Source organism: Salvia splendens, chromosome 21 (assembly GCF_004379255.2).
Source record: "Salvia splendens isolate huo1 chromosome 21, SspV2, whole genome shotgun sequence".
In the NCBI taxonomy this organism is placed as follows: Eukaryota; Viridiplantae; Streptophyta; class Magnoliopsida; order Lamiales; family Lamiaceae; genus Salvia; species Salvia splendens.
This window is the reverse complement of record NC_056052.1, coordinates 1,444,146-1,505,093: the sequence shown is the minus strand read 5'-3', so window position 1 is coordinate 1,505,093 and position 60,948 is coordinate 1,444,146. Positions and strand designations below refer to the sequence as shown.

Below are 60,948 nucleotides of genomic sequence, written 5' to 3'. Positions count from 1 at the left end.
ACTCCAAATTAATGCCTACTTAATGCGAATATATACAAGGAAAAGAACATTAATGGCTGTTTGCCATCTTACACTTTCAAGATTTACATATTCTCACAATTTTACATAATTTGTACTAATGCTGGGCAGAATTGCACATTTTTTACACAAAATCTGAGCATTTATGTGGTAATCTCATGGTTTTACATAAAAAAAATTGTTACTAACAGTAAAACATCAAATAAATTGGCAGAGACCATGTAAATATAATGGCAAAAGAGATTAAAAGATTATAGGTGTTACAATGGCAGTTGTTTGTTGGAGATCCAGACAAGAAGCATTTACAATATGCAGAACAAAACTTGAGTCAGAACCAGCACAGCACTGATGGAGTCTGATAAATTTGATTCCCAATTCAAATCCTTAAACTAAATGCTACATATTCATCATAATTAAATGTGGTTGGCAAGCATTAGTGTTCTTAGTCAGCTTGCTCCATCAGCATTGTAGAATCTGCACAGCAGGCTGAGTTATGAGAAGAAGGTATCGAGATTCTCCGATTTGTGCTCAACTAGTCGACTAGAGATAGCAGGAACAATGTATACAAGCTAGCAACGGGATATGATATCTCGAGGTGAGCAAATTCCCTGATTGCCATCTCAAATAGTGACAGAGAATGAGAACATTGAATGGGACGTACCTCTTCATGTGGCAGTAAAACCGAACTTGACAAGGGATAGAACTACACCCGTGGGACGACTGTTCTGTGCAGTTTTGGTGCTGAATACAACAAGATTTGTTAAATATATGAGATGATTCATAGAATTCAAATTTTACATAAAATCAATCAAAGAAAATCCACGTCGCAGTTTCAATGGTGCAGATAGAAAATGTGGCCCAAGTAAAAAAATTAAATCTTCAAAAAGCTTTGTGCAAGAGAAACTTCACCATTACCAACAAGTAATGCACAACATGAGAAGTGAGAACTGATAAGTTGGATATGCATTTCTTGTATAACCCACAATGATATTCATAATCATCAAAGCATTTTCTGGACTGGCCAACCTTTCCAGAAAACTTCTGCAAGGAAAATAATACTCAAGAGTCCCATTCCTTCCAAAACTCTAAACAAATCAATAATTTAAATAACAATACTTAAACAACAAAATCCTACTGATACTATGATAAGTAAAGATATCAATCTTCCAAGATTTCTTCTCAAACAGAGCCCACCCCCCCTCCCCGAAATTGGAACTTCACAACGGAGACTTCCCATGCACCACGTGTATCACACAGTGGTAACAATTTATTATAGCGTTTACGACACTTCCACAGCTGTCATTCAGGACCAATGATCTTCCCAACAATGATATTGGGGAGGGAGTGAAGCGGAAGGGGAAAAAGCAATGTAAATGTGTCGTATTACTACTTCCAACATCATAAACAAATATTGGAAGAGACATGAAAAAATGTGAGACAAGATAAACGGTATAAAAGGGTATGTACATTTCTAGTTTCAGTTGTTCAATTTCTCCCCACGGAAATGACATTCTGATCCTCTACGATTACGCAACTCTCCAAACATAGAAAAATGCAACTTGAGAGAACAGTGCAAGGAAATTATTTCAATATATATGTTCAGAATCAAAATGTTAATTTATTAATTAATTCAAACCACACCGGGCCATGGCTGTTCAATGCTAGCTTTGCCTGGCAGAAGAAAGTCGGATAAGAATTTCGCGTCTTTAAAAGGCTCACACTATACAAGGCTCACGAACATAAAAGTCAGCATAAAAAACAGAATATCCATACAAACATCAGAACAAAAGCATATGTAATCAACAATAATGATCATTCACCAACAAAGTTTTAGCAAAACACTGGGTATTAAAATCACTAACATCCGATTTGATTCATGGTAGATTGTTTAATACATTACACATAAACAGGCAAAAGGAAAAACAGGAGCATTTTTAACATATCATACAGGTAAGCAGCTGAAAATAGAACATAATCTCGTAATTGAACACTGCAAAATCAAAACTTTACAGTAGCAGCTGTCACCTGTTCTACAGCAAGCTTCATAAATGAAGGCTACCGGGATGTACAAGCCAGTGGTGCCAAAAGGGATAACAGAGTGGGCGATGATGCTCGAGTACATGCTGAAAGACGACACCAGCTGTCCTCGTCGACAATACAATGACTGGCTGAAGCACACGATTGATGTTGAATATTCTCCGAGTACATTGCCTCTCCAGAAACCGACTTTCAAGTCAAAGTGGAGTTAAGATAATCAAGAGAATACTCTTGCTTATTAATCTCTACACTCTATTGATACCATTGTAAAGTATTATTTGGATTTCGTATTGATATTGTCATAAACTATTAGGCTAACATTTATTCTTCATGATAAAATGCATTTTTTTTATAAAAAATTAATGCATATATGTTCCTAGAGTTGAAATCATATAAGCCACTCTTACCAAAATGCCCCTAGTAATACTGAATTTCCATTCATCAGATCATCAACATGGCTTTCCATTCATCAGAAATATCAACACTAAAACCACCTGCTTTTTACCATAAGAGATTGGGATCAAAATAAAAAATTTCCAAATATGGACTATATATGCTCAAAACAGCAAAAAAAAGTTTGGCTAGACACTGACAATGCTAAAGATGAGCAAAAGTTCACAACCCAAAAGAGAACATAAAAACAACAATTAAGCTACCCTAAGAGAGCCTCCACAAGAACATGTAGTTCAAACCTTTCGATGCATATTTTGCATTTCGATTTGTGGTTCAAAACTAACAGCCTTCAACTCATCTACAACTTCCTAGCCGCCTCCCATCATCTTCGCCTTTCTTCATAACCTCGACAGTCTCATGAGCCGCTTCCCTTCAATTTCTCCAGTTTGCGCTTTTTTGCAGCTAGCCGCGGTCTCAACTGCACAATGTTTCAATAGTTTAGGAAAAGCAATCATATATGGACTCGATTCCCGCTAACTTTTCTGATAGATGATTCAGACTTTCTTCAATGAAATCTCACCAGATAATGCACATAATACATATGAAACTTCTTTCGATGAATCAACGAGCAAGCTTTAAAATAACTAGAAGATCTAAATAATGATTAAAACCAGATAGCCCTATAAGGTCATAAAAAAACATCCAAAAACCACAAATAACAACCAAATATTATACTATATGGATTAATAATTTTAAGAACTTTTTTATCGTGAGAATGTCACTTCAGTGCATATAACGTATAAGTGCAGATAAGTGCAATTTCAGAGCTATTAATTGCAATTCATTGCAGATAAGTGCAGATAAGTGCAAATACTATATATGTTCAGTGCGTCTGGTTCCATTTTTAGAAGGTTCTTGTCCGAACCTTTTCCTTATATATATGAGCATATATCTGAAATCAGAAGACATACCATCTCCACATACTTCAATTGCTTCATTACTTCTTCTGTTTCTAGTTCCTGAATTAGCAACAAGTGATTACCTTTTAGTATAAATAACCATCACTCCAATATGCATGTCGAAAACAGGCAAATAAAAAAGTCACATAAAATAACACCATGAAAATTGGGAATATGTAAGATCAATAATTCAGAAAGTTGCGGACAAGAGAGTGCTGAATAAGGCAGAGCAATATAGAAATTAACAAAGTACCTGGGGCGCGGCACAGTCTGCACGAGTTGGATCCCAAAGAATGCAACGAAAGCATTCCCAGTTATCCGTTTGGACTTCAAAGATGGGGGCTCTGTCAATATTTTTGTTCAAAAGTCAGTCGAGTAATTAATAAAAAAGCATCAAACATCTCAAAGTTTAGTTATTTACCTGCGCCATTTTCCGCACTCAGTTCCATCAATGCCTTCTCCAACTCCTTCGATGACCTCACGGCACTGAATCCAATTACCAATAGGACTGCGCTTTAAAAAATTGATAGCGTCCTTGTCCTAGAGAGTGATGCTATTCCTTTAGTACCCTCAGAAACAAGCTTTTAACTGATACATGTAAAAACTAAATCATCGGAAAAATGTTACCTGTGTGTCAATGTTACTAGAAGTATCCACTTCTAACACATCGCCAAAATAATTGCAATCCCTACAGCAATTGCAAAGATCAATCCTGATTCACGAAAACTGAGCAATGGTTGCAAACAATGAAAAACCAAATAAAACAGACTCAACTTCAGCATTTATGATACTTTCTGAGAATCTGATGAACATTACTGGAATTGGAAATATTGGAAATTTCAAGGCTTTAAAGATTCATATGGTAAAAGCCAATATAAGACAACATAGAACAACAAAAAAATAACAATAACCAATAAGCGAAAAGAATAAAATGAAAAACAACCGACAAAATAGGGTGGGGGGCAACAACCACCTAATAACAGAAAAAAGAAGAAAACAGAATACATATAAGCGAAGAACATACTCATCAATGGGGCCGCACCAATCAGGAACATCAGCTTGAAATTCATTGCCAACTCGCACGTAGGACATATATGGTTCAGTGTCTGTAAACATGAACTCCAAGGATCCCAGTTCCAATTCCGATGTTGAATGTCGATTTATGCCCGTTTCTGTGACTGTGTACCCCAGATTATTGCTTGTAGATTTATCGTTCAATACTTTATGCTTTTTTTTCAGACACGAGCTACAAAGCCACTCGCTAAGTGGCAATATTTTTATGCAAGGATTATAGCAAGAAGTATGAAATGCATCTTCACAATTATCGCATAGCAGCATGTTTTTTGAGCTGTCCCTCTGCTCACATACTTTGCACGACTTGGAACAATATTTGTTAGTTTTTTCATTAGATGCTCCATCTCTTCTAACCCAAACTCTATCGAGCACTCCCTGACTTATAAGAATCGAAATGCAAGCATCTCTTTCTGAAATCTCTTCTGGCTCTTTCCCAGCAATCACTGCGCCAGAAGAGGAGCACTCCCCTGCATCATCTGTATGAGCTTTCAAGACAGCTGAACTAAGTTCCAAAGTTGATTTTGATGATGAACAATGATCCTTAGCATTGCAATCATTCAAAATTCTGTCTACATCATTTGTTAAGGCCTCTTCAGAACCAGCTTCTTCCACAGCACGAAACTCATTAGAGGATGCTGTAGCCCCTTTGCAGTTTTCAACTGGATGCGCCACAGAAGATCTTACACCTTCTGCTGCACGCTCTGGAACAGAAACTGCACGCTTGTTGGCATCCAACAGAGGAGCTTCAGAACCAAAGGCAGAGTGGCCAGCATTACTAGCTTTAGCAGCAGCAGATGAAATAATTTCAAAGAATGAGGGAGACTTCTTATTGTCTTCTCTACGTTGGTATACGTACACGAAGTTCTGAGACATTCTACTGGATTTTGATAGCATGGAACAATTTCTTTTGTATGTTATGTGCTGCACTCTGTGCAGAACATCATCAATATTTGCATCCTGTTTAGAAAGCTCTCCACAGTCACCAAAATGAAGTTCACAGCAAACCGAACATCTTCCCTTCATCTTGGAACCTGGCATTAAGTCAAATGCAACGCCTTGTTTCATGAAGTCCAAAGAACAACTTCCATCAGCCTATACATAAAAGTTAATCCATTCAGCAATTTACCATCAAAGATTGTGTATAATTAGTAGATTGAATACTTATATCATATAAGCTGTTTCTGTTCCATAAGACACATAGTATCTGTACTATATAGGCCTTGCAACATTCACTATTCAAGACAGTCTTAGCATGAAACAATTCAGAGTGTCATGTAACACCTTGAAATGTTACTTTGATTTCAAGAAATCAACTTTTAAAAAGTGAACAGCAACAAATAATGACCTTTTTGTACTGTCACTTTGGACACCTTTCCTGTCAATATTTCTCCACTAAAAATTGCAGTTTTTAAAAAACGTCACACCATCTTTACTGCAGAATATATGAAACCCAGTTCTTGATCATTCAACTCCACAAGTTCAACCTATCTCTACTAAGTAAAGCTTTACACACAACTCAAGGCAGTGTAAGTATAAAGAAAAACTGGATGAAACGATGAAAACCATGAAAAACCACATCTATTTAGCCCTAACTCTTAGTGTCTTCTTGGATATCAAACAATCAGGGCATGAGGCATACACAAATTCACTAGCCATAAAGCCTACAAAGGTCCTACGGTTGTCTTAGATGGAAGCGAGAATTGTTGGGAATTTATCCAAGAATATTCTCATTTTAATGATCCCTGCTCCTTGGAACCACAAGAAAGCATGTACAGATAACAAATAGGGAGAGAAAAAAAACTCTACACCGTTTAGCCTAATATGTTGGTGCCAGCTGCCACGGTTATCTTGTTAAAGTAAATAAATTCAAACAGACGAAAGCAGGCAATTCCGGATTCTCAGGAAAGGTCTATTAAGGATTTCGATTCATTTCATTTCTTTATTTTGCTTAGCTGTTAGCTATCAGGACACATGATGCAGAGACAGCTGGCCCTGAGAGGTTCAGTTATGAACACCTGGAAGTTTAGCTGGATATAAACCTGCTGAGTCTGTATTGACACTTAGGAACTCTACAGAAATCTATTAATCAGAAACAACGTACAAGTGACGGCCTCACCTCTACAAGTCGAAGGAAAGGACAAACTAGTGAATGGTGAAATCTATAATCAAAATTCTTATCCAGACACAATCTAAGTAAGGAGATGGCTGCTAAAAATCTCCATCATACATATATCGGACCTAAACTTCCGAGATTCAACAATCATGCAGAAACCCCATCCTATATCACAGATCCCAATCAAACTCATTTATCTCCTTCTCAAGAATTTCCTCTAAATCTCAAACATACATGTTTCCAATTATTCCAATCACCGTCATATTACCCAGACCATCACAAGAACCTTTATACACAAAAAGATGCTTTCTACAACTCTTTCACACAAATATACATAAAATTCCTCTTTCTGACACGGATTAGCAATTTTCAATGCCATTAAGTGTTCCCTACATAGCATTCCACTTTCTGACATGGATTAGCAATTTTCCACTACTGAATCAAACGATTTCAAACATTTATGCACAAATAAACAAACATTCACACAAATATACATAAAATTGTACAGGCATGTTCCCCAAACTTGATTATCCTGTCTATCACATAAGTAAAGAGCACACAGAAGCAAAACGGTGATTCTATTCGTACTATTTATTGTCAGAGTTGAAGAAATAACGACGACAAATTCAAGAAATAAGGCAAGATTGAATTTTGTGTGTATACCATTAGTTTGCCATTGCAACAGTTGCATCAGTAGAGTCTTAGTCTCCACCGCTTTTCGCTGGGCTTTGGGGGTTTCTGTTCAAGAGAGAGATGGAGATGGAAAGAGGTAGAGAAAGAGAAACTGAGAGAGAGGGAAGAGAAGTGTGTAGTTACACACTAGGCAAATTCTATTTATGATTGTCAAACAGAAGGGGGAGAGTTGGGGGAAAGGCCAATGTAAAAATATTCTTTTGTGAAAATGCAAATATTCTTTTTGTAAAAAAATATACATAATTTATTTAAGTACAATTTTGAGGGCTTTTTAAAACTTTTAGACAGATTGGTTATTTAGGATATATTGGACAACAAGTTTGGATAGATCGATTGTTCGTTTAAGTTGGCGGGAAGTCGTGTACGCCGCGATCATACTAAAAGGTGATATTTGTAGTATTCGCGGATATATCATGGCAACTGTGCGTATATTTAATGACATGTTATTTAAAATGTATATTACATTATTGACGACAAGTCTGGAATGATATTCGTTTGAGTCGATAGCAAGTTGGTTTACCAACATGTGTTTGTCGCGATCATACTAAAAGATGATCTCTGCCATTCTGGTGCGTAATTATGCAACCGTGTGGATATTTAATGATTTGTTATTTAGAATGTAAATTACTAGACGACAAGTGTGAATAGGTGTTTGTTGGTATCGGTGGCACGTTATTATATCAACACGTGTTTGTCGCGATCATACTAAAAGGTGATCTCCACCATTCTTGGATGTAATTATTTATCTGTACAGATATTTATGAATTGTCATTTAGAATATTTAGTTATTGAATTACTAGACGACAAGTCTGAATGAATGTTCGTTGATTTCGGTGAAAAGTTAATGTATCGAACACGTTCATCGCGATCAACTAAACGGTGATCTCTGCATTCGTGGCACCGAATTATGACACCTATGCAAATATTTAATGACGTGTTATTTAGAATATATAGCTATTAAATTACCAGACGACAAGCTGAGATATCCGTTGATGTCCATGGCAAGTTAATATACCAACACATGGAACATTAATGGTTGCTTGTCATCTTACATTGTCAAGACTCATCACAATTTTACATAATTTGTAATAATGCTACACAGAATTTCACAAGTTTTACACAAAATCTGAGCATTTTTGTGGTAATCTCATGGCTTTTGACAATATATAAAATAGAAAATACATAAAAAAAAGAATTTTATTCTCAGTGAAAATATCAAATGAATTGGCAGAGACCATGTAAATATAATGGCAAAAAAGAATTAAAGATTATAGGTGTTACAATGGAAGTTGTTGATTGGAGATCCATACAAGAAGCATTTACAATTTGTAGAACAAAACTTGAGTCAGAACCAGCACAGCACTGATGGAGTCTGATAAAATTGATTCCCAATTCAAATCCTTAAACTAAATGCTGCAAAATCACCAAAATTAAATGTGGTTGGCAAGCATTAATGCTCTAAGTCAGCTTGCTCCATCAGCATTGTAGAATCTGCACAGCAGGCTGAGCAATTAGAAGAAGGCATCGAGATTCTCCGACTTGTGCTCAATTAGCCGACTAGAGATAGCAGGAACAATGTCTGAAACACCATTCAAATACCCAGATTCCCATCTCAAATTGCGACATATAATGAGAGGGACGTACCAGTTTACATGGCAATCAAACCGAACTTGATAAGGAATGGAACTACACCCGCGGGACGACTGTTCTGTGCGGTTTTGGTGCTGAATACAAGAAGATTTGTTAAATAAGTGAGATGATTCATAGAATTCAAATTTTACATATAATCCATCAAAGAAAATCTGCTTTGCAGTTTGAAATGGTGCAAAAAGAAATTGTGGCCTGAGTAATAAACTTAATCTTCAAAAATCTTTGTGCAGAATAGAAACTTCACCATAAATAAAGGAGCTATATCGGCCAAAATTGTTCGGGTGATACTTAGGGGAACTGAGTCCATGTTACCCGACGGAAGCATGAAAGAAGCGGCATGACCAACAAGTAATGCACAACAAATGGCTACTACTACATGAGAATGGAGAAGTTTGATATGCATTTTTTGTGAATGCTTTTCATAATCATTAAAGCATATTCTGGACAGCCCAACCTTTCCAAGAAAACTTTTGCAAGGAAAATAATACTCCATCTGTCCCACCAAAAGCAAGGCGCTTCTTTTAAGCACTCGTAAAATGGTAGTTGAAGTGGAGAGAAAGTAAAGTAAGAGATACCCTTTAACTGTTAAAATACCATTTTCCCAATAGGAGTGCTTAAAAGAAGCGCCTCGCTTATGGAGGGACGGAGGGAGTACACAAATTTTGGATTGATTGTCAAGTTTAGTTGGTTGCTATGGGAAATGAGGCACACATATTTGGTACTGTTATCCTTTTGCGACATTAGAAACCTAGGTAGAGGTTATGAATCTTATTAATACCTCATAGAAGATATTCAAAATGTTCGAATAGAAGTTAAATAGGGTATTTGTGTTCATCCTATTTGCCTATCTGTTTCTTAGTTTTGCAAATCTAGCAGAAATATTAAGGTTATCACTAATTCTTGGCATCCTGGTGGTCAGTGGAGGGAGGAAGCTGTTGTACTAGTTATATACTGTTTGTTGATGATAGATCTCTCAATCAGTTATTGACATGTGCCTGTGTAACATACTAAAACCATAACAAGCTGAAGAGTAGGGACTAGAGACAACTCTAGGATAATATCTAATATGTTCCAGTTACAGCTCTGACAATTTTAATTCGATTTAAATCACATGCCCGTGTGAGCTACCACAAAAGGTGGATTGCATAGCGAATTGACCCTTCAATGTTGCAACTTATATTTGTCAAGAATCCCAACATATATCAATTTCTAATAACCTGAAAGGAATATGCTAACCGTTTGGATTTCCTTGCTCATAGAAGCTTTTTAGAAGATCGACGGCTTCTGCTGCCATTATTCCTCCAGTGCACTTGAATCCCTTCCTTTGTGATATTCCACCACTGACAAAGATTTAAAAAATTACAACACAAAAAATGACAATCTTGATTTATTTCGATTTGTCAAAGAGAAAGATAATTCACTCAAAATAAATTATATAGTACTCCAAATGTATGACTTTTAGTTTGTACTAAGACAATATCTGAAGCACATCAGTTATTTTGAACTGGAGGGGCAGTTACAGGTAACTGCCACTTCTCCGTAACTGCCACTCCATTTCAAAAATAACGGATGTGCATCAATATCTAGTTAGTTGATATAATGAAAGTTTGACGTAGGTTAGTGCTTCCCTAGGCATGGTGCAAAGGAGTACAAAAGGAGTTATTTTTATTACTAATTTTAGGTAGAAATTATTTTTCAGAAAAAGAAAATTGAAGTATCTTAGATTCAAACCTAGGAAGTTTTCCAGAATTACTTGTATGCAAGGACAATATCGAACCACAACCTCCAAACTTATCATTTGCACAGCCATAATATACTTCCTTCAATCCTGATATGGAGCCATGAAAGGTATCCAAAGTTCAAATATCAATCATGACTTGCAAACAATCTCCAAATAAAACTTGGTTTTTCCGTACCAATTATCGACAAGGCTGCTGCGCACATTATGCATGGCTCACATGTCACATACAGTGTGCACTTCGAAAATCTTGACATGATTTCTTCCTTTGAAATTCCCTTTTTCTTCCACTGATCAAGAAGAACATCAATTGCTTCCATCTCAGCATGACGAGTAGCCTGCATACCAGTTACGAATATAGATAAATATAGGAATGTACAATAGGAGAAAGATAAGAAACTGAAAATAAAAGTGGCATTAAGAAAGAATGTAAGGCTTTGAAATACTACTAGGCACTAGCAATTATTTTCATAGAAATGAAATATAAGCAACACAAAAATATATGACAGACTAGTGGCTGTATTCAAGCCCCAAATGTAGATGTCAGTCAAGGAATTAATTCGCAGTTAAATTTGCTATTGAAGACAGTGAATTTCACCTGAGCAAATTTTAAGATAATCTCTGGAACATTTATTATTCTAATCCCTGACCATTGTATTTTCAGTAGTTACCAAGAACAATGGTGAATTTGGGAAAATGAATATCAAGCAAATCAGTCGAAACTACCATCTCAAGTTCTGTGTATCAACTCAAAAATGGTTTAGAATGATTCTGTTAGTTTTTTGAAATTATCTGCTAATTATTTATTTTCCATATCTTTTAAACCATATTACCATGGTACAGTGATATACACGTGGTGCATGGGAAGTCTCCGTTGTGAAGTTCTGATTTGGGGGAGATCTGCTTGAGAAGAGATATATGTGGCAAAGATGAAATATTGGAAGGTTTCACCTTCCAATTTGAGCCCACGGCATTACCACCGTTCCATTATTTTTATCACTCATTGATACCTTCCACTATCAAAAGGTAGCGTATGTATAAGTAAATACATCAAGAGTCCTATTCCTACCCAAACTCTAAATAAACCAATAATTTAAATAACAAATACTAAACTTAAATGGTCAAATCCTACTGATACTATTATAAGTAAAGATCTCCAAGATTTCATCTAGGTCACATATATCTCTTCTTGAACAGATACCCCAAATCGGAACTTCACAACGGAGACTTCCCAAGTGCCACATGTATCACACAGTGACAGCAATTTTTGATAACTAATATGACTCTTCCACAGCTGTCATTCTGGACATATGATCTTCTCAGCTATGTAAATGTGAAGTATTACTAATTCCAACATCAAAACAAATATTGGAAGAAAGATGACAATTGAAAACAAATTCGAGACAAGATAAACGATATAAGAAGGGTACGCACATTTCTAGTCTCAGTTGTCCAATTTCTCCCCACGGAAATGACATTCTGATCCTCTACGATTATGCAACTGTCCAAACATTAAAAAGACAGGAAAAGAGAAACCCAACTCGAGAGAACAGCGCAAGGAAATTATTTCAATAAGTATGTTCAGAATCAAAACATAAATTTATTAATTAATACAATCCACACCGGGCCATGAACAGCTAGATAACAAAAATTTGGTGGAGAAATTAAAAGAAAAAAATACCCCACAGGCACTTCAAGGCTGTCCAATGCTAGCTTTGCCTGCAAAAAAGAAAGTCGGATAAGAATTTCACGTCTTAAAAAGGATCACACTATAGACAAGGCTCATGAACATAAAAGTCAGCGAAAAAATGGAATATCCGTAAAAACCTCAGAACAAAAACATAAGCAATCAACAATAATGATCAGTTAACAACATAGCTTTAGCAAAAAACTTAGTATAAAAATCACTAACATCCGATTTGATTCATTCTAGATTGTTTAATACATTTGCTTAAACAGGCAGAAGGAAAAACAGGAGCATTTTAACATCTCATATAGGTAAGCAGCTGAAAATAGAACATAATCTCGTCATTGAACACTGCAAAACCAAACATTACAATAGCAGCTGTTACCTGTTCCACAGCGAGCTTCATAAATGAAACACATTCAGCTTCCGGCGCAGCTCCCTCAGCAAAAGACCCCATCTATACCCAAAACGGAATCAAACGGATCAAAAATCTCCAATTTCAAAAAGTTTTACTCTTTCTGAGGCCTTTTCACAAACACGTGGAATGCTCAACCAGATTATGCATAGTATACATTTTTTCAATCGGAATCAGAAGTTGGGATTGCAATTCGGTGATATGAGCTTCTGAATTGGCGCTTTCAAATAGAATTGTGACTTCATGGATTGCAACTAGGGTTTTTGCCTTATGGTTTCCGCTTGAGTAAGTGTGACTTCCGCTTCAATAGAGGTTTTCAATTTGTATCCAACTTCCTCATTAAAAAAAAAAAACTAAAGTTGAAATAAAAAGGATGAATTGGAAAAATGATTTTTGGTATAGATTTTGTTTTGTATATTTATTTAAGTTTTAATATCTTAAATATTATTATTAACAATATTAATTTTATAAATAAGTTAAAAATCAGAGCTTGATCATTTCACTTTATCAATAACACTAAAACATCAACTAAACCATAACTAGAGCATTTCATATTTCAATGATTCATTTCATTCATATTTTATCATTTCAAAACAAAATCAGAAAATGCACATCATATGTAATTAATGTGCCATCGAGTAAATACAAATAAATCTCAAATAAAATAGTACTGTATTCTGAAACTAGCATTTGTAAGTATAATAGTAACAATGTATAAACGAATAAGCATTTTTTGTATTTAGAAATTGATAACAAACATCCACAACCTTTTATCCTCTCTACTTTGTTACATAGTTATATATCCTTGACTACCGTAAAATTAGGCCACAATCTTTTTACGGCTCAAATTGGAAGAAGTAAAAGGCAAGGAAGAAAATGTGGGTACACCCTGAGCCATCAATTCAAAGCCTAAAGCTGCTATATCCCCCTGCCCCCGACGATCCATATCCACCGTACGGCTGTCCTTGGCCTTGTCCTTGTCCTGCATATGATGACGGTAAATACGAGCTTCCCCCGCCTCCCAGCCGAGAGTACGCCGACTCCACATTAGCATAGTTTCCGGGAGCTGGCTCTCTGTGCCCACTGATGAATTCCTGCACATTATTAACATACCCAATGTTACCTAACATGATTCTTTTACATGACCATAATGGAGGTGGTCAAGGCAACAAAATAACTATAAGATCATAACTAGGGTTGGGGAAAAATATCGAAAAAATGATATATCGCTCGTATCGTATTGAAAAATATCAAAAAATTATCGGATTTTCGATACGAAACGATACCATATCATAAGTTTTCGATACGATAACGATATGAATTTCCTTATATCGCGATATATCGTTTTATATCGAATATACGATATATATCGATATTTTCGATATATCGTTTTATATCGAATATTCGAATATATCGTATATATCGAAACATATTTGAAATTATAATTTTCGATATACAGGTATTCGATACGATATCGATATTTCGATATATCGTACCGAAATTCGATATATCGATATATCGAATTTCGGTACGATATATCGAATTTCGGTACGATATATCGAAATATTGATACGATAACGATATTGATATTATCCATATCGAAAGTTCGATATATCGAAACTTTCGATACGATAAAGATATGAAATTCTTTCATATCGATATTTTTGATACGATATACGATACAACGTTTTCGATACGATATCTCGTATCGACCCACCCATAATCATAACTACTAGCAATCCACATAAAAACACGCAAGCCATATATCCAAACAGCAGTTGACAAGCGGGAGATCTGACAAGGAGAAAGGGTTATGAAAACTTAGAGGACAAGGAGTCTAGGATTTGAAGTTTCATACTTCCATTTGACAAGGTAAGAATAAGAAATCTTGCTGTATCACATCATTTGAAGTATGCTTAATTTAATCAGAAACATTATGATGTAGATCACATGAATTTCCAACAGCGCCTTAGTGACTTGAGTAAACAACTTTGACAAACGTGCCAAGTAGTTGCTAATGGAATCCATTGTGCTATTATACAGTAGGTGCAATCACGAGCATAAAACATAGATAATTGTACCCCTTATTTTAGACTGGTTGATGTATTATAGCTTTAGGGGCCCTTATTTCAGGATGACTGATTTGGGAGGAGGGATCAGAAAACTGTTCTGGTAATAAAATTGCGGCAAAAAGAGACTGGTTTGATAAATTTGGAGAGGTAAACTAGCATGAATTTCTTTTGATTTGTTATACTAAAAGCAAATTTTGATTGCGAACGGGCAAAGCATTTGACACTGAGTCTGCCTTCTGCTTAACAAGGCACAAGGCTAAATGCATGGAGCCTATTGTGCCTAGGCAGTTGTCACACCACCGTGTGATGTACAAATTTGGCGGACCTAGATTTCACATTCAGAATTGCTCGAGCAAATCCCAAGATGTAAATTTTAGTATTTTAAAATTTTTTAAGTGAAAAGACTCCAACAGAAGGGGAGACAACTACTACTCGAGAAGGTTCATTCAAAAGTAGGAAGAGAATTACTACCATGGAAGAGAGAGTGGAGGAAACTAAAATGAAAAGGAAAATAGAAATAGAACATGACGAGGGAAGGGGGCATGGCGAGTGAAAGCTTCAATGTAGAGAGATGTTTTTACTAGAGATGGAATTTTGAAGGTTGTTTTGGTTATCATGACACATTACAAACATAATAAAGAGTACCTTCTATGCGTTCTCTTTATAATCTCAATTATAATCTCAATTATGATCTAAATCAAAAGGCATTATATTTCATAGATAAAAAGTACCCATGGTCCTAACTCCCAAGCCCTAGAACAAAATAATACTCCCTATGTCCCATAAAAACAAGGACTTTGGGGACAGCACGGGTTTTAATGAGAAATTGGTAAAGTAGGAGAGATGTTGAAAGAAAGAGTGATTGAAGTATTGTTAGTGGAGAATGGAGCCCACCTTATAAGAGAGAAAAGACTTTCCAAAAATAGAAAGTGACTATTTTTATGGGACAGAACAAGACAGAAAAAGAAGACTATTTTTATGGAACGAAGGGAGTACGCTTCAGTGAGGAACTGATAATCAACTACAAAATCATTACCATTCTATGACAGAGTTTGCCCAGATTCACTGAAAAATTATAAAGCAGCAAAAATTAATAGAAACAGAGTATCTACCTGTATAAGTTGTTGAGCTGCTTGAACTTGTGGAGAGGTGCCTTTTATTTCCACAGTAATCTCTTCAGGCAGACCTCTACTCTCTTGTACAGTCAAAATAGCACCACTACTGCGTCGAATGTAATCAATATTCGCCCCCTGAACACCGATAATGTCCTCTGCATACGCAAGAGGTATTTGCATGGTCTGCGCAACCTGCATAAACAATCAACATATAAGAAATATGTTAGTGGGTATAACCATTGTTCTTCAAATAATAAAGCACATAGATTTGCAAGTGAAAATGTAGGTGCTTACAAACCTGAGTCACAACAGGTCCCCCGGCACGCCCTATTAGTGAAGAACGATTCACAAGTCCATGTTCCTGTCCATACAATGGCAGTCTAGAGGATGCAATATGAGATTCAATCTGGCTTTCACGGTCCAGAAACAGTGATTCCCTTTTCAACGTGACAGGATAATCAACCCCTAGTGAGGTTTGTGGTGTTTGATGCAAGGATGTCTTGTCAGACCAAGCGTCCACTTGCCTTTCCTGAGTGGCTGGTGCATTATACTGCATGTAGAGAGAGATGTCACTAAAGTAAACTCATGATCTCACCCATAATCAAACCAAGTAGGAACAAACTTACACTCTTCTCAAATAAGGGTAGAACACTTTGATCCACTAAAAATTTTCTCAGGTGCCCTACGACAGCTTCCAACGCCTTAAGAACCTTCAAAGCTTCCCCTTGCAACTCAACAACCCTTTCCTGGGAACCAGCATAAGTTGGTACCTCATCTGCAACCACAAAGACAGAGGACAACATTACTCACCTTAAGAGGAGAAATTGTCTCAGCATGAGTTAAAGAAAAACAAAAAAAACAGCAAAATACAACAGAACTTTGCTTATTAAGGAATTGTGCAAAAGTATTCTCTAAATAAGGAAAAGTTTGATATCTGAAATGTCTAACAAGAGATTTAAAACTGTGATATCTTCCTGAGACAGTTCAGATTTCCCTTCAGCAATATTTTCTAATTTTCAATGCATACAAACAAGAAGATGGCTTAGAGAAATAAAAATAAACAGAAACACATTTTGTTTCAGAAAAAATGAAGATATGTTCAGATTTAGTATATATGGCCCAAAAGCAACAGAGAAATACAAAGCCACTTCCCAAAACAATAGTTAGAAAGATATAACATAAAAAATGACACAATCAATAAGATCAAAAGATATTATTGTACCATTTGAAAGCACACGGACAGATGCACCACTTGTTTCCTGAATAGATTTGATCAGGGATCCTTGTTTTCCTATTAAACTAATGGCCTGTGTTGACGCTACTAATAGTCGAATCGAACAAAATGCAGCGGCGGTGGTTTTATCACCATCATTCTCAGGAAGACCATTAACACTCTTGAAAATTCTTAAAATGGCATCAATTGCAGGAGATACTTCTGCTTCAGGTTCTTCCTTGCCAGTTATTAATACCTGATATTGGCAGGTTCAAAGACACAAGTTAATTGGGAAGATTAGCTTAAATCCAACTGTGGTAAAACATAAGCACATTTTCAAGTAGTTGCACTAAGCTATTAACACACAACTTGATTGTTATCATCGCTCATCAGGCCTCAAAACATCTTCAAAAGGAGAATATATCAATTGCAAGCTTGCTTCTACATACATAAAGAAGTCATTCAGAGGGCATCAATATGCCACCATAGCTGAAGTGGGGAAGGCAATGATGCCGTGGTGAGTTCAGGTAACATTGGATTGTTCAGGACAACGGATAAACTCGGGGCTATTTTTGCAACTAAAATTAGCAATCATTGTTCTTGCCTCGAGGTTACCAAGACCCTATGCTAAAGCCGGATGGGGGCTGAGCGTTCGAGCAATAATAACTATAAGTTCGATATTCATTTCTAGCTCCTACTGCACCAGCGTTAATGTCATAAAAAATCCATATCAAAACCTTCAGCGCCAAGAAGGAACCGGCATGGATAATTCAAATAATCCCCAATTATCTTGTACAAACCTATAAAACCCTAGAAAAACAATGGCTTCACTATCCTTAGCAAGGAGAGCCTATTCCAAACCCCAATTAAACATGCAAACCCCCCAAATTCAGAAAAACACCACAGAAATGAAAACCTAATTAACTGAAATCGACAGGCAGCATTGGAAAATGAGTACGAAGGTAGCACGAGCAAACAAATTAAAAATCAGGAGAAATTACAATGCGATCCGGCGAAGTAATGGGGCCGTCGAGCACGCGAACCCTAGCTCGGGTTTCTTCAACGAGCTTTTTGATAAGATCTCCCTTCCGCCCGATAATGCCGCCGACCTTGAGCACCGGCACCAATAGCCGGAATACCGAGTATCCCGGCCAGCCGGGCCACTTGGCCTTAATTTCCTCCAATTCTCTATCCTTTTCATCCACCGCCGGCGCCTCCGTCACCGGAGCTTCCTCCGCGGGTGTTTCGGCCGCTTCTTCGCATTTCGACTCAGCGAGATCAGCTGGCGCTTGTTGTTCGTCGGTGAGATTGGCGGCGGTTTCTGCAGGAGGCTGAGGGGAGGCCATAGAAGTGGGTTTTGCGACTGTTTGTGAAGAGAGTGGGAAGAGAGAGAAGATTAGGGCGCGGGTTTTATTAACAGAGAAAGAACAAAAACAAAAAAGAAGAAAGCAAAACAGAAAATGGGAACTCGAGTATTATTTCTTCATTATTTTGTATTTGTATTTGTATTTGTATTTGTATTTGTATTTGTATTTGTATTTGTATTTGTATTTGTATTTAAATGCTTCATAAAATTTCGAATTTGTATATCAAGGAATAAGTCGAATGTGAATTGATCAAAATTATATAATTCATCTACTATTGAAATATATGCAAATATCAAACTGATTATTCTGTTTCCAAAGTACTAATGGTGCGGTGTATGTTAGTACTATATTCATCATATTTTATGGGTACTTTTTTCAGTGTGGATGTCTTAATTTCATAATGGAGTTTATTATAATATCCTATCGAATTTTGGTACTTGATGGTATGATAGTTTTACCATATACCAAGTTAAAACTTTGTGGAAAATTACTTATTGATCAAGTAATTATTTTTTTATTTCAGAAACTTGCATCTCATTTGGATAAAATTTAATTTTTCGATTCAGTTTATTTTTTTATTGTAAATATTTTGGTTCGAAATTCAGTTCGGATTTTTGTAAGTTCGATTACATGTAGGCTATGTTTGGTTGTCGGGATTCTGTCTGTGAAAGTAATCTGATTCCTTAAATTTTAAATTCTTGTGTTTGTTTTGGTTTTTTAATCAAATTGGGAAAATAATCAGAATCCGAGAACAAGGAAAGTAAGTACAACTTTCCAGGATTCTAAATCCTAACTTTTCTTAGATATTCTTTTTTCTAGTTTTAGGATTCTTACATATTTAATGCAATATAGTATAGTTATTATTATTATTATTATTATTTATTATTAATTACAATGTTTTCAAAATAATTTAAAATTATAAATCATACTTGTATAATAAATAACTATAATTAAAATTATCATAATTATAACTATATTATTATAATTTTTATATATAATTGTTATTACTATTATAATTAATAATTTATTAAAAAATTAAAATATGATTATATAATATAAATCATATAATAATAATAATAAATAATTATTATTTTATAAATTAATAATTAATCAATAAAGTTGTAGGGAACTTTTGAATTATAACATTTATTCAATTATAATATTTTTAAATATAATAATAATAATAATCATATTTATTATGATTATTATATATTATGATAAATAATCCATATTTAAACTATACATCGTAATACTAAATATAATAATATAATTATTATTATTTGTAATTAATAATTTATTAAAAATTTTAAATTATTATTCTTTTTAAATAAAAGAATAATTAGTATATTTTTAGTTTGATATTTAAATTAAATATAAAATTTAAAATTTTGATATTTCCAAACACATGAAAGTAAAGTTATTAGGAATCATATTATTGGGATTCATTTTCCTAGGAATCATTTTTCTTGTCAACTTTACTTTCCCGTCAACCAAACATGGCCGTATTCTTTATAATATGCAATCATTTATGTTTATAAGTAGCAAAGTCAAAATAGGAGTACTTATCTAGTTTTAACTTTTCCAGTACTCCAGCAAATTATTAGTTTGTGGATTAAATGGAACTAGAAGTGTGTGTGACAATACACAAAAAACACAACAATAAAAAAATGAATGTCAAAATGTAGTTTTCCAAAATAGCGAAATAAAAGCTCACAGCATTTACAATATAATATATCTTGAATAATAATACATTCCAACCAAAAGCAAAAAAAGAGTGACCTAAAAAGGCCATAAAGAATATCTCAAGCCAATAAACATTCGTACACTTAAACTATCTTCAACAAGCCCAAGAGTTACCATTACCAATAAACCAAAACAATTCTAACCAAAAATTAAAAGAAAAAAAATTGATGAATCAAAATGAAAAATGAATCTTCAACTTGTTAATTGCCCAGTTTTCCCTTCACTGTACTAAAATAATTCACACGAATGCCACACCGAGAAACGTAACTCCTGGACCGAAAGAGGCTGGAAAAAAAAACGCGAAAAACTATACATCTGGTCAAGACTGCACTCAGAACGAAACGTGCCAACTCTTTTGATGAGAAATGTGGTTTTTGTTGGTGGCTTCAATCGGAACGAAATGTACCAACTCAGCGAATGTCAAACTGGTATGACATCTACCTTTGATGTGTCCTCGCATCGCAACACAACTCCTTCAGGGCTGGCTGGAAGGATGCACTTACTCCACTGGCATCCTGTCGAGAAGGGTTCTGGTGGGGGGACGATCATTAGTACGTTTTCATTCCGTTGCACGACTCCCATAACACTCACAGTGCTACCTTCTTTTATGTATCTGATCACAAATCAAGAAAACAGCAGAAACTATGAGTGAGATTCTGATAAGTTGAATCGAGAATATTATTTTTGCATGGCTTGCTCGTGCACTCTGTGTGCGTGTGTGTGTGTGAGTACAAATATTGTTAGTAAATTGAAAACAAAGCAAGTATGTAGAGAGTTACCCTTCTTTGAGACGCATTACACGGTCGTCACTAGAAAGATTTCTTTCTCCTAACCATCTGACGAACTCAGGAGACATATCCCGGTTGGATGGATTGATGTCGACCACAACAGACTCGTCAACGTAAGGAGTTACCCTGGCACCATAGCCAGTCTTGACCAGTGCCCGCAAACCAGATTGGAAGTCGGAAATATAGAAATCAACAACGTGCCTCTGCAGTGATGATTACAACAAGTTAGATTTCGCTAACTTAGCCTGCCCAAAACAGTAGGGCTCAACAATGCATGTAGTCGACTTTAATCAAATTTAGCATGCATCGAAAAAGGCAAAAAGTGACTCGGCAAACACAAACTAATTGCAATAAGGTATTTATCAACATACAAGAACAGAACTTATGGTTTCATACCCATAAAACTCATGAGATTTTACACTTGGTTTAGCCTCTTTTGTAATGTTCTCTCATGTAGTGATCTCAAAATGCAATCTAGAGTCGAAAATGGAATCACATCTTGCAAGTTAGTTAAACCATCTCGTGCGATTGGTAGAATATGTAGACTGAATGTCAAGCAAAACTTTGTAATTGTACAAGAGAATATCCATTTGCAAAAGCATAAAGAGAGAATACATGGATATCATCACTAAAGAAAGAAACATCGAGAAAGGGAGTATCTTTTAAGCATGACATAAACAGATAAATCTTGTTCAATGAAGTAGGAAACAAAGGTTTCAATGATAAGAATTTAAGCATTGAATAAACAACGAAGCTCTCCTCCTCACCTCTAATGTCCGGAGGCCCCAGGTAAAGCGTCGGTGTGTCGGGTTTGCAGCTTTGGAATCCCATCCCCGGTATTCATACAAGCTTGTAGATGTATAAACACATCGAGGAACTCTCTGGAATGATGACTCAAGAGGAACATTTCCGCAGGTAACAACCTTCAAAAAGGAGAAACGCTATATTCGTTAGGAAAAGCTCAACTTTTAAATCAAACAAAGCTGCATCAATGTGCTATCAACAAACGCTACATTAAAATCCTTACATGCCATTTACAACCATGAGGCACATAAGTCAGACAAATATTACTAGCTTTATAATTAGACAAACACAATGCTCTGTTTCTATAACTAATTAGAACCTTGTCACTATTAAAATGGAACTCTACAGTGCAAATATGTGACTAGTTATATCCTTCTGATATAGTGATATTCATATTCTTCTGTTGCTAGTGTGATGCCATTATGAAGAATATCATCGGAATAGTTAAGTTGAGAGCACTAGGTAGTCATGTAATCTAGTTCCCTTGTTAAAAACATTGTAATGCAGCATAAAACTGGATAATTGGACAAGACAGAGATCTTAGCCTCGAATTCTTGATTAACCTCCAATTCAATAAAAAACACTATATAACTAAATACTTATAAATGAACACCGACATACCCCAGAGACTTTGACAAATTGGCCATCTTTTGCAGTTCGTAACTCTGCATCTGGATAGCTGGCTATAAAACCAGTAACAGCCCTTCTTCCCCAACATGTATTCCAGGTGAATACAGAAGCAACTGCAGCAAAAAGAATAACCACAACAACGAGAAGGATGGGATTGCGAACAGCTCCAAGGATAAAGCCACCAGCGATAAATCCCATAACGAAGAGAAGAATGATGGCCCAAAGAATTGGCTTCGGGAAGCTCTTACGGAATGAATATTCATCATCCTGGCTAAGATGGGTAACAGCCTGGTTATTCACTAAAGAAGCATTGTGCATCTTCATTGAACCTATAGACTCCAAAGGACCAGAAGCTTTGCGAGGAGCCCCCGATGAATTTAGGGGACCTGATGTAATAGGCCCGGACGTAATGAGGCCGGTGGTAGGCAGAACCGGAGGAATAGGACCCGAATTTTGGCGAGATACAGCAGTCCCACCTCCCTGAGGACCAGACGACTTCTTCAATGGTTCACCATGTTTATTAAGTGGGCCAGAATTTGTCTTCTTCATCGAAACTGACCCAGGAACCCCACCAACTGAAATCGAGCCACTTCTCACAGAATTCAACTGCCCCGAGTGAGAAGCTGCACCACCAAAAGAACCTGTCCTTGTTGGAGCACTGTTTATGGGACCTGATTTTCGGGACCTGGAGCCATCCCCATGGATGTCGAACATTTTTCCTAGCTCTCCAGATTTTTTTATATCTCCTCCAGTATACGGCATGGCAACTGAGCTCATTGTTGGAGTTTTCTCTTTCGGCTGCTCAGGCCTGCCTGATACATATAGGCCATTGCTCAACTGATGAGAGGGGAATCGAGAACCCATATCGCAGGTTCAATTCTCCAAAGAAGCCACGAGATCCAATACCCCGGCAATGAATCAATATACAAGGACAGCCACCAATAAGGACAATCAGAAGAACTCCACTCAGCAGATCAATCTAGAGCAGGACCAAGGCGAAATCTAATTCCTAGAAGACACAAAATCAAGATTTTAAAGATATGAGCAGCAATTCACTTCAAAAATTCAACGTTAAAGCAATTCACTCAGCCTTCTAACACCATCAAAAATATCTTACTTAGCAGCCATCAATTTCTCACTTATACACCACATAATAGAAGATGATTGATTCTAAAACAATTCCAATAATCAAATCTAAAAAATCACCAGTAAACCTAGAATTTCAAATTGTATTTACCAACACTAAGCAAAAGCAACAAAAATTCATCAATACCGATCAAGTTTCATTCTGAGATGCTAGACAATCAATCAACCAACTACTTTACTCCTAGCAATTTTTCAATTTCGTTTCTCAACCACCAAAATCTAGAACCTCAGAGGTGAAAATACTACTGTCTAAACCCAGATCTGAGAACCACCAATCACAAAAATGGTGGGAAAAAAAACCAAAAAAAAATACTTCCACAGCTCCACACTGACAGCTACTGACAGAAATATTACGCTAACGAAACTTCTTCATTACCAACACGAAAATCGAGCCTCACACCATCAAGCACAAACGGTTCTCCACAGATCCAACAAGAAATAAACTTAAGCTCAAATATTAAGCGATTCAAACGCGTGAGATCAAAACCCTAATCACACATTAATGTTTTGAAAAGCAAAAAACATTTTTTTTAAGGAAAAGAGGAAAGATCCCTTCTTGGGACCAACTAAATCCCCTAAAAATAAAAAATCCCCCAAATAATTGATAAAAATAGAAGAAACTCTAGAGTCCATTTTGAGAAATCAAGCAATTGGGAGAACCCACATTTCCTTTTTGAGCAATAGTCAAGAGATCACAAAACCCAGAGAGCTGGAATAGCATCGAGAGAGAGGGGGGAATCGAACCTGAAGATTAGACATTTTGGAGATCATAACTTGAGAGTTTGCTGAAGAAATGGAGGAGAAAAGGTGGGAGAAATGGGCAGGTACATTTGCGAGGAATTGGTGAGAAAACAGAGAGCAAAAAAAAAATGTGAAACTGAAACACACACTTCACCTTCTTGCTTTCTGCTCTTCTATCAGTTTTCTTTTCTACTGCAGCTCTTGCGAATTGTCCTTTTTGCCCTTTCGTCTTTCTTGTATTCTCCACTCTTACCATCTTTTTTACTGATATTTTTACTGAAAAATAAGAATATTTGATCTTATTTAGAAAAATATTAAAAAATAAGAATCTTTGATCTTAGTTAGGCAAAATAAGTAAATAACACCGGATAGGATGTAAGATTGAATCAAGTGAGTTTTTGTTTTTTTACTATACATTAAACATTAAATTAGTCTGAGTGATGGTTGATTATTTTTTACAGAATTATTGGATTTTGGTCAAGTTTTTTTATTAGTTTTGTGTTCTTATAAGATTAACACATTAGAAACTCAGGTTGGGTTGGGTTGGGTTGGGTTGGGTTGGGTTGGGTTAGGTTGGGTTCGGTAACTTGCTAAAAAAATAATTACTTAATTATTTTTATTATTTTAAAAAAATTACTTTAATTTTATTCTTTACATTCGTGTATATGTTGAAATCATGTAAATCGGGTTTTGATCGCGTAAATTACTTGGGCATCACGCATCGCCCCGGAGCGCGCAACGTCGCGCAAGCGCGTGGCGAGACAGCTCGCGCGCTGTCTCGGCGGGATGGTGACGGGACGGGGCGCTGCAACGCGTCCCGCGCCCGTCTCGTCATGGAGGGACGGGACTCGAGCCACCCGCGTAACGCGTTGCGGGTGGCCTGATAATATAGCATCACGTTCTAAACTATGTTCAATAGAAAACATATTTAAGTAGGATATCATTAAGAACAAATCGTGAGACTAGTTAATAAATACTGGATAAAATAAGAATATAATATGTGGTATGAGTTGGATATGAGTTGCATTGGGTTTTAGAAATGTAGAATTGAGTTAGAGTGTTAAGATTAAGAATTGGCTATTTATGACAAAACACTACTCGTCTTATATAATTATCATTTCAAAACTGGTGTGGCATATCCAATTCATAGTATTGATGAATTTGAATTTAAAATCTTTTATCACAAAACTCTATTAGTAAATCATCCTCAAATTGACATATATAGATTTTCTTATCCTTTTTTAATCTTGTTTTGAGTTTATTTTCTCATATATATAGTAGAGAAGTTGTGATTGGATTTAAAAGAGATAAACCCTTATTACTTAAACTATGATGCTAATTAGATCCAAATTTGGAAATGTTTTTATAATTTTTATTTGATGGTTCAATTTGTTCAAAAACTTTTGACACTTAATTAAATATTGGGTATCAAACCCTCAATCAATCTTGGGTCTCATTGTGGACAAATACTCATGCAAAATTATTACTCCTAATTACTAATATAAAAGACAAATTTTCAATCAAAAAATAGAGAGATCATTTTAACGTTTAAAAGATTTGACCTTAATTTGCAATCAAGTTCCAAATTTAAACTGCAAATCCGTACAGCCAAGATTAAGTTTTCTGTACTTAAGATAATTTAGTTGTAAGTTGTATTTTGGTGATACAATATTCCAATATTCCATCTTGAAAAAATTATTCTCTACTTTAATATACGTATTATACTACTATATATTTTTGTTCATCTATGGAACGCGTTCTATAATTATTCTGGTGTTTTCAATTACTACTCATTACGTATCAGTATAAAATTAAAAGTTTAAACTAAATAGATAAAATTTACTAATCACTCCCTCTACACCAAGTTTTATAGTGATTAAAAAAGTTACTCAAAATAAGGGACACGGCAAATGAAATTCCAGTCAATTCCCATAAATGCATAAATATTTGACCAAACTACACTCGTAATTAAATTAATATTGTTAGTCTCCACAAATGACAATCAAGAAAACAAGAATCAATCAAGGCCATCCCATTTATATGATAATTGCATAATGTCAAATATTTTATAATTAAACACAACCTGTAACAGAATCATATGCTGCTGTCTATGACTAATTGCACCTCATATATAGTACATATAAAATATACTAGTACATGACTTCCTATTCACCGTTTACTTTTTCACATTCATGAAAGAGAGGAGCAACATTTATGTATTTTATAAAATTTGAGTAAATATTACTTCAAATTACATGTATTATATTTTCTTTAGTAAAAAATATCTACAAATATTGATGTTACTCGCCTGGTTTCATTTTAATTCATGTTTAACATGACAAAAACGATATCTTGGTTCTAACACTTTATAAGTTATTAAGTTATAGCCACGTGAAGGGGTGACCTCACAATCATAAAAAACAATGAAAGTCTAGAGCAACCGAAAACACCACCAACCACATAAACAGAGATAAAGGGCAGAGAGAGAACTAATACAATAAGAATACAACATATAAACTCGAATGGTACAAATGAGATCAATATTATGTTAGGGTAGACCGTGCCCAATTCTTTTACTCTACGATATTATGTTTGCGTAGACGGTGCCCAATGTGGACTTTGGTTCAGTTTTTGTTTTACTTCGTAGTTTTTCTTTTTTGCTGTTTGTGACTTTCAGATTTCGGTTTGAGGAGTTTGTAACGCTTGCCATGCTCACTCGAACTTGTTGTGTGCTGCTAGATCAATACATTTGAGTACGTGATATTGTTGTGTAAAGTTGTTGCTTATTTTTATTAATATTTTAATATACTTTTGTTGTTGTATTTGTTTTGTTATCTTTCTCGATGTACTCTGCTCGCCAATTTGTATCTGAGCATTTTCATTCACAAAAGAAGGTGATCGACTAATAGAAGACGAGGCTTATGCCTTATAACGAAGTATTTTATGTATTATTAGTATCTAATTATTAGTGCAAAATATTATATTAAATTTATTATTTTTATTATTATTATTATTATTATTATTATTATTATTATTATTATTATTATTATTATTACTACTAAAACCTTCAATAGAAAAGACATAAATATATGTTATAAAAAGCAAAGTGAAGTGTGTGCATATTTTTGTTTTCTTTCTAAAATAATTAGTTGTGCATTCAATTATGTCTTGATCATCCATTATAGCATTATAAATATAATACTTTAATTTGTATTTAATAGTAGGAGTTAACTTAAAAACAGCAAATGTCCATTATGTCTTTCGTGACTCTTAGGGCATCAGCAGTAGGGCGCCATAAGGCGCGCCACGTCATCAATTTTATCCTCCTTTCCCCCCACCTGCAGTGGGGCGCCCTAAGGCGCGCCATATGGCGCGCCACATCATCATTTTATTGTTTTGTTTAATTAATTTAAATGTTTTCAAATAACAAGTAACGAGTAAATAAAAAACGTCTAAATAACAAATGGCGACGCATTAATAAGAAAAAGTTACACCATTCAACTTACAAAAAAAAACAACTAAGTCGGTGCAATTCCAACTTCCGACGCAGCTCATCGATTAACGCCCGGAGATATTCGGCTTCGTCGGGGTCGGTACACTTCTTGAGGGCCTTGTGCATCTGCAATAACGTCCTCGCCATCGACGTTGTTGCCAACGACTCAAACGCGGTGGTCGTCTGAGTCGGGAGCGTTTCCGGGAACAGAGATGGGTTTGCAGCGGTCGAGGATGAGGTCACGGCCGCCTTCCCTTTGGCCTTCGCAGCCTTGACGCCGGGAGGACGCCGGGAGGACACCGGTGTGCCGGAACTCCCTTCATCCACGTACGTCCGGTTGAGGTCAACCGGGTGATTGCCGCTGCCGCTGCTCGTGTAATCACCAGCTTCGGTGGTCTTCGTCCTCTTCGGCGCACCAGTGTGCATAATTCCACCTTGGAACTTCTGCTTGTCCCTCAAGAGCGCCCAGATGGCCTCGTGCTTGAAGTCGCCTAACATCGACCGGTACGACAACAACGCTTTAGCGCGCACGTCGCTCAAGCTCTCGCCGTTCCCCTATGCCCGCGTGGACTTCTCGAACTCCGCCGCGTACAAGTTCACTTGCTTCTTCACTTGATCCCAGTGCTTGCGGAGTTGCTCACGTTTGCGCTTGTACGCGGTCGGCGGCTTGGCCTCATTGTAGAGGCCGACGATGCGCTCCCAGTACGCGCCCTGCCTCTGGTTGTTCGCGAAAATCAGGTCTTCCGATATATCTACCCAACACCGGGCCAAAATGAGGGTTTCGTCGTCGGTGTAGTTCGTACGGCCGGGGGCGTACTCATCGCAATTTCCGGGAGGCGGCAACTTCTGCGCCCGCTGCAGGTTCCGCTTCTTTTTGGCAGGGGCGGAAGCGGTCGCGGCGGGTTCGGGATCGGGATCGGGTTCGGAAGACGGCTCCATGTCAGACAACCCGTATGATTCCGTACTGAAATGGGGATCGTACTGGGTGTCAATGTCGAACGAACGATATTGGTCGGGTTCTGTACCCGGCCAACACGCCTATCCGCTAAACATAGGACTATTGAGACTTGAATCCATTTCGTAGTAATTATGTAAATGTAATAAGTTTCGAAAGTGAAATCGTGAAATGAAATTAAAAATGAACTCTATTTATAAAAAATCGAAACTGCGTGCCATCGTCCGCGTCGATCGTCCGCGTAGCCCACAGTGGGCCGGACGATGGCCTATCGTCCGCGGCCATCGTCCGCGTAGGCCGTAATGGAACTGACGATGGCGCGGACGATGGGCATCGTCCGCGCTATACTCTGCGCCCTTAGTATAAGGCGCGACGATCGTCCGCGGCCTATGTCACGCACCCGCAATGGGGCGGATGATAGCGGGTGCCCCATTGCGGATGGCCTTATACAATGTATGGGTAGAAATCCTTAAAATAGATGTATCAATAAAGAAATTTAGTTGTCTCTAAATACAAAAACTTCCCTCTAATTTTTATTTTACTTATGAACTCAATTTTTGTTTCAGAAGTTTAAATACATAAAATTTTAAATGTTCAAATATTTAACATGGTTGTAAATTTCTTGCAAATTACTACTACCTCCGTTCCAGCTTAAGTGAGACGTTTCATTTTTTTATGTGTGATAAAATTAAGTAAGAGATAGAATAATGTAGAAGATAGTCTCTTCTAAACCCTTAATTTTATCTCCACTCTAATTATTTATAATCATTTTTCCAAAACATGTGTAAAAAAAATGTTTCGCTTAGGCTGGAACGGAGTTATTGTGACTAACAAATTATTGCCATGAGATAAAAAAAAAAGTCATTTTAATCCATATAGATGCTCTAGAAGTGTTTAGTTAATCTTTAATATAACGAGAGAAGTTTTCGGGCTTTTTAAATCCTACTCATATTTGAAGACTTAGGGCACGATATATATATATCACTCCACACATTATACGTAAATAGACTTTAAATTATTAAACTAAAAAATAAACACGTCAACCAACTAAAAAACTACTACAGCATAGAGTTTAGGGCACCCGCAACGCGTCACGCGGATGTCCTGTGTTCCGTCACGGAGGAACGGGACGGCGGCGAGACGCGTTGCAGCGCTCCGTCCCGTCCCCAGCCCGTCGCCATCCCGTCCCGCGTTCCGTCCCTCCGAGACGCGTAACGCGACGTCTCGCCACACGCCGATGCGACGTGGCGAGCTCCCAGGCCATGCGTGACGCCCACTCGCTGGCCCGCGAGTGGGATTCGTCACGCTGACGCAATTATTCATTTTTATAAAATTTCAAATTTAAATATAAAAAATATTTTAAAATCCAAACGGTAATGTTACCGTTTTATAGCAGTTTTTCAATTTTTTTTAATTTTTTTTTTACTCTATAAATACTCCTATTTCATACTCATTTCACACACAAACACACATCTATTCCTCTCAAATCATCTCTATTTCTACTCCAATTTCATCTCAAACCAACTCTATTTTTCTTCTCCCAAATTTAATCAAACTAATGGATCATTTTGAGCAAATGCGTCAAATAATGGAGCAATCACTTGAAGAAGATCGACCTTTGGAGGCGGAGGAAGCCGCGCCGCCCCAACGACGCTCCCGGACGTACATCCATCGTAACCGGGAGGAAGCCGTCGCAAGGTTAGTACGCGACTACTTCTGCGATAACTCGGTTTGGGGAGATACCTACTTTCGTCGCCGTTTCCGCATAGGAAAACCGCTATTTCTCCACATCGCGAATACTTTGGCAGCTCGGGAAGAGTTCTTCCGGGAAGGGTTCGACGCGGTCGGTCGTCCCAGCCACACGACGCTGCAGAAATATAGTGCAGCAATCCGTCAGCTTGCAACTGGACAGACGACCGACATGTTCGACGAATACCTCCACATTGGAGACAGCACTGGGCGAATGTGCTTGCTCCAATTATGCAAAGGCGTCCGGGCGGCCTTCACCGGAGAATTTCTCCGGAAGGCAAGCACGACAGATTGCCAGTTCCTACTCGACCTGCACGAACAAGTGAACGGGTTCCCCGGGATGCTTGGCAGCGTCGATTGCATGCACTGGCAATGGAAGAATTACCCGGTGGCGTGGAGGGGGTCCTACACGAGCGGCCACAAAGGCACCCACCCAACCGTTATACTCGAGGCCGTTGCCGACTACCAGCTATGGATCTGGCACGCATACTTCGGGGTCCCCGGGTCGAACAACGACGTAAACGTGCTCCACCAATCCGACCTCTTCATTGAAGTTTTGGATGGTAAAGCGCCGGCCATCAACTTTGTCGCCAACAACCGCCTTTACAAAATGGGGCACTATCTCGCCGACGGCATCTACCCGAAGTGGCCAACCTTCGTGAAGACGTGCAGCAGACATGTGAACCCAAAGCAGACTCTTTTTGCGCAGAAGCAGGAGGCTGCTCGCAAAGATGTGGAGATGGCGTTCGGGGTTCTCCAAGCGCGCTTCAACATCATCAAAGCCCCGGCTCGTACGTGGTTCATGGAGAGCATGGTCGACATCATGTATACATGCATAATCTTGCACAACATTATTGTCCAAGACGAAGGACCCGATGCGGGAAATTGGTTCGACCCCGAATCCCCCGGAAGCTCAACCGCAAGTAGTCCGCTGCGAAGTGGAGTGCATCCGTCTATACAAGAGGATCTATTTGAGCAAGGACATGCGACTCTAGCGCCCACGCCCAACTCCAAGAGGATCTAATTGAGCACATTTGGGAAAACTTTGGCAGAGGAAATAAATTATGTAGTTTTTATTTTTTTAGGATTTTTATTTATGTTTTTTAAATTTTTTACGAATTTTATGTTGTAATGTTATTTTATTGTTATTGAAGTGTGCTTTTTATTAATTGAATTTGTTGGAAAAAAAAATGAAATTGAATGAATAGTAATTTAAGGGACGGTTAAGGGACGGAGGGTTGCAGGTTTCGTCCCTTAGTTAAGGGATGAAATAAAAAAGTACAGTGAGACCTGCAAATAGTGTTTTAAGGGACGGTTAAGAGAAGGTATAGTGACAGCGTTGTGGATGGCCTTATCACCTACTTAGATAAAAAAAAATTAAAATTCGATTTAAATCAGTCCATTTGTTATTAATATAAATAAATTAACATGTATCTTGAACAAATAACCATTCCAGCTGGAATAACTGATTCAAAATCATTCTTTAAAATATATGGAAATGAGTTTTACAAGCTTGAAAAATTAAATGATTTAAGAGAGAAGTATAACATTTGATTTGAGCAAAATTACAGAGCGTGGACCATAAACTTTATTTGAAATAACATGATGTTTTTTAGGGAACATTACATGTGAGTTTTATATCTCTCCAATTAATTTATTAGAATAATTATATGGACCATCACATCACTAAAATTCTAAAATTGAGCAAATCTTATACTATTAGATTTATAACAATGCTTACTGTCATCCACCTCTCCAACTATTTTCCCTCTCAATTTTGTCAATGCCTTTGAAATTTATCACCATCTTTTGAAACTTTGATTATATAAATTATATAAAAACAAAGGGGTAGATATATATATACATGCACGTCAAATCTCTTTTTAAAGAAAAAATGTTAAATGATTATCTCATAAGACAAGGCTTAAACAAAAAATCATCTTCATTCAAATTGAAGTTTATATCAAATACTCCGTGTAACATAGTTAGACAAAGAGGGGACTGAATTCCATTAATCAAAGGGACATTCACTTTGGCTTTCCAAATCTGAAATTAGAGCCAGTATTATATTATTGTTGTTTAATTATGGATTTGTATACACTCACACTAATATTAATGCCATTTAAATTCAATTACCCATCTAAAAAAATGTAATAGACATTTTACTAATTAAACTTTTAAACCCCTTTTACCTTTCTAAAGATTAAATTCCTTTCTTCTTAATTATATGTTAAGGACCTAAATCCTTAACGTCGATTTCCACACAAAATCAAGAAACGAGATGTCGTCGTTGTCGAGCGCCCAACGTTGGGTCGTGACTTGGACGGCAAAAAGGGGCGGTTGAGCGCGAGAGCAGCCTCGTCGGCAACCTTAGGAGAGGCAACCTTAGGAGATGTTTCTTATTTGCTACTCAATTGAGCCAAAAGAATGATAATTTCATATATTGATTCAATGAATAAAAAGGATAACAGTCTATCCTATTTATAATGCTACTGACTTAATGAACAAGAAAACAAAGATATAGAAAAAGATATGTTAAATCCCTATAATATTTAAACTAAATAATAATAATAGAGGTTCGTATCATTATACTCCATAATTATCTTTATTGAATGCGATTCTTTGAAGGCATACTGCATAGCACTAATTTGGTCAACTCAACAAACATTCCACACCAAATTGAAGCTAATTAATGACAAATTATTAAGCATTCATTATTCGTAGATCTCACACTAAATAGTGAAATGACCAAATAGCCCTTCAAAGTGTGTGAAAAAACTTTCTCATTGGTGCATAATGCAAAGGCATAATTAATCAAACAAGATATTATGTTCTTTTTATGATTTGCCAATACAACTAATCTGTCCTTTCAAGTTGAGAAGCTACAATTATGACAATTTTTTTTCTTCACTTTTTTTTTCAAATATAGAAATTTATCACACGTCCATATCATGTCACAATTCAAAAAAAAAATAGAGCACTTTTCTCTTAACAAAAGCGACATTTGTTTAAAAAATAATAATAGCCAACATTTGTTGATAGTAAATATATTTAATTGAATATTGCAACATTGTTATTCACTTGGATACCTTTTCATTTGTAGGATTGAATTTGCGACTCCCAACCATCTTTTCACATCAACCAAATTCAGATCTTCTTCAATGGAAGTAATATACATACTTGTCCTTAACATTGATTTGTTGTTTTTAGTGCATGAACAATAGTACTTGCATATTAAAATAAATTTTATAATCTTTAAACACAAAAAAAAATGGAGTCACCAACATCTTGATATAGTCATATTGAAGTTTGGTGGGACAACTATTTTCAAGAAAAATGGTAGTACAAAAAAGTTAGGTGGAATGAATGGGTGGGTAGTACATATACATTCAATTCAGTTAGAAGCTTAGTGTATTTCTTGATTTGCCATCATTTTGTCAATGATTTCCCCCTATCTCTCTTCCTTCATTTTTACAGTTAGTTACTCTCATGTCTCACTCAAATCGATTGAGATGCCTCACCTCTCATACACCTAACTAACTCTCTTTCTCTCTCTCTAAATTTAAATAAAACATGTACTAGTACAAATCATGTTTAGAGTGTGCTTCTTTGGACACACTAGGTTGTGTGAACTTCTCGTGTTATTTTTGGATTCTTAAGAACGTTGACCAAAACTTTGGTCAACGTTTTTTAATGAAGTCTTTTTTTTCTTATCGAAGCTAGACTTAAACTTACTAAACTAAACTAACCAGATTGGAATAAACCCAAACTTCTTTACCAGAAACGAAGTCATCACTTGATTTTGATCCCTCGCATATCAGCTAAACACATGCATGCATGCTTTCGTGTATTTCAGGCTTTCACCTCTTCAAGATCGCACTGCTCTCGCCCATGCTCTAATATTACACCAATCTTTAAGTATCCGGGTGAAATGGAAATTCCGAGTATCATCCTCGAGTTATTCTTTTAAGTGCCATAATAATATTTTCTTTTATGCCTTCCAAATTGTACTCAAAATCATGGAAGAGTACTTTGTTGCAGATATTCCATGTCGCCCATGCGATGAGATTGAATATTACATAGGAAATATATCTCAAACTAATGCCATTGGGAAAAATTGGCTAAATAAGAATTCTAATTTTTACAAATCACAAATAGCCATAACCGAGCTAGTATAAATTAACTAGACCATATCCAAATAAAAGTCAATATAATTGTATCAACATACAATCGTGTTATAGTGTTTAACATCAAACATGACAGCAAAATATCATTTATATTTAAATGTTGAATATTTAATCATATTGATCGTGAAGCAAGCGTGAAATAGGATATAAATATAAAAAAATTTGGATTTATTAAAAAAATTTTGAACAAACGGGCCTAAACTTAAGCCCATTAACATTATGGGCTAAGGCTGAATCCAGTTATACTCCATCCACAAAATCACCCTTTTTAAAATGAATCATTCACCCTATTTTATATACTAATAATAGAGTATGGTATTTTTACACATAAAACGTATTCTTGTGCGATACTAAAAATTGGTAAAATAGGATTGAATTTTTTTAATTATATTGCTAGTTCAAGTTGAATAGATAGAAAAGAGAAAAAAAGCAGGAAAGAAAAATATAAAAAATTATGAGACATGTTACCAAAAACAAAAAAGAAGTAATTTTATGAATAAACTAAAATAAAAAATTATGACTATTAATTAATTATGGACATAGGAAGTAGTACATCTTTGTTTATTATTGTTAACTTTAGACAATGGTGTTGTCGATTCTTATCTGTTATTTTTGTTGATCTTTCGTTTTGTCTTTGAGATTTTGTTTTGATAGAGTTATTTCAAGTAAAACTCTTATAATTAATGATCTTGTTCACCGTCTTATCGATCGATTAAAGTATTTTTTTATACTCATACAAAAATCAAAATATAAAAACCTTCAAATCTAATAAGGGGCACTTGAGAAATTCAGTGGTGTTTATGTAGATATAAAACCTAACATATTAAGCACATACAACATAAAAATAAAAAAGAAGTTATGATAAGAAATGAACATTTTAAAATTTAATAGTACTAATAATATAGATGGATAAGACCATTGCAGCAAAAGGCGATTCCATCGCCTTGGCGGCCCCCACACTACGGCCCGACATCATGTGAGGGGGTTCAATCAGGGTACGCAGTAGCCCGTTAAGGGGGAGGCCCTAACCCACTGGCTGCCAGAAGCCCATCTCCCAAGGCCTCACACTTGTGCCTGAGAGATGGAAGCAACTACACGACAGCAGCAGGATTCGAACCCAGACTCATTGCAGCAAGATCTGCCCCTCCGTTGCTAACTGCGCTACGCCCCTGCGGGCAAGATGGATAAGACCATCCTTCCAAATATAGGGTGTCCAACTATTTTACCAGTGCCCTCTAGCAACTCTGAGGGATAGCCCCCTATCAAATATCCAACCATTTCAAGAAAATTTGCCCATTTACTTTTGGACTCTTTCATTACATTGCTTGTCTTGAAACCGACAACTCCTACCACTACTACCTTTCTGTTCAATTGCATATCAAAATTACTATATAAACTAAAATCATAGTACAATAAATTATAGTTGGTATAGTACTCTTCTAGCTCTCATTTTACTATGGGTGATAAGGGTATTCTACTTCCGTCCCCCAAATATTGTCCCACTTTGACCCGACACGGGTTTTAAGAAATGTAATGAAAAGTGAGAAGAAAAAATTAGTGGAATGTGAGTCATACTTTTATATATTAGTTTTATAATAAAATGTGAGTAGGAATGAGTTAGTGGAATATGAGGTCCACTATAAAAAATGATAAAAAGTGAAATGAGACAAATTTTGTGGAACGGACGGAAATAGAAAAATGAGACAAACTTTCAGGGACGGAGATAGTATAATATAACTATCGACATTCAAATATCTTATAAATATGTGTCATGTCGAATACATAGTCTATATGTTCGTCATTGAATATCTCACTTAGGAATAAAGAATTTTTCCACTACTATACAAAAAGAACTTCGGGGCACCCGACATCATAGAAACGCAGAGTATAATTTTTCCAAAGAATTTAGGTTGGTTAAAAACATTTCAAGTTCTCTATATCATAGATAATATTTCATTCAATCAAATTTTTTTCTGTCTAGAATAATAAAATATCGGATGAATAAAAAATATTTATATTTTTTTAAAAAAAAAGAGTAGTACGCTCGTAATGATATTTACTACTCCCTCCGTCTCATAATAATTGTCACTCTTATTGTGGACACGAGTTTTAAGAAAGGTAGAAAAAAGTAGGTTGGAAAAGTTAGTGAATTGTGAGACCCACTTTTTTATATTGGTTTTATAATAAAATCTGAGTGAAATGAGTTAGTGGAATGTGAGACATACTTATCATTTATGGTAAAAATGAAGTGTGACAATTATTATGAGACAGAATGAAATGGAAAAGAGTGACAATTATTGTGGGACTGAGGGAGTATTAATTATCAAAGCATTGTCTTCCTCAAATCTATACTTCAATTTAAGGGAACATCTTTTAAGGTAGAACCTTATAAATGCGTTCATGGTTTAATTAATACAAGCAACTAAAAAAATATAATAATGTATTCCCTCCGTCCCACCGAAGATGACTCACTTTCCTTTTTCGTCCGTCCCATCCTTCCTTACTTTATTCATCTCTCCTACTTTTAAATTCTTAACAACCTTTTCTCTCACTTACTTTTTTACATCTCTCTTACTTTTAAACATCAACAACCTTTTATCACTCTTACTTTATTCATCTCTCCTATTTTTAAACACTCAACAACTTTCTCTCTCCCTTTTTAAATACTATAAAATTAGTATGCATAAAATCTCGTGCCGTCCCAAGAAGGGTCATCTTCCTTGGGACGGAGGGAGTATTACAAATATAATCTTATGATTGGTAATAAAGCCATTGCAATATTTGAAACTTTAAACTTCAAATGTTTAAATTTACACTGCCATCCAGTAAAATAACTCAATAACTCATCATTTCGTCGCCAAATTCTCTATTCAAATTAATTTCTAAAATAGCACAAAAATACATATCAAAGTAATGAAATAATTAGATATTCACTCAAAGCACATCTACAGGTTAAACTTTTTAAGGAAAATGGGAGACAATTTACATTTGTAATTTGTAAAAACAAATGGGAAGATATTTTCTTAAGAAAACACTGGATAAATTTCGGGTAATTTGTGCAATATTTGAAAATGGATTTTAACTTATTATAATCATAATCCATTGAACATAAATTGGTTAACGTATGATTCCCAAATGCCACACACAATGAAACACAACACACCAAAAACAAATTAATCATTGCTTTCTCACCTTGTTGTTTCCAAAAACCACCTCCCATCCTTCTCTAGATACATCTGATAATCCAACCACCGATAAAATGAAGTCCACGTCACCCTAGAAAATCTATCCGACCAAAGAGTTTCACCCACATAGGCATGTAAACCATCAACAAGTTCTTGCACTTGTAATGGCTTAGATAACTAATAACGGCTAATGACCCACTAAATTAGATAGGATTGGAGCCCACTAAGAGCATCCGCAGTGGCGCCCGTCCCGGCGGACGTCCGACCGGCGTGCCGAATGTCCGCGCGGGACGTCCGCCATTGTGCAAAGGTGACGCGGATACGGACGTCCGCTGCAGACACCGGAGTTCCGCGGCGTTCCCGGGACGTCCGCCATTGCGTTGACCCCACGGATGTCCGTGCGGACGTCCCGATTATTTTATTATTATTTTTTTCCAAAATTCTATAAATACGGCTCGTTGAATTTCATTTCATTCACCCCACATGTATTAACGAGTATCTCTCTCTCTAAATACTTTTCTTTCGAAGATAAATGGAGCACCACGATAGTGATTCCCCCAATGTCTGCCATGATGTCAGGAATGGCGGGGATGATGCCCCAACCCCAAATGACGGCGGGAATGATGCCCGGGTACTACAACATGTACCCGCCTTGGTATGGGATGATGCCCCAAATGCCCGGGGTGAGTGCCGGAATGACCCCAATGCCGGGGATGATACCTGTAATGCCGGGATGATGATGTAGGGCTCGTCTGCCGCTGCGCGCGGGGGGGAGGGTGGGTATGCATGGGGTCCCCTAGTCACCGGTGGACAATGTCTATCGCCCCTATATGGATTTACTGTCGACGGAAAACCCACCGAGTACTCCTCTCCAGACTCAGTTCACTGGCATCGAGACATTCTCGATGGAGGAGTTTGGGCTATTTCGTATCCGGGATTCTCCCATAGACGCACCAACGGCGACAAGGAGGAGGGGGAGGACAGGGAGAGGGAGGGACAGGGGACGGGGCACTACCTCGCCTGCGGCGGGGTACGATGGTGAGGCGATGGCCGCTGAGGTGGGGGAGGGATTCAGAGGGAAAAAAGGACCGTCTAGAGCACAGATGAGTGCATCGCGCTTGCGAAGGCGTGGATCAGTATAGTGGAGGATCCATATATCGGGGCTAACCAGTATATCGACATGATGAGGTGGCGCATTAGCCAAAGCTACCCCCAATTCAAACCGCCAGGGGGAAGCCTCACAACGGAGAGCGATGCCGGAAACAGTGGGAGCGGCTGAAGAGGCAGCTCAGCCGATTCGCTGACATTTACACAAACAACCTCCGCTCGGCAACCAGCGGCATGTCTGCCGAGGATGTGAAGCTTCTGTCTCACCATCAGTTCATAGACGCTGCGGCGGGCGTCGAGGAATTTAAATATTGGGAGGTATATCTTGTGGTGCAATCTTCGGCCAAGTTTACTGCGGGTGTTGAATCTGGCTGGCCGAAGCGGACGAAGATTAGCGCCTCCGGGGAGTACAGTAGTAGTGTTGGTTCCCACGAACTCCCCCCCGGCGAGGCAGAGTTCCCGACACCTTCATCGTCGGCCGCCGCCGTCGCCCGGTGGGGCAAAAGTCTGCGGCGTGGATGGCGAGTGGAAGCGCCAGCGGGTCCACCGAGGCCCAATCGGCAGCTCTTACCCAAAACGATCCCGAGCTCCCCTCACTTGCTCGCGTCGCGCAACATGAAACCCTGGTACGTGCAATGGTTGAATGGCGGACATCGACCGATAGCCATTATAGGTCATCGCTGAAGGATATCATCAACATTATGCGGCGCGATTTGGGGTTGGGAGACATGGCGGAGATTGGCGACGAGGGGACTACCGGCGGGGACGACGAGGGTACTGGCGGCGGGGAATCCAAGGATTGAGATAGCGGTTTTTTTAACTATGTAAATTTTTTTAATAATTATGTATGTTTTTTTGTACTATGTATGTTTTTTTAAATAAAGTGGTTGCAATTTCTCCGTTTTTGTGTCGAAATTTTAATTCCGTAAATTGTTTAATTCCGTAAATTATTTAATTTGGTGAATATGTGAATTTTATTATTGTGGGAAGCCCGTGGGATGTCCGTCACTGTGCAGTGGGATGTCCTTATGACGTTGCAGTGCAATGGGAAGTCCTTATGACGTGGCATGAGGTGTTTTTGGGATGTCCGCCGGGACATCCGCACCACTGAGGATGCTCTAAATTAGATAGGATTGGATTTTATGTGTATGTTTCAATTGAATGAATATGGTTTGGCACTTAAATCTCATGGTTCCAAAAGTCTCATTTTAATTTTGAAGTAGCATCTACTACTCATTATATTTATATTTTACTATTATAAAAATGAATGTTATATTCTATAATTCTTTTCACCCACTTTATTTTATACTCTCCGCGTCTGTAAAAAATTGAAAACTTTTGAAGGGACACGTGTTCTTTTATGCGTAAATGAATTTAAATTTTAAAGGTAGTGTCATGAAGGACTCGAACCTGAGACATTTGGCCTCAGGCATTGGATTGGTAAGTGGCGACGAGGGGACTACCGGCGGGGACGACGAGGGTACTGGCGGCGGGGAATCCGAGGAGTGAGACAACGGTTTTTTAACTATGTAAATTTTTTTAATAATTATGTATGTTTTTTTGTACTATGTATGTTTTTTTAAATAAAGTGGTTGCAATTTCTCCGTTTTTGTGTCGAAATTTTAATTCCGTAAATTGTTTAATTCCGTAAATTATTTAATTTGGTGAATATGTGAGTTTTTATTATTGTGGGAAGCCCGTGGGATGTCCTTGGGGATGTCTGTCACTGTGCAGTGGGATGTCCTTATGACGTTGCAGTGCAGTGGGAAGTTCTTATGACGTGGCAGGAGGTGTTTTTGGGATGTCCGCCGGGACATCCGCACCACTGAGGATGTTCTAAATTAGATAGGATTGGATTTTATGTGTATGTTTCAATTGAATGAATATGGTTTGGCACTTAAATCTCAGGGTTCCAAAAGTCTCATTTTAATTTTGCTATAAATGATAAGTAGCATCTACTACTCATTATATTTATATTTTACTATTATAAAAATGAATGTTATATTCTATAATTCTTTTCACCCACTTTATTTTATACTCTCCGCGTCTCTAAAAAATTGAAAACTTTTGAAGGGACACATGTTCTTTTATGCGTAAATGAATTTAAATTTTAAAGGTAGTATCATGAAGGACTCGAACCTGAGACATTTGGCCTCAGGCATTGGATCGGTAAGTGGCGACGAGGGGACTACCGGCGGGGACGATGAGGGTACTGACGGCGGGGAATCCGAGGAGTGAGACATCGGTTTTTTAACTATGTAATTTTTTTTAATAATTATGTATGTTTTTTTGTACTATGTATGTTTTTTTAAATAAAGTGGTTGCAATTTCTTCGTTTTTGTGTCGAAATTTTAATTCCGTAAATTGTTTAATTCCGTAAATTATTTAATTTGGTGAATATGTGAATTTTTATTATTGTGGGAAGCCCGTGGGATGTCCTTGGGGATGTCTGTCACTGTGCAGTGGGATGTCCTTATGACGTTGCAGTGCAGTGGGAAGTTCTTATGACGTGGCAGGAGGTGTTTTTGGGATGTCCGCCGGGACATCCGCACCACTGAGGATGCTCTAAATTAGATAGGATTGGATTTTATGTGTATGTTTCAATTGAATGAATATGGTTTGGTACTTAAATCTCAGGGTTCCAAAAGTCTCATTTTAATTTTGCTATAAATGATAAGTAGCATCTACTACTCATTATATTTATATTTTACTATTATAAAAATGAATGTTATATTCTATAATTCTTTTCACCCACTTTATTTTATACTCTCCGCGTCTCTAAAAAATTGAAAACTTTTGAAGGGACACGTGTTCTTTTATGCGCAAATGAATTTAAATTTTAAAGGTAGTGTCATGAAGGACTCGAACCTGAGACATTTGGCCTCAGGCATTGGATCTTTACCGCTCGACCAACTCACACACATGAAAGGACATGTGTGTCAATGCAAAATTGGTTAGGTAAAAAAGATGTAGAAAGAAAAGTGATTTGAAGTATTTTTAGTGGAGAATGAGTCCACCTCATCAGAGAGAAATTTTTTTTAATAAAAAGTTCATAATTTTAAAAGCCATACTAAAATAAAAATAGTTCATATTTTTATGAGAATGAGAGAGTATTTCTTAAAACCCATATAAAACTCGACGGATACTGCTAATGTCAGACGGAAGAAGTGTATAAAACTCAATGTTGGTGTGTTCTTAGAATAAGGAATTTAAATTCTAAGTACTCTCTTAGTCAGCCTTATAGGAGGGATAGGCCTGATTCCGAAACCTCTCTACTTAGAGAAGGCTTTTATCGATGAAAATTGTACGATTCTATACTATTTTATTCAATAAAAGTTTGTTGATAATCGTAGTTGTAATTGGCCTGATAAAGGCTACAAAGGTTCTGGTTATGAACTGAAATCGCAGTTCAGATTTAAGTTCATAACCACAATTTTTTTGGCACTTTTTTGAATGCATTCTTATCAATATTTCCGGGTTTTCAATGGTTTTTCACGGTTATTCTCAATTTTGATCAAAATCAACGATTATGGTTAAAAAATTTTGATATTAAAACCAAATCAATATATCAATTTCGATTCATCCCCGTGCAATTCAACTATGATTTGAAAACTGAAATCACCGATTTGATTTCATATCAAATCCACGATTTTGATATAACCAAACATATTAGTAGTTGTAATCCAACTACAAAAGAATAGGAGATTCCATATTTAAGAGATACTCCCTCTGTCCCATTAGAAATGAAACGTTTTCCTTTTTGGTATGTCCCATTAAAAATGAAACGTTTCTAAAAATAGAAACAATACTCTCTCTACTTTTTCTTCTCTCTTACTTTACTCTCTCTTCATTAACTCACAAAAAAACACTACATAAAATCTCGTGCCGAAAAACAAATGTTGCATATTTAATGGGACGGGGGAGTACAAATCAAAAGTCAAAGGGCACCTAGGAAAATCAAGAAAGAGAAGTAGGGGTGTCTTAGTAAAATAAATAATTTCAAAAAATATAAATATATAGATAAAAAGCGCACAGGACAGGTAGAAAGAGAAGAGAAAGTGGTCCACCTATATACAGTTGCAGCAAATGCCAAACACTCCCTCGTCTCTTCCTCTGTTATCATCTCCTCCCCACCATTCTCTAGAGAGAGAAAATGCAGTGTGTCTCTTGTCTGAATATCTTCACCTCATCCTATTAAAACCTCTGTCTGCCCCCTCCCGTGACTCTCCGTACCCATCACTCTTAGATATTTCCTTCTTGTAATAAAATTAAAATCTCTCTTCTTTTTTTAGCAAACCATTTCCATCTCGAAATAATCATCTCTTTCCCCCCTTTCCTCAAAATAGCAACTGCAGAAATTACCTTTCCCTTTCCCTGGGATTTCTCAGCCATGGAAGAAGAGAAACATAAATCTTCTCCAATTCAACAAAATCACAATCTTCGATGAATTCAAGAAAAACCCTAGGGTTCTCAACTAATTCCCTATTTATATAGATTTCGGTCCTTTTCTGACCTCAGTTTTAGTACTACTCTCACTCTGCCTTTTCAGGGTTTAGGGTTTTTACACTTCACACAGCCAAAATGTCTTCCTGTCTAAGTGGGAGAGCTTATAGATTGAACCTTGATTTGATCAAATCCCCAACCACAACCTTCTCAACGTCAAACTCATCCTCATCTCCTTCCTCAACCCTCTCCGAATCCAGCAATTCCCCTCTCTCAATCTTCTCCCGAAAGCCCCGGACGCCGCGGAAGCGCCCGAACCAGACCTACAACGAGGCCGCCGCGATCCTCTCCACCGCGTACCCGAAGCTCTTTCCCGCCAAAAATATCCCGAAGCCGCCGTTCAAGCTCGCGAATAATGCCCGGGCGAATTTCCTCTCGGAGCCCCCGGACTTGCTCATCCCCCTTCCGCCGCCGGAGCCGGCGAAATTCGACAAGACGTGCCGGAGCCCGGGCGAGGTCACGTCTTCTCGGGGGGATTTCCAGGGAAATTGCGACGAATTCGGGGAGGATTTCGACGCGGAGTCGATTCTCGACGAGGAGATCGAGGAAGGAATCGATAGCATCATGGGGAATCTCGCGGCGGAGGAAGGCGGCGCCGCCGTGGAATTCGCCGTCTCCGGCGGTGGTTATTGCTACGGTTTTCCGGTGGGGATGGGGTTTGATTTTGGGTACGGGATGATCATGAGGGCGATGAGGAATGGCGACGGGAGGGAGCGGTGGAGCTCGCCGACGGTGAACGTCGTCGACATCACGGCGGCGGCGGGGGAGAAGAAGGCGGCGGCGGGGAAGAAGAAGCAGAAGAAGAAGAGGGAGGAATCGGCGGCGGAGAATTCCGGCGGGGCGGTGGGGCGGCTAGGTCTGAACCTGAACTACGACGACGTTTTGAGCGCGTGGTCGGAGAATGGGTCGCCGTTTTCCGGGGATGCGGCGGCGGCGGAGGGCGGCGGAAAGGATGTCCAAGTATGTAATTTCGTCACTCTGTAGTGAAAGTTTTATCATGGTTCGGATAATACGGTTGTTTGTGTCGGTGATGAGAGCGTGCCACGTGGCAACATGAGACGTGTGTTATGACTTTTGGGTAATAATAAATAAATAAATTTCGTATTTATTTAAGGCCGGAATATTCTAATTTAGGAATATTTTGAAGATGGTTTTTGTTTTGGATGTTAATATATTAATACTATGTTCATTCCATTTGAATAGGTCTCAAGCTTTTACATATAAATATTAGTAATAAAGTATTATAGTGGGAATGTTTTTTTATTAAGAGTATATTCATCCGAAGTACTATAAGAGAAAAAATTAGTAAATTTCAACTAATAAAGTTGGTCACAATAAAATAAGGTATAGATAATGAGTTACAGTGTTTATTTTGTGTTAAATTTTATTTAGTTAGATGGCTTATTAAAATGGGACGAACGAAGTATACCTTTTAACTCTAATACTAATATTTATTGCTGCTATAAAGATAAAAAAACCATAGAAAGGTGAAAAATTTAAAAAGAATATATACCGTCGTACTTAATTCACGTGAATTATTTTAATTATTTGACGACTAAAAGTTACAATAATAAGTGTAAAGTTGGAAAAGTATCTCTTTTATAATACTAGTACTAGTAAGTATTTTAGTAATTCCCTCCTTGTTTTATGGCTCTCTTTGTTTTGTTTATTATTTTACTAATATATTTACATTGATAATTTCGATAATTGTATAGTTTCCATAAAGGAAATGTGACATAAAATAGATAATTTTATTGGTGAATTAGATAAAGTTGGACGGTGGCGGCAGAATATTAACGGCGGTTGAAAGCTTAAACCCATATATACATTTTTTTTAATATTGTCATTATAATAGTTGTACTGAATTTTGTATTATTGCATGTGTAGGATATGTAGATATAAAATAATGTAGGCGGTTGAATCTAGAATCGTCTACATTGAAAGATTCAGCACTTCTTGTCTCCACAATACAATAAATTGATCAAAATAGTTTTGAACAACAATAATAGTATTATATTTGTTTTTTATTTGTACCATGATATTTATCAGGAACGATTGGGAGAGATAGATTTGTTCCCGGAGAATGGGGCACCGGCGAGGGGCGCCATCGTGCTCCGATACAAGGAAAAGCGCCGGACACGCCTCTTCTCCAAAAAAATTAGATACCAAGTCCGAAAAGCCAATGCTGATCAACGCCCTAGAATTAAGGTATAAATCTAAATAATCTTATCTGATTTTGATCATGGACATAGATTTTTCTATACGATTTATATAAATTTAATTATTGTAGTACGCGCTGACATGTAATATCGCTCGAACATGTATTAGCTAAAATTGACCTAATGCACTCTTACACGCTAGCTCGTGCATCGTGGGAGTGTGTAAATGTGCATTTTCTAAAGAAGTTTGTCACATTTCAAATACGTTAGTGCTATGTTAATCAAATAAAGTAGAAATATTCACATCGCCATGATGTTTTAGGAGATGTGAAGAAGTTAGTGATATGTTATGTTGTGTGTTATGTGTATAAATTATGAAGGATTTATAGAAATTAATTTTATTATAGTAATTAAAAAAGTACCAAGATTTGTAAGTAAATATGTTTAACTGAGTTAATACGATGTTGCAGGGAAGATTTGTGAGAACGCCAAATTCAGCCGAAGATGATTAGGAAATCAGAGCACTCTGTTTTTTTTGTAGACTTAAGTAATATTTTCTCATTCCTTCTTTCATAATTTTTTCTACTCTTATAAGATATCAAACTCCAAAAGAGATATGCATAAGTAGGAAGAACGCAACTTGAGCACAATTATATTTTTCTTCGTTTCTTTTTGATCGATACTCTATTTTGATGAAATTTAGATAATCTGTCCTAAAATGATATTTATCATGTGTTTTATTGTTTCACTCCAAATCACATGCAATGTAATTTAAACAACATTTGGTTACTATTTAAGTGAATGGCGGATTTAGAAAATGAAACTTACGGCGCTAGACATTGTGAACAAAGTCGTGTAATGTAATGTAATGGTTTCTATTTAAGTAACATGTTAAGTGTAATTGACGCAACTCAGATAAGTTTTTGAAGATGTAATGAGGCCAATAGTTGATCTTGTTTAGGAGTTTTGTTTTGTTTTAATTAATTAACTGTCCAGCCTGAGATCGAGAGAGAATCTTATAATGATGCATATTTAGATAATGATCACACATTTGATAAGAAAATCTCCCCAAAAACGTTAATCGGAGAAGGATCTGATAATCACAACAAACATAGATAGATTAGTTTTAAAAAATGATTAAATAAAATTAATTATTGGGTTAAGAACCCAATTATATTTAATTATCTATTAATAGATGTAGTATTTAAAATTTTGACATAACAGTTGCTGTGGTGTAGTGGTTATCACGTTAGTCTTACACACTAAAGGTCTCCAGTTCGATCCTGGGCAGCAACATTTGTTATAATATATTTTTAATCTCGGATATGTTTAGGTGGATTTTAAGCTTAAAATCAATTCTTAAACATTTTTCTTTCATTAGATTGTCGAAATCGAATCAACTTTTTTTTGGAAGAAAAAGCACAAACAGACCACGTCTCAAAATAACCTCACTCAATTTCAACGATAAAATGCAGCTTGATTGATTAGATTTTTTTTTCTTATATCAAATTCGACATATTCATATATAGGTGTGAACTTGTTTTGTTATTATTGGGTTTGAATTCGATTGACATTTTATAATAATAAAAAAAACTTTTATTTGGTCGGTTCGAAACTTTAGGTCAAAATGACACTATTATTTTTTAAGAACATAATAGTCTCATATATATTCGAAAAAGGCCTATAAAAGACAAACAAAAAGGTATGTCTCCATTTACATTTTAATATTCGATAACAATCTATAGCATCATTTAAATGGTGTATAGGATAATTATAATCAATTAATTTTCAGAATTAAAGTTGATTTGATAGCATTATATTTACATACATTAACAGATGATGTGGATTAAATTAGATCTATTTGTTTTTATATCTATGAAATAAAACGTCAACTTAAATTGTTGGCCCGCCATGAGTGGTAAAATGTTTATTATATTTTCATACATCAACAATATATGAAGAAAAATATTTTGTCGTGACTTTGAATATAAATAATTTTCAGAGAAATCGTTATCATTCAGGTTCAAATCAACTATCAAAGAGTGTTTATTTTTCTTTTGAAGCTAAAGAGGCATATTCGCCTATATTGAATTTAAGAGATTAATTTTTTATTTTCTTGAATTTAATATTGGTTCAAAATTTCTTGTAGCAATGGAGATTTTGTGTTTGATCGCAAGAAACTAACTGTTGCTTTGGTGGCTATATTATATAGTATGGAATTAAACACTTGCTAAACGAATGTTGCACAATTTAATTATAAATAGGATATGCCCTTGGTGTATATATATATATATATAAATACATAATCATTGTTGCTTAGTCAGAAAAAAAGAAAAACAAGGAAAACATGACATTATTGGTCCAAACTAAAATATGTTAATCTCTTTAACTATTATATGGAGTGAATAATATCATTCCAAAATATACGAATTTCAAATAATATCCCCACTAAAATTGGATAAATCATAAAATAATTAAATAGCCAATATTTAGGACATATATGTGCAATCCAACCAATTTTACTTATTTAAAATAAAATAAAACTACTACTTAAATTGTGAGTAGGCCTTGAATGGGAATATATATTTTTCTAACAACGAAAATAAGTATTTTATCTTTACTCGAAATAAACAATTTTCAGAGAAATCAATGTCAATTGGATTCATATCTATTAAATGATAGAAATTCATCGGGTTCCATCCTAAAACCAATTGGTGATAAGAGTAGAGGCCCATGAGACTTATATAGTGGATTAAGCTCTTTGTGTACACTGACGTGGAATATTTTTTATATTCATTTTATGTTTCAATTGCCAACACTCTCCCTCAAACCCTTCAAGGTGAATCTTGGAGGGTTGGACTTTTTTTTATGATTGATTGGACAATCGGCCCAATCTTTTTTTTCGATCAATTGGACCGCTGGCCCAAATTTTCAGCCTAGTTATAATGCTGAGTCAGTCATTTTTTTCGATTTCAGCCCAGATATACTGCTAGGTCAGTTAAATATGACCCATAGTCGGTGACCCGCTCTGATACCATATTCAAATTGATATCCAAGAGAAAAAGAAGAAGACATGATAGGAGGATTATTTTGTGTTGTATATCATCAATTGAGCAATCCTCTTAATATAGAGGATTTCCCTAATTACATATGGTAAAGAATTCTCTAATTTTGGTGCTATCAATTACACATTAATTACATGATTCTTTCCTTAGTTTACAATTTCCTCATGATTTGACTTCAATATTCTAACATTAAATTGTGTGTGTGCATACGTATTTCATTTAGTAATACATTTATAGGGATGTCAATCGGGCTGGCCCGTCGGGTTTCGGGCCAACCCTACTCGGGTTGCGGGTCAATCGGGTGCGGACTAATCGGGTTGTGATTTCTTTCGGGTTATAAAAGCTCAGCCCTAACCCTAAAAGCTCGGGTTTCGGGCTAGCCCAGCGGGTTAATCGGGTTGCTACCGATAATATTAACATGCGATCAATCCAATAAATAATGATTAAAATTACTAATATTCATACAATGTAAAACATTTAATTATGATATATTTAAGATATATGCTTAAACTCAATCATAAACATGATCAAATAGTAATATTTGAGATATTTCGTAAAATTTTAATGCATGTTTTAGAAATTTAAATATATTTTTTTGTGAATTTGAAGTTTTTAATTTATTTATCAATTATTATATTAATAAAAATTAAATATATAATTTGTATATTTAATATAAAATTGAAAGTTATTTTTTTAGTTAATATTAATCAATGAAATGTCGAATTGAGAGTAAAAAAATAGAATAATAGAAATTTAATCGGGTTTTCGGGCCAGCCCATCGGGTTTTCGGGTCTGACCCTAATGGGTTGCGGGTTAATCGGGTGCGGGCTAATCGGGTTGTGATTTTATCGGGCTAGAAATTTCCAACCCTAACCCTATAAATTTGGCGGGCTATTCGGGCCAGCCCACGGGTTACGGGCTACATTGACATCCCTTACATAGTAGCAATATAAAACTTAATTAGGTGTATTAATTAATTTCCTTAACTATTAAAAACTGTCTAAACTTTCTTGTAGCAATGGAGATTTTGTGTTTGATCACAAGCAATAAACTGTTGATATGGTGGCTATATTATACTCTTGAAAGCAGTCACTATTGGCTGTTGTGATTATTAAGAAATTAATGAGGGAAGCAACCTCAAGAAATTAATTACAACACTACAATATTAATTTCTCACATGGTCCGTGTATATTATAAAAACCCTAATCATTGTAGATAAAAAAGAAGAAACTAGCATAAAAACATGACTCATGCATAAGGCATAATGATATCTTGATTTTATGCATCATTTTGATATTAGGCTAAATTATTTTTGCTTTCAATTTTATAGTAGTATAATGCTATGGTTTAGTTATAATTTTGTCTGGTGTTTGATTGTTATGTGCATAATTTAGATATGATGTTTGTTACGAGATCGATACTTCTCATTCAGGCTATTGGATGGCTTTGAATTGTTACTAATTTTGGTGATTTTGCTCGTCGGCTTCTGACTTTGAGCATTTTTTTTTATCAATTGACAAAAAGCATTATATCAAACTAGAATGTATCCAACATACTAATTGTGTAAGGGTTTTTTCCGATCAAGCAAAACATAATTAAGCTCAATTCCACTGTACAAAACAAGAAAGAAAATTTTCTAATTAAAATACACGACACATCATTATACATCATGTAATTAATTAAGGATTATTTAGAGTTAGCTGCAGCTATGGCAGCTTCTATCTTTACTCTTAAAACATCTTCATCTTCATCATTACCCTGCATAATAAAATAAATAATTAGGACTTAATTATGTTGTTAATAAATTTATTCAAATAAATGCTGACTCAACTACTGAAGGAGACATTCACAAAGAAGCTTCCAAATCTTTCAAATCGCGAAGAGGAAAAATATTACTACTATATACTTCTAAAAAATCGATCTTGTTGAGAAATCTATTTAATTGATGTTGTGGATCTTAATTAGCTTAAAACAGGGAAAGATTTACATGATTAAAATATTAAAACATGGGACCCTGTAATCAAGTAGTGGACCAGCTAAATATTTTCTGATTTTAATATATTTTTCAATTAAAAAATATAGTTGATGATATGATGCCTACAATAATTGACAACTTATTAACTAATATTTTGTGCTCCTATTGTCTACAATTTATATTTTTGCAGGAAAGGATCTAATTATAATTTTCATGTTTGTTATCTTATTATAATTGAAATCAGTCATTGAACGTTGTTGTTTTATATTCTAACTTTCCAACATCGAAATAATTAATTTTCTTTAAAAATATTAATTGAAAGAGAACATTAGATAGCTTCTTGGATATGAAATGTACCATGGCCTAGTAAATAGTTGTCTCATAAAAGAAAGACATAAAATAATCACTAAAAGGAAGATATATATTAGATACTTATATAGTAGACAAAGTACCCTAATTGAAAACATTATCCAGCTTCTGAAAGCAAGTACTCCATATTTTCTTAAGATGCTTCCACACATACCCTAAACCCTAAAGTCCTTAAATTACTAAAAAATTGACCTAATTCTAATTTTGCATAATGATTTAAAAATTTTGGACCAAACTGAACTTTCAATTTCATCTAATTTTGCTAATGAGTTGGATTCCGACCAATTTAATGTTGACACAGCCGTCTAAAAATATCAGGCGATCGAATCATTCAGTTGTACTTTTCAAAAGACTATCGATTAAAATTCCACATGATAATGCTTCAAAACGATTTGAATATAAGGGGCAAAATCAGGTCGGAATTGAACCTAGTTATCAAAATCAAATTAAAAGTTCAATAATATTAAACAACTTTAATTGATTCTCTACATCTATTTATATTTATATAAATATAGGAGGGAGAAGAAAGATACCTCTAGAAAAAGAGTCTTGAATAGTCTACCAGAGAAAGCATTGATGCTACAAGTAATGATTTTTAGCTTCAAAGACTCAAAGGCTTCACATAATCTTATCATTGTGTCTCTCCTTTTACTGCAGCTCAAACTCACCACCACCACATTCTCACCCATATTCGATACCCTAAGCTGCAATCAATTCCATCACTTTAATTAATTAACTAAAAATAAGTAATTAACTAAATACTCAATCATTGACAACTAATCTCAATATAAATTCAATTAATTGTAGTGGACTAATTATTTCATTAGTCGGATGACATCTAATGCCAATGCTTGTTTGACTTAAGTGTTCACATTATCAAAATTTGGCCATTCATACATCTCAATAATCATCTCTTTTATCAAAAATATAAAAATGTTTCAAAGCCAGAAACTGACTTAGTCTTACCTCAAGCATCTCAACAGGTGCCGCCGATGCCTTCTCAACTTTTGTCCTTTTTGAGTTAGAACGAAATTTCATAACATCTTCATCCATCCCAAAAAAATCATTATTCAGTTCCAAATCCGATACCTCAGCAACAATTCTTCGTTCCTCATCTTGAAGTGATTTGATATACCCAATGGCATCTCTAATTATTGATGCTTTGTCCATCTGCACAATGTCCAACGTGCATCTAAATAATTTATTCCATACATCACTTTAATTTAAAAAGCTAATTATGATAAGACAAAGTATCAAACAATATTTTAGTAGTGAAGGGTCACATTATGTTTACCTTTGTAATGTTTGGGACCACAGCTCTTAGTGCATAGAGCCTCTCATTTAGCTTCTTCCGCCTATTCCTCTCCGACACTATGTTCTTCGACGCCGGCGACGTCGACTGCACACCGTCCGGTGAGCTCGAGTCGTAGTAGACCGATATAGCCTCATCGAAGTAACTACACATGTCGAACAAAAAAAGGTATTCAATTTTTTATTTTCGACTCGAAATAAAATGCTCAGAGCTAAAAAAACGTGGCGAAGAGAATAAATTAGGACTTAATTACCTTCCTAGCTCTTCGGTTTGGAGGAACATGTTGGCTTCCCAATACTTTGTGTAATCATCATCGAAGTTTTCCATGTTAATTTAGTGTGTGTTGTGTGTGTGGAAAAAGAATTTGGAGTGGAGAGTGTGTTTTGATATGTTTTGCTAGATTTTTTCCTCATTTATGGGGGTGTTTTATAGTCTTACCAAAATATATTGTCAGTTTGTCACGTGGGGTTATTGTGGTTAAATTTTGTGACTTTTATTCAATTATTTTTAATGGAGGTGATTAGTTGGCCAACTGGGGCCCAGGGAAAAAATATTGAATAATGAACGGTGGAAATGGCTTGTGATATTAATTAAGATGGGGTACTAAAAGATTATGATTGTTAAAGATTGTGTTTCAGATTAAATTAAATCAATGATTAAGAGCTGAATAATGCGTTCGAGGAGAAACGTGTAAGCACAATAGCCTTATATTTGACCCTAGCTAAATCCAAGCGCATGAAATTTAACTTAGTTAATATGATTACCATAAAAATCATTATTAGTTTTCTTTAAAAAAATAAGAAAATATTGGACCATTATTAAAAAACTAATTTATAAATGTCGAATCCAAATATTAATGTATTACCAACTTTTTTCTTACTTATTTTCCTTTACATTTCTTAAATTACGTTTCGAATCAAAATGTTACATTTATTAATGAACAAATGACCTATTTACTATTTTCAGAATTACTACTAGTATAATTTATTGATTATAATTAAGGTTATTCATTCTGTGAAATAGATTTATAGTTTGGACATAGGATTTAATTATGATATATGCACAAGAACGAGGCTTTTAAATATATGAGGAAGATGATTAGTCAAGATATCTGCATCAACTTGATTAATCATTAAACATATTTTTCTCAATCAATTAGTCAACATTTCAATAAGTATGTTTAATTATTTCATAAAAAGCAGAGTTGTTAAGGTTGATGCTACTGCATCGTCAAGCAAAAAAGGATCTTCCTATTTAATAGTAGAACATTTAAATAATGAAGGTTAATTTCATGACTTGTATTGCTTAATTTAATTCCTAATTATTAAGATGATTAATGAGTCTACAGCCGAAATTTACCCAAAAAACAAAAGCAAACTATTTAGAATATGAATTCCTAATTATTAAGATGATTATTGTGTCTACCGCCAAAATTTACCCAAAAAACAAAAGCAAACTATTTAGAATGTGAAAACTTGTGGAAAATGGAAATCTTTTGATAACAGCGACATATATAAGAAATTTACCCAAAACTAAAAGACACTATGCTATAATTATGAATATTTTTTGTTGTCTATTTACATCAGACACGTGTTAATTATGCCTGCTATCTGTGCTTAATTAAAGTCACCAGCATATTGTTTCACGTGCCAAATTAATTGCAGAATACGCACGTGCTCAATGAAAAACCATAGTACTTTACTATTTTTCTTTTTAAAATATTAAAACTCGCACATAGTACTTAGTTACTACTTCTATCAAAGTGTTTAATTTTTTTAACATATTTCATTATCGAAATTTGGATCTGACCCTATTTAATTAAAATTTATAATTACTAATTAAGCACGACAACCTCAAGGTATATTGTATTGATAAAATTTAAATTGTTTTTTTCAGAATAATTCAAACAAAGAAAAATTTCTTTTGTAAATAAAAAAAGGTTTAGGAATGAAATTCCCCTTCTCTTATGTCAAAAAAGGAATTCGAATTTTTCGTATTGGACTAAATTTAATTTTCTCGCTTTTGATTTCTTGTAGAATATGAGATGGGTATTCATTACAGAAGGAAAGTGAGAACATAATCATATCCAATTTCAACGTTTCTATTTTCTAATAATTAGAATAAAGTGACTTTTTACAAGATATAATTAAATATCCTTCATCGAAAACATAAAGAATTTATTATCATTACAACTAAGAAAATGGAAAAACTACATCAAGTACTAATCTCTGTCTTCTTAATTTTTATAAGCAAGATTAATAATAATGACCAGCAAATCTTTATAATTTATTTTGCGTGACAAGATAGAATGACAAACATATAATCGGGTACTAGAAGAATAATTAAGAAGATCAAATATCCTCAAAATTAATTCATTAATGGAAGTAAATTGCTCATATTATTTTTCACACCACTCAAAGTAAACGCATCTTAATTAATAACAATCTATGCTGAGTTTAAACATATTCAAAACATTAACATTATATATACTTGATATTATATAGTATGAAAATAGTGTGAATGTTCGAAACTGTTGCTGTGTATAAATTATAATTCAAAAATGATAAATATAAAAATAACTCATTGTCTAGTGTCCACGACCTCTTCAATAATTCACTCTTTAGCGACGTGGAAAATAATTAGAGAATATTTTAATGCTAATGATTGTTAATTCGATGCTAATAAGACAAGATTGGATGTTGAAACATATTTATATTATAGTGCTTTTTATCGACATTATTAACATGGTGTTACTTCACACAATAGATTGTGTAATTTGACAAGAAAGGCGATATAATAAATTATTATAGTGCGTTCTGCATAAGCTGGCAGCTGCTAAAAGAAGTGATCATTGAAATTATTATAATTGTGTGAATATCTTAACATGTAAGTCAGCAGCCTACATAAAATTAAGGAGACTATTTTGAGGAAATTTTTTATGGTATTCAAAAGTTTTCAATCAATTTTGAGATATAATAAATGTCAAGATTTCACTCTCAAATACGTCAAATATTTAGGCAGGCCTATTAATCAGGGGAATTGCCGAATTGGGCTAGACTTGAAATGGTCATGAGTCTATTTGGGCCTGGTTTTAAAAAGAGCCCAAATAAAGTTAGGAGGGCCGGTCCAACCCATTGCACTTATCGAAACGACCTAGTTGAAGTTACAAGTCTAAATCGATAATATTTATTTTAAATTTAAGTAGGATGAATTCTAAGTTAAATCCTTGATTATCGTAAGATTTTAAGGGAACGTTCGATTATTATATTTACTGCAACTAATTGTCATGTCTACTATTATTTCTTGCCGAATTGCCTTTTATTTTTTCTTCTCACAAACTCAGTCTATGACAATGTCTCTCGCCCATCGCTGCAATAATAAAATTATATTGTATTCTCTTTGTCCCACTCAAGATATCCATATTCTTGACTATTAGAAGGAATAAGTAGAGAGAAAAAGATAGTTGAATATTTCTAATGAGAAGAGAGGTGAAAATATTTATTTTCAAATATAGAAAGTGGACATCTTGAATGGATAGACTAAAAAGGGAAAAGTGGACATTTTGAATGAAACGGAGGAAGTATCTTATTAGTTATTAGTATTATCTTACTTCCACTCCTATGATAATTTATTCTAGACAAATTTCATTTTTATTTATCCCTTATTATATTTGAGTAGTATTATTTTTTCTAACATGAATGCTAACCAAAATACGAAATGAAAAAACCTCTTATTTATAATATAAAAAGGTTTAGATTTTAGAATTTAAACTTTACCAATATGATTAGAACTTTAAAACAAGTGGGCCATATGTAGGCCCGAGATTTTTTCATAGAAGAGCATCCATAATAGAACTGACTAGCCGGCAGACTAGCACTAGGAATAGCAAAAAACACCTCCTGCCACGTCACTATGACTAGCCATTGCACTGCCTCATCACTAGGACATCCCAATGCACAATAGTGGACAAGCACTAGGACATCCCAACAAACAAAATAAAAAATTAACAAATACGGAATTAAAATTTCGACACGAATACGGGAAAAATACAACCATTTTATATAAATTAAAAAAAGATACATAATTTTTTAAAAAAATACATAGTTCACAAAAAAATGAAGTGTAACTAGCCGTATATATAGAATTTTGAAAAAAAAATCGACAAAACTGCTAATCCGCGAGCTAGTCCACTATTGTGGATGCTCTTACGGTTTTGTGTTTTTATTTATTAAGATAAGCCATGACCCATTACAAGCCCGATTTCAAAATTTAAATCTGTAACAATTTTAGATTAAGCCTAAGATTAGTAAGGAATTAAAAACTATCTCAGCGGAATTTTCAAAACTATTTCATTTTAATCATAATATCATGTAACTTTATGTGAATTAACGAAAATAGCAATATCTCGCTAAAGCGTTTTCCATTTTATATGAATTGATTTTATTACAATATATAAATTATGCTCATAAGTGTAGTTCATTCTAATGCACTTATTAGAAGACAAAAAAAGAAAAAAACAATAAAGTAGATTAGACATATGATCGTATTTTTTTATGTCACTCATGGTTACTAACTTACTATCATTCGTTTTTCTTTTGATATACGGCGTGACGTCATTATATACTTGAATTCAATTATTATTTTTATCTAATTTAACACCTCTACAATTTGCAAAAAATTACTTAGTCCCATAAAAACATACCACTTTTCAAACGACACGAATTTTAATGCGCATTTGGTCAAGTAAAAAAATATAAATAAAAAATAATTAAAGTATTATTAGTATAGAATAAGATATATCTCATTAGAGAGTAAAAAGTTACTAAAATTGAAGTTGTTATTTTTCTAGAACAATAAAAAATGGCAAAATTAATTTATTTTTATGGGATTAAGAAAGTACAAAGCTACTAGCTAGTTCCGTGCATGGTAAAATAAAATTGAGTTGTATGTGCTTATATTGTACTCCCCTCTGTCCCACCACAATTGAGACGTTTCTTTTCGGCCGTTATTTTGTAAAGATGATAGTAATAAATAGTTAGAGTAGAGAGAAAGTAAAGTAAGAGAGAGAGTAATATAGAAGAGAGTCGTATATATATTATTCACTTACGTACATTACTTTCTCTCAATTCTAACTATTTATTACTATCATCTTTACAAAATAACGTTCGAATTTAACCGCCTCACTTGTAGTGGGACGAAGGGAGTAGTAGGTAAATATTAAGAACGTCGTTTAAAGCAACGATATCATTTTTTTATTTGGGATTTGGGAAGACCCACGACAAATTTGATCACTCGCCTATGTTCCTAAATTATGAGACCATTTTTAAGTCAGTAAAATATCATTTTTATCAAAGTTCATGGTCAATTAGAAATCAATATCTCTATTTTCTATTTTACGTACGAGAGGCCCACTTGTCTTTTATTTTGGCGTGAGGTATAGAATTCAAAAACAAAGAATGGAATGTGAGGTAGCCATCAATCACACTATATGATAACTAATCAAGTGAAAAGAATGATTAACCCAAATTTACCCAATTAAAAAATGCAAAACCACTTGTCCTATTTGGTATTAATGTGACAAATTTCACAAGAAGCTAGGCCGGCTAGGACAGCTTCTTAACTTTTTTCTTAACCAATTTTTCTTAATCAAATCTCGAATCAATCTCAAATTATAGATTTTTATAGTCGAAGCTTGTAAACTTTTGAGGATGAGACGAATTAGATGAAGTAATGTTATAAGCGTTGTTCCAAACCTAAATGTCCAATCACTCATTAGTTAATCAGTAGGAAATATTTTTGCATTCAAAAGGGTCAAATTTGGTTTTATATATATCTACCTAGAATAAAATTTTAATGTGTGAAACTAGTAAATTTTAGGAAAAATAATCCAAACAAAATATAGGGGGACATGCACGTATCAACTATATATTTTTTTTAATTAAATAAACATTGTAAATAAACAAAATTGGTACCTGTCATCTTCTTCAACTATTTGAATGGATGAGTGGATATTCTCTTGCTTTAATCTAAGATATTCATCAGGCTAACTTGCTCGGGTTCGGGTCATTCCAATCAAGTTGTCACGTTATTCAGTTACAGACCATTTGGATTATAATTGATTCAGGTTATAAATTCTCATAATCCCGAGTTTTGAGTTTTTATGTCAACCGAGCTAAAAAAATTGTAGTAGTATTTTTTTAACCAATATATTTATCAATAGTTTCATATCTATAATAAATTGATATTTCAGTTTAGGATAAATTCGGATTGTGATTTTTTTTTCTGGCTATAAATTTTCAACCTTAACCCACGTTACTTGGGTTGTTCTTTGACATCCCTAATTTTGTCTTCCCTTAGCTCTTTAAACAAGTTAGAAGATTCATGCACTCACTTTTTGTTTTGGCTTTTTATTGGTTAGCCATTGATAGAGATATTCCTTTCCTTGTATTTATATTTAAAACCCTAGTTCCTAATGAAAGATGAAATTGCTCCCTTCTACTCTCTTTCATTTCTCTCTCTCTCACTCTCCAATAAATCAACATATCCTTGTTTCTCAAATCAATGCTTAAGATCTCCCACTAATTCTCAAGAAAATTAAAAAAAAGAAAGCTAGGAAAGAAACATCACTATGAAAGCGGATGTAAGAGGGTAAGAATCCATCACCAACCATTTCCTCTATGCAAAACCCTAGCCTCTTCACAAACTCACGCAGCTCCATCTCCGGCACCGTCTTGACCAGATGCCTCGACGGCGCCTGCATCGAGAAGCTCCTCCTCCACTGCGGTAGCGCTCTCGAGAGCAACGACGTCACTCTCGCTCAGCAAGTGATGTGGGTGCTTAACAACGTCGCCTCAGCCGTCGGCGACCCTAACCAGAGGCTCGCCTCGTATTTCCTCCGCGCCCTCGTCTCGAGGGCTTCTAGAGTTTGCCCTGCCACCATGAGTTTCAAGGCCGCCGGTATCCCCCACCGCCGCCTTATGTCTGTCACCGAGCTCGCTGGCTACGTCGACCTCATCCCCTGGCACCGCTTCGGGTTCTGTGCCTCGAACAGCGCGATCCTAGAAGCGGTGCGAGGGTTTCGAAAAATTCACATCTTGGATTTAAGCATCACCCATTGCATGCAGTGGCCCACTCTAATTGACGCGTTGGGGAAAGAGCCTGGGGGCCGCTGGTGGAGCTTCGGATATCGGTCCTCTCGTGGCGGCCCCCAACCCCTCCGCTGCTCAATATTCCGATTGAGGAAATTAGGCAGCGGTTGGTCAACTTCGCCAGGTACAGAGATGTACCCTTTGAGTTTAATGTCATTGAAGTGGGGGGACCACTAGAAGAAGAGGAGGCTGCCTCCTCCTCTTTCTATGACTTTTTATTGGGTCAACTTGGTGCGGCTATAGTCAAAGTCAATGTTGATGAGGCCCTAGTGGTCAACATCCAGAACTGGCTAAGATATCTTCCGGAGGAGGAAACTTCCTTTTCAGATAGCTCGTGCGACGGGACAATGTCATATCGGGACTCGTTCCTTGAGTTGGTCGGAAGGTTGAGCCCGTGCCTGGTGACCGTGGTCGACGAGGACTGCGACCTCGGGGCACATAGCGGGCTAGCATCGAGGATAGTTTCGTGCTTCAACTACATGTGGATCCCTTTTGATGCACTCGAGACGTTCCTGCCCAAGGACAACCCACAGAGGATCGAGTATGAATCTGACATCGGGCACAAGATTGAGAACATTGTTGGGTATGAGGGGGGCCAGAGGATTGAGAGGTTGGAGTCTGGAGGTAGGTTGTGCCGGCGGATGGCGTCCGCAGGCTTCATGAGTGTCCCCTTCGGAGAGGAGACTGTGAAGGAGGTAAAGGTTTTGCTCGACGAGCATGCGAGTGGTTGGGGGATGAAGAAGGATGAGGAGGGCATGCTAGTGCTGACGTGGAAGGGCCACAACGCGGTCTATGCGGGGGCATGGGTTCCACGTGTCCCCGCATCCCATCAAAACAACTTATTGGTGTAATAGCTAGAGCTCGAGTTCGAATTCGTTACTGCCACGTGCCTAATTAGGTGGGCTTATTGTCTAGGATTGCATAAGTGCACTAGCTAGAATCGATCGTTGGGACTAAATTATAGATAAATAATTTGAATTAGACATATAAGTAACTTTAGTAAGGAGGATCGTGTTTTCATGATCAGTGGGGTATTAATTGATGAGACAGAATTTGTTAGGTGGCCACACATATAAGGTGACAAGTAATAGATTGACCGTTGTATGTTTTTTTTTGCGTTTTATTTTCTTAATTATTGCAACATTTTAAGGATGCAATAGGAGTATCGGCCTAGCTAACTTTAGGACAGTAATTTCATGTCCATTTTACAACAATTCGTTCATGAAAGTGAAGAAAATTAAAGAAAATGACAATTATGTCTTTGCATGAATGACATCCCTAAACCTGATATGTAAATGATGGATCAAGAAAACGCTTAGTATAGTTCCATCCAATTAATTGGTAA

General features: G+C 35.8%; 6 protein-coding genes, 1 non-coding gene and 1 pseudogene across 18 annotated transcripts; 3 read left to right on the top strand and 5 right to left on the bottom strand.

The window, feature by feature from the left end:
- Positions 1-240: 240 nt before the first annotated feature.
- On the bottom strand, positions 241-7,412 carry LOC121783872. 9 transcript variants are annotated; one of them, XM_042182054.1, is made up of 11 exons: positions 7,258-7,408; positions 4,432-5,573; positions 4,035-4,095; positions 3,829-3,947; positions 3,661-3,751; positions 3,420-3,467; positions 2,748-2,926; positions 2,463-2,549; positions 2,044-2,244; positions 680-759; positions 241-492 (listed from the first exon to the last, which is right to left on the bottom strand). In XM_042182054.1, the coding sequence occupies exons 1-7, from the start codon at positions 7,258-7,260 to the stop codon at positions 2,864-2,866; spliced, it is 1,527 nt and encodes a 508-aa protein (XP_042037988.1). In that variant the 5' UTR covers positions 7,261-7,408; the 3' UTR covers positions 241-492; positions 680-759; positions 2,044-2,244; positions 2,463-2,549; positions 2,748-2,863. The 9 variants fall into 9 exon arrangements, with proteins under 9 accessions (XP_042037988.1, XP_042037989.1, XP_042037986.1 ...); XM_042182055.1 differs by having other exon boundaries at positions 2,044-2,231; XM_042182052.1 differs by having other exon boundaries at positions 2,463-2,926.
- Positions 7,413-8,526: 1,114 nt separating this feature from the next.
- On the bottom strand, positions 8,527-13,158 carry LOC121783181 (tRNA-specific adenosine deaminase TAD2-like). Of its 4 annotated transcripts, none has more exons than XM_042181170.1 (8): positions 12,748-13,158; positions 12,357-12,394; positions 12,110-12,176; positions 10,854-11,013; positions 10,669-10,765; positions 10,174-10,277; positions 8,932-9,011; positions 8,527-8,844 (listed from the first exon to the last, which is right to left on the bottom strand). In XM_042181170.1, the coding sequence occupies exons 1-7, from the start codon at positions 12,817-12,819 to the stop codon at positions 8,974-8,976; spliced, it is 576 nt and encodes a 191-aa protein (XP_042037104.1). In that variant the 5' UTR covers positions 12,820-13,158; the 3' UTR covers positions 8,527-8,844; positions 8,932-8,973. The 4 variants fall into 4 exon arrangements, with proteins under 4 accessions (XP_042037104.1, XP_042037105.1, XP_042037103.1 ...); XM_042181171.1 differs by having other exon boundaries at positions 8,527-9,011; positions 12,748-12,819; positions 12,935-13,158; XM_042181169.1 differs by having other exon boundaries at positions 8,527-8,778; positions 12,748-13,157.
- A 334-nt stretch (positions 13,159-13,492) lies between these two features.
- On the bottom strand, positions 13,493-18,634 carry LOC121783180 (RNA-binding KH domain-containing protein PEPPER-like). The gene is made up of 6 exons (XM_042181167.1): positions 18,179-18,634; positions 17,187-17,433; positions 16,591-16,739; positions 16,263-16,514; positions 15,962-16,156; positions 13,493-13,871 (listed from the first exon to the last, which is right to left on the bottom strand). The coding sequence occupies exons 1-6, from the start codon at positions 18,521-18,523 to the stop codon at positions 13,680-13,682; spliced, it is 1,380 nt and encodes a 459-aa protein (XP_042037101.1). The 5' UTR covers positions 18,524-18,634; the 3' UTR covers positions 13,493-13,679.
- Positions 18,635-20,239: 1,605 nt separating this feature from the next.
- On the bottom strand, positions 20,240-24,537 carry LOC121783179 (uncharacterized membrane protein At1g16860-like). The gene is made up of 5 exons (XM_042181166.1): positions 24,400-24,537; positions 22,501-23,518; positions 21,843-21,998; positions 21,067-21,278; positions 20,240-20,900 (listed from the first exon to the last, which is right to left on the bottom strand). Exons 2-5 carry the CDS (start codon positions 23,371-23,373, stop codon positions 20,708-20,710), a joined length of 1,434 nt encoding a protein of 477 aa, XP_042037100.1. The 5' UTR covers positions 23,374-23,518; positions 24,400-24,537; the 3' UTR covers positions 20,240-20,707.
- An 18,603-nt stretch (positions 24,538-43,140) lies between these two features.
- On the top strand, positions 43,141-46,458 carry LOC121783540 (protein CHLOROPLAST IMPORT APPARATUS 2-like). The gene is made up of 3 exons (XM_042181639.1): positions 43,141-44,535; positions 45,625-45,783; positions 46,205-46,458. The coding sequence occupies exons 1-3, from the start codon at positions 43,654-43,656 to the stop codon at positions 46,244-46,246; spliced, it is 1,083 nt and encodes a 360-aa protein (XP_042037573.1). The 5' UTR covers positions 43,141-43,653; the 3' UTR covers positions 46,247-46,458.
- A 499-nt stretch (positions 46,459-46,957) lies between these two features.
- On the top strand, positions 46,958-47,030 carry TRNAV-UAC. Its single transcript has one exon. It is a non-coding gene; the product is annotated as a tRNA-Val (tRNA).
- A 3,328-nt stretch (positions 47,031-50,358) lies between these two features.
- On the bottom strand, positions 50,359-52,855 carry LOC121783428 (transcription factor bHLH35-like). The gene is made up of 5 exons (XM_042181497.1): positions 52,709-52,855; positions 52,438-52,600; positions 52,110-52,313; positions 51,677-51,847; positions 50,359-50,557 (listed from the first exon to the last, which is right to left on the bottom strand). Exons 1-5 carry the CDS (start codon positions 52,780-52,782, stop codon positions 50,486-50,488), a joined length of 684 nt encoding a protein of 227 aa, XP_042037431.1. The 5' UTR covers positions 52,783-52,855; the 3' UTR covers positions 50,359-50,485.
- Positions 52,856-58,965: 6,110 nt separating this feature from the next.
- Positions 58,966-60,566, top strand: LOC121784509 (annotated as a pseudogene).
- Positions 60,567-60,948: the final 382 nt, after the last annotated feature.

Coding starts and splice junctions, on each gene's coding strand:
- LOC121783872 (XM_042182050.1), bottom strand. Junction 3,752..3,828: donor GAGTGCGGAAAATGGCGCAG/GTAAATAACTAA, acceptor AAATATTGACAG/AGCCCCCATCTTTGAAGTCC. Junction 2,927..3,419: donor AATTGAAGTATGTGGAGATG/GTATGTCTTCTG, acceptor AACATTGTGCAG/TTGAGACCGCGGCTAGCTGC.
- LOC121783181 (XM_042181170.1), bottom strand. CDS start 12,819: ATGGGGTCTTTTGCTGAGGGAGCTGCGCCGGAAGCTGAATGTGTTTCA. Junction 12,395..12,747: donor TGAAGCTCGCTGTGGAACAG/GTAACAGCTGCT, acceptor TCTTTTTTGCAG/GCAAAGCTAGCATTGGACAG. Junction 12,177..12,356: donor AGCCTTGAAGTGCCTGTGGG/GTATTTTTTTCT, acceptor ATGTTTGGACAG/TTGCATAATCGTAGAGGATC.
- LOC121783180 (XM_042181167.1), bottom strand. CDS start 18,523: ATGGCCTCCCCTCAGCCTCCTGCAGAAACCGCCGCCAATCTCACCGAC. Junction 16,515..16,590: donor TACCCTTATTTGAGAAGAGT/GTAAGTTTGTTC, acceptor CTCTACATGCAG/TATAATGCACCAGCCACTCA. Junction 13,872..15,961: donor CAGCTCAACAACTTATACAG/GTAGATACTCTG, acceptor AATAATGTGCAG/GAATTCATCAGTGGGCACAG.
- LOC121783179 (XM_042181166.1), bottom strand. CDS start 23,373: ATGGGTTCTCGATTCCCCTCTCATCAGTTGAGCAATGGCCTATATGTA. Junction 21,999..22,500: donor AATTTGTCAAAGTCTCTGGG/GTATGTCGGTGT, acceptor TCCTTTTTGAAG/GTTGTTACCTGCGGAAATGT. Junction 20,901..21,066: donor GTAATGCGTCTCAAAGAAGG/GTAACTCTCTAC, acceptor ATTTGTGATCAG/ATACATAAAAGAAGGTAGCA.
- LOC121783540 (XM_042181639.1), top strand. CDS start 43,654: ATGTCTTCCTGTCTAAGTGGGAGAGCTTATAGATTGAACCTTGATTTG. Junction 44,536..45,624: donor GCGGCGGAAAGGATGTCCAA/GTATGTAATTTC, acceptor GATATTTATCAG/GAACGATTGGGAGAGATAGA. Junction 45,784..46,204: donor ATCAACGCCCTAGAATTAAG/GTATAAATCTAA, acceptor ACGATGTTGCAG/GGAAGATTTGTGAGAACGCC.
- LOC121783428 (XM_042181497.1), bottom strand. CDS start 52,782: ATGGAAAACTTCGATGATGATTACACAAAGTATTGGGAAGCCAACATG. Junction 52,601..52,708: donor CAAACCGAAGAGCTAGGAAG/GTAATTAAGTCC, acceptor CGACATGTGTAG/TTACTTCGATGAGGCTATAT. Junction 52,314..52,437: donor TGGTCCCAAACATTACAAAG/GTAAACATAATG, acceptor GACATTGTGCAG/ATGGACAAAGCATCAATAAT.